Source organism: Marmota flaviventris, chromosome 3 (assembly GCF_047511675.1).
Source record: "Marmota flaviventris isolate mMarFla1 chromosome 3, mMarFla1.hap1, whole genome shotgun sequence".
NCBI lineage: Eukaryota > Metazoa > Chordata > Mammalia > Rodentia > Sciuridae > Marmota > Marmota flaviventris.
Window position 1 is genome coordinate 63992340 of NC_092500.1, and position 62404 is coordinate 64054743.

A 62404-nucleotide genomic window follows, 5' to 3' on the forward strand; every position below is an offset into this window, starting at 1 on the left:
TGTGCATTGCCTACTATGGTAAAATAGCCTGTTCCCAGCTGTAAGATTTTGAGCAGGAACTATAGAGAAGGGTTGAGGAACTCTGCAGTTCTTAAATGTTTTAACAAAACAATGGCTATATCTTATGGGTCCATTCCAAAAATGTACACAAAGCTTACAAACTAGCTAATTATGACACTGTTTTTCATGTCCTGGATCTGGCAAAAGCTCAACAGTTTTTCCACATGAATAGGTATCATGAAAGAATAGTAATGTTAATTGTGTGGGAAAGCAGAGGTTATCCTGTAGTGGAAAGTCTTACTGTTACCACCCTCTGTAGAGTGAGCATTGTTTTAAAATAATATTAATTGTCAGCTTGTTCTTGTAACAAATGGAAGAATGCAGTATGTCTAATTTCTTATTACTAAGTAATTTATTTTTAAGTTATTTAAGTATCTTATCCCCTACACTTATCTCTATCTTCAAGTTCTGGTGGAAGATGTCGAAAACAATCAAACATCAGTGAGGGACGACCTGTAATATTTTTCATTTATTTTCTTATTGACAGCAACAGGGAAATTTTTTCTTTTAATTATATTTATTATTTTAATTTGTTCTACTTAGTTTACATGGCAGCAGAATGCATTTCAATTCATTGTACACAAATGGAGTGCAACATTTCAATTCTCTGGTTGTACATGGTGTAGAGACGCATCATGTGGGCAATCGTATACATGTACCTAGGGTAAGGATGTCCATCTCATTCCACCATCTTTCTTACCCCCATAACCTCCCCCCACCCTCCCCTTTGGCCAATCCAAAAATCCTCCAACCTAGATGCCCATCAATAGATGAATGGATAAAGAAAGTGTGGTATATGACAGGGAACTTTTAAAGCCAGGTAGTGAGTTTTCAAAATGTAAACACTTTGACAAGCAATCCTTGGCTAGCTCTGATCTCGTTTTCCAATAGGTTGGACTGCATGTAATTTGTGTCATTCTATCCATCCTTTGTAGGTGAGAATGTTCGGTATATCATGCTGGATGTGGTGGCACATGCCTCTAATTACAGCAACTCAAAGGGGCTGAGGCAGGAAGATGGCATGTGGGGACCAACTCAGCAATTTATCAAGACCCTGTCTCAAATAAAACAGCAACAACAAAAAAAAAAAAAAAAAAAAAAAAAGGCTGGGAATGTAGCCCAGTGGTAGAGCAGCCCTGGGCTTGATTCCCAGTACTGAAAAAAAAAAAAAAATCCATATATCATGCCTTTAAGGACTGGACTTTTGGCTGTTTACTAATGAAAACTTTAGATAAGTGGTTATTATTTAGAGTTTATAACCTTATTGCTAGCACCTGCTACAATAATTATGTTTTGCTAAAGATCTCAAGACTTGGCCTGGATCCCTAAAGGACTAGTGTCCTTAGGTTGATTCCATTTCCTAGCTTGTTTACAAAAAGTAACTTTAATTCAAAAGAAATTAAAATATCAAAAAAGGTGGGGGGAAGCATTGTTAATACTAAAATAGATTTCAAAGCTAAGTAGCTTATAAAGGTAAAGCTCACCTTTAATAATGGCAAAGAGGTCCTTTGGTCAAAAGGACATAACAATGCTAAATGTTCATGCATCTTAAACAGTGCTTCAAAAATATGTGAAGCTGTACCCGGCTGTAATTCCAGTGACTCAGGAGTCTGAGACAGGAGGATGGCAAGTTCAAGGCCAGCGTCAGCAACTTAGCGAGGCCTTAAGCAACTTAGACACTGTCTCAAAATTAAAAATAAAAAGGGGCTGTAGCTCGGTGGCAGAGCACTTGCCTAACATGTGTGAGGCACTGGATTTGATCCATCCCTTTCTCAAAATAAATAAATTTTTAAAAGGCTAGGGAAGTGGCCAGTGGTTAAGCGCCCCTTGGTTCAATCCCTTGTACCAAAATAAGTAAATAAATAAATTAATTAATAATTATGATGCAAAAGAAAATAGATATAATTTTCTGTTTATGAGATTGGCCAATATTAAAAAGTAAAAAAAAAAAAAACAGTATCAGCAGTGGAATGAGGAAATGGGTAACATCATATAACTGTAAGTTCATATAAGGTCTCTAGAGGGCAGTTTGGTAATGTGAGCAACTTTTTAATTTAGCTTGCTCAATGTTCCAGTAATTCTGCTGCTAGAAAATTCCCTTAAGAAAAAATATACGGAGCCGGGCATAATGGTACAAGCCTGTAATCCCAGAGGCTTGGGAGGCTCAGACAGGAGAATCATGAGTTCAAAGCCAGCCTCCAGAAACTTTGTGAAGTCCTGAGCAATTCAGTGAGACCTTGTCTCTCTGTTTTTAAAAAGGGCTGATTCAGAACTCCTGGGTTCAATCCATAGTACCACACACACACACCAAAAAAAATGTACAGTGAGGTATGTATATGTGAGAATTGTTTCTAAGAACAAATATTGTAAATAATTGAAACATGTAATTAATTATAGAAGATAATACAATATATTATCATGGAGTCATTAGAAAAGATGAAATATATCTATTTTTTAATTTTTTTGGTGGGGGGGTACCAGGGATTGAACTCAGGGGCACTCGACCACTAAGCCACTTCCCCAGCCCTATTTTGTATTTTATTTAGACAGGGTTTCACTGAATTGCTTAGTGCCTCACCATTGCTGAGGCTGGCTTTGAACTCGTGATCCTCCTGCCTCAGCCTCCTGAGCCACTGGGATTATTATTTTTTTTCAAGTTGTAGATAGACACAATACCTGTATTTTATTTATTTTTATGTGGTGCTGAGGATCAAACCCAGTGCCTCACACATGTGCTTTGACCACTGAGCTACAACTCCAGCCCCTGCTGGGACCATTTTTAAATTTTATTTGTTTATTTTTTTAGATCTATATTTGACATGAAAAGTTGTCATACACACTGTTGAAATGTGAAAAACAAAAACAAAAACAGTGTTCCATCTCTCTTAGGGACTCTGCTTTTCGGTTCTTGCTCACTCGTCCTGGGGTTAATGTTCCCTCCCTTCCACACCCAGAAGTCCCTAGAACCAGGATAGCAGGATAGGTGGAGAATCCCTGTGGAGAAGATAGACCACAGAGTCTTGTTTCTGGAATTTTTTTTTCTTTGTGTGTGGCTGAGGATTAAACCCAGAGGCATTTTATCACTAAGCTACACCCCCAGCCCTTTTTATTTTTTATTTTGAGACAGGGTCTCGCTAAGTTGCTTAGGGCCTTGCTAAATTGCTAAGCTGGCCTGGAACCTGCCATCCTTCTGCCTCAGCCTTCATAGTCATTGGGATCACAGGCGTGCACCACCATGCCTGGCTTGGTTTCTTGAGCATATTTGCATGCAAATGTTTTGAACTTCTGTCCCCATACAATCAGCCCATTCCCTAATTTGATTTCCATTTTATAGTTGTGAAAACAGGCTCTTCAAATTAAAAGACTTGTCTCGTGTCTATCAGAAGGTTCCTCTCCTGGTCTGCTAAAGGAAAGGAGGCCGGCTGTATGCACTCTCAAGAGTGTGCCAGATGTTGCCAGGAGTGGAAGAATTAATGGGATATGGACACATGCACTGGAGAAGGAGCAGAAGTGGCAGAGGGGTTGAGTCAGGGTTTGCGGGGGTTGGGGGTGTTGACATAGAGGAGGTAAGCCAGAGTGTCACCTCAGATTCTCAGTCTCTCCTGCAACAAGGTCTTTCTTCTGCAAACACAACACTTCAATAGTGCCTGGCACAAAAAGTGAAAATTCAACAAATGATGAATGAATAAATAAACACATGAATGGATAAAAAGGCAGACAAAAAATTTATTGTTGTTTTGAGAAGTATATAAAATCAAAAACCAAACCGTTCTCAAATCTTGGTGGCCCCTGTTGCTCTGAGTCCCTCCACATTCACCAAATCTGTAAGGTTCCCTCAAGTCTCCCTAAGTCTTTCAAGCCATCAGTTATGAGGGGAACTTGTGCCCAATTCATGGAAATGGGTATTGAAGAGTCTCCCCCTAGGCAGAATCTGTGCTCAGCTGCCTGCAGGGCCACAGACCCAAGTCCTTGCAACTCCTTGGTGAGACCCTACATGCAAGTCCCCTGACTCAGAGCCTGGTATGAGGGTGTAGAGAAGAGCCCCAGTCTCAGACTTTGCAGCTAGAGAAGTGCTTGATGGTGTCATCTGGGTGGAGCAAGAGTCCTGACCTCTAGGCATGGCAGGACCAAGATCGAGGTGTCAGCAGCCCCCAGAAGGTTGTCTGTACCAGAGAAGGATGGATTGTGAATGAAGTCATTTCTGGTGACCCCTTGGTGCATCCAAGACATGAGAACCACAGGCCCTGGCCCCTGACTTTGGGTGTTGAATTGAGAACCACTGTGGCTGGCTATTGGGTGTGTCCGGCTGGGGATGGGGAACCAACTGGGTGAGGGTTGTGTTCTCTTACCTGGGGCAGGGGACAGTGCCGTCGTGCATACCATTCCTGGCAGTACAGGCTGACTTGGATGCCCTGGCCCAGAAAGAGTAAGGTCCACATCAACACATTCCACGCGGGGCCCGTGTGCCTGTCATTCATTGTGAAGTTCAGTAGCCCTGGTGTAGGAGAAAAAGTTGTCACTCCAGATCCCTGTGCATTGTCTCCCTGGCTTCCCCCCATCCCAGGGTACTGGGAAGTGGTGGGGCAGGAAGGCCTCATTGGGGAAGACCTTGAACCCAGCTTCAGAAATTCTTGGAGATCTCAAGTGACTCATGTGAAACCAGGATTCCTCAGCTTCCACCTCAATATCCTGGATGTCACACTGAACCTTCCAACCACATCCCAGTTTTTTCCCCTTGTCTCCATCTATGTCCCCTGTTCAAATACTCTCCAACCAGAAAACTTCTCCCACATCCCTCAAGACACCCCTGTGGCCTCCCTTCCTGTTCCCAAGTCCCTTCCCAACCCACCCGCAAACCCAGCAGCTTCTGGGATCCCCAGAAGCAGGAGGAAGACCTCCTCTCCAGTGGCACAGAGGCCAAGCTCACCCCCAATGACAAGGAAGAGCATCAGCATGACGGGGTAGAAGAATCCCAGGACAAAGCAGAAGATGTACTCATGCACCACTGCAGAGACCAGGAACACGCCCAGCATGGCTGCCCCTCGGCCCCGGCCACCAAGGAGCTGGCAGAGCAAGAAGGGGAGTGGGGAGTGAGTCTCCCTGCACCCCTCCACTAAGAGCCTCCTTTTAAGGAAGCCAGGAGGGAATGTGGAGTGATGGAAAGAATATGGGATCTGGGGTCCAAAGGGCTTAACATCAGTCTTGTTCAACAGCATTGAATTAGCTTATTGGGCCTTGGCAGCAATTTTAAAAAGGGGTATAATAGTCCTTATTTTTCAGGATTAACTGTGCTAATGAAATGCATGTGAAAACTTTTGGTAACTGAAAATTGCTCTACGCATGTTCCTTCAAAGGCTAAGAAGGAAAGAAATATCTTGTGGAGAGGGTGAAATTAGGAGTAAAGAAGGAAGGAAGTTAGGTTGTAAGGAAGACTTTCTGCCTATTGGGTTGGGTAAAATGGAGAAAGGTTGTCTCCAGGGCCCTCAGGTTTGATAAGGAGCTGATGGTGCAGCGGGACGGTGAGGGAGGGTGCTCTGGAGAGCCTCTCCTATAGGACCTGAAGGGGTCTGCAGGGCCCATACCCACAGCCCATCCTGATACACGTAGCTGTACAGCCAGTCGTGGACCACCACGTTCCAAGTGCGGTAGTAGTTGGAGAAGGATGTTGAGTTCCACCAGTCCTGGGGAGGGAGTGGAGTTCGGTGGGGAAAGGAGATAAGCATCCCAGGCCCCAGCTCCTTCCCACTGCCCCCTCTGCCTGTACTCTCTCCCCTGTCACCCCAGCTCCCTCCTGCCCTCTTTCCTACCCCACCATCTTAAGAAGATTCCATGGTACCATCCCCACAAAATCAACCAGCCCTGGCTGGTCAGATAGTGGAGAGGACACATCATTCCTACACCTAAAAACTCCATTGCTTATGTGGGAGCTTAATAGCACAGCTAGGTGACACCCAATCGCCATCATCACCCCAACCCTCCCTAACTCTTCCTGCCTCCAGTTTTCAGGTAGCTCAGGTCCAGGACCCACCCTGTAGAACATCCTGTCTCCAAACCGCAGCATCTCTGCAAAAGCATTGAGCCAGCAGTGCAGGAAGGCGAAGAAGATGAGCAGCAACATGAAGATGCCTGGCAGTGGGGACAAGGGCTGCTGTCCAACCAGCCTGGACCTCCAGGCCGCCCTGCCCAGCAACCAGGGCCCAACTCTTACCAAGCATTCATTAACTGTTCACATATTCATGCATTTGTTAATTCACCCATTTTTTCATGAATATGTTCTGACATCTACTCCATGCCAGATGTTGGGAATACAAAAATGATTTGCAGGTCTGGGGATACAGCTCAGTTGGTAGAGTGCTTGCCTCGCATCCACAAGGCCCTGGGTTCAATCCCCAGCACCACCACCAAAAAAAAAAAAAAAAAAAAGATTCTCAAAGCCCTGGTCTTTGGGAGTTCTCAGAGTAGTTGGAGAGACACAAACAAAGAGACAGACATGTCCAACCATGTATCAAGGTCAAATGTAATGGCAACTAAGTATGGTGGCCATGGATGTGCTTGGAAGTGCAGAGCAAGGGGTGGGTCACCATAATTGATGGCTGAAAAAGAATAGGCTTAGCAGGGTGACGTGAGATGTCTGTAGTCCCAGCTATTTGGGAGACCGAGGCAGGAGGATCACTTGAGCCAAGAATCCAAGACCAGCCTGGGTAACATAGTGAGACATCAAAAAATAAAAAATAAATAAATAAAATAAAATAAAGGAAGACTAGGATCACATGGGAAGGGGCCTTGAGTGCCAGGCTAAAGGTTTATTTGTTTGTTTATTTATTTTATGGTGCTGGGGATTAAAACCAGGAACGTGCTACCACTGAGCTATATCCTTAGTCCTTTCTATTTTTTTTTATTTTAAGAAAAGGTCTTGCCAAGTTGCTAAGTTGTAATCCTCCTGCCTCGGCCTCCTGAGTAGCTGGGATTACAGCGTGGTGTGCCACCAAGCTGAACAGACCAATGGTTTAAATCTCATGCCAACAATGGGAATCAGGTTTTTTGTCTTGTTTTGTTTTGACAAGAAAGTCTGAAACAGGGGCTGGGGTTGTGGCTCAAGGTACAGCGCTCATCTAGCACATGTGAGGCACTGTGTTTGATCCTCAGTACCACATAAAAATAAATAAAATAAAGGCATTGTGTCCAACTACAACTAAAAAAAAAAAAGAAAAGAAAATCTAAAACAGGCCTTATTTAGTGCAAGAATAGTGATATTTTTGAAGCAAGGGAGAGTATATACAGAAGTTCACCAGGGCATCCATCAGTCCACAGATAGGAGAGGAAAGATTGGGGGGGTAGGGAGACACTTGAGGAGACTGAATGGAGCCAATGGCAATGAGCATGGACAGGCGGGAGAGATGTGAGAGCATCTGGCGAAAGCAAAGAGCGAGGCCTTCCCTGCTAAGCCTTCTCCAGGGCCCAGCCTTCTCCTGCCCACCCTGGATGACTTACCTGGCAGAGTGGCATGCATGATAGAGAGCAGCAGGGCCCGCGTGCTGAAGGGCTCCCGGCTCATGTTGGCAAAGATAGGAACACAGAGGCGGCCCAGGATGAAGCAGGCATAGAGCACACAGCCCAGGGCCTACAGAGAGAGTGGGGACATACACTATGAGGGGGTGCTGGCAGCTGGCTCTTTGCCTTGGAATTGAACCTCTGGCCCAGCCTCTCCTCTCTCTTCCCTTGGTACCACCCTCTCCCTCCTCCCCAGGTCTCCCCCAGCCACCATGAATCACAGTTGGCCACCCTTCTCTACCATCTTCTGACCTGGGCAAAGTTCTTGGCCACGTAATTCCACCTGACGCTGGGTGTCCTGTAGCAGCAAAAAGAATAATATGCTTCTTGTCCTTTTGTGTCATTTCTTGCTCAGGCCTGTGGCCCTCTCTTTGCAGCTCCCTCAGTCGCTCAGGCCTGGGTGGATTATCCGGGGGGATAGGGGTCTAGAACATTTTAGACTTTTCATAACAATGACATCAAGTGAAGTTATAGCTTGGGTCTCAACTAAGGTGACTAAACATTGGGAGTTTTCTGGGATGTGTAGAATTTTCAGTATGAAAATCAGAACGGAACTGGGAAAACCAGGACAGTTAATCATCCTAGTGTCAATGATAGGTTGCACAAGGAAAAGGGCTAGTCTACCTCCCATTTATTTCCCATCTTTATTATGGGATGCCTCCTGAGCAAGTGGCCAGTGCCCGGGGTGAGAGATGAGTTAAAGGTCAAGGTGCCTGATAGGCCTGGGCACTTGGGGAGGGGTTGCAGGGTCTTACCTGGGGTAAGTCTCCCGGTAGATGAGTGTGGGGCAGAAAAGGAAGTAGAGGTAGCTGGAGAAACTGGGGGCCCAGATGCCCTCACCTGGGGAGGAATGAGAAGGATCAGGAGGGGGAAGGCAGAGAACAGAGGTGAATGGGCTGCTGGGGAAGGGGATGGGATTGGAGAATAGAGAGACACATAGCACAGGGTAGATGGGTGAGAGGCTGGATATGGGGTCCAGATTCAGGCAGGGAGGAGTAGTTAGGGGGTCAGGAGCTGAATTTGCTATTTCATACCCCCTTTTTTGCTTCCATTCCAGGCACCCCATTTTCTAGCACAGGACCTGCTGTGGCCAGAGCTGCATTTGGCAGCTACAAGTTCCCAGTCTCCTTCCCCTTCTATACTGACTTTCTCATAGAAAGTTCTCAACGCCAGGTCTAAACTCCAGAAATCTTGGGTAACAAAGTGTGGTCTCTCAGAGGTGGGGCCTGAGAACTCTAATGACTAAGGCCTTAGAGCCCAGCTGGAGGCCAGAGCTGTGTCTGCTGGCCAAGAGCAGCTAGGGATCGCAGAGTTTTATGAGCATCCTGTAACTGCTGGCTTCCTTCAACCAGCCAAGAAGGCCAAGTTCATGACAAGGTCAGAGAAAGGCCTCACGTCCTCTGGCACGAAGGGTCCCAGGCACAGCCTCTCTCAGGAAGGAGTAACTTTTCATCAGGAGCCTGACCTGGGATGGAGTAAAAGGGAGGTCAAGTTGCCTTGTGGTTCTGAGCAAATCACTTAACCTCTCTGCTCTCATTTACCACCGAGGCAGACCCCACCCTAGCCTCTCCTGTCCCACTTTACCCCTTCCTCCCAGAAGCCTTCCGTGTTGGACTATCAGATAAAAAGAAAAATATGTCCTCTAAACAGATCAGTCTGCCTCTGTGGTTTGCCCCTTGCCCCTTTAGTTTACTTTTGTTCGGAGCCTGCGGATTCCACAAATCCTCCTAGCTGACTATGCCCCTATTAACTAGCTCCGCGTCCTCTAGCACCATCAAACGCCTCCTTCACATGGGCCACGCCCCTCTTCCAGGCTCACCCTCTGCAGAAATGGCCCTGCTTTTGGCTTGTACCCCTTCCCCCTGCACGCTGGGCTTGCACAGCAGCGGGGCTTGTCCTCACCTGCTCAAAGACTAGGATGCAACGCGAGGCTGGCGGGAGCTCATGCTTCACTGCCACGTGGATTGGGAGCACACAGAGCACCGCAGCGTGGGCAGCCAGCAGCACACAGCCCAGGACCGCCCTCAGCATCCAGGCGCCCCCTGCCCTGGGCCTGGCCCACAGCCGCAGGGCCTGGTAGGGCGCCAGCAGAGTGGCCAGGAACATGGGGACCCACGTCACCAGCGCCAGGGGCAGCTGTCCGAAGCTGAAGATCAGCAGATCAAACTCCAGCACCAGCCTTGGGGGAAGGAGAGACTGTAGACAAAAGTGTAGCCCATCCTGATCCCCGTGCTCTTGAGTCAGAGCTCTTGGAGGATAAGCTTTTGTTGTTGTTTGTTGGTTGGTGCTGGGGATTGAACCCAGGCCTTAAACATACTAGGTGAGTGCCCTACACTGAGCTACACCCCCAGCCCTTTTTACTTTTTTAAATTTTAATATTTATTTTTTAGTTATCGGCGGACACAACATCTTTGTTTGTATGTGGTGCTGAGGATCGAACCCCGGCCGCACGCATGCCAGGCGAGCGCTCCACCACTTGAGCCACATCCCCAGCCCTACTTTTTTAAATTTTGAAACAGAATCTCACTAAATTGCCCGGGCTGACCTTGAACTTGTGATTGCCCTGGCTCAGTCTCCCTCTTGGCTGGGATTACAGGTGTGTGCCACCACAGCAACAGAGGTGTCTTGGGAAGGCTGTGCATGCCCCATCAGGGAAGGTGGTCAAGATGTCTCTGCTGCCTGGCAAATCTAGCCAGGGCATTGCCTCAGGAGACCCAGCCATGGAATGGATTTGATTCTAAATGATTCTTGGAGGCCTTTGTGAATTTTGTGGTGTTCAGTATTCTGTATATCCCAAATGTTATAGTATGAGGTATTTAGAATTCAACTTTGATTTTCAATAGTTTTGTTTCTTTAGAGTGTCTGCAGTTGTAGACCCATGCTAAAAGAATGTAAATTGTTCAGTGTGTTGCTTCCCTAGGTTAACAGAACATGGTTTATGAGCTGGGATGTGGCTCAGTAGAACCCTTACCCAGCATGAAGGAGGTCCTGGGTTCCATCCTCAGCATGGGAGATGAGGGAAGGGATATGGTTTATAAAGGTGAAAAATGAGAAACAATCTAAATATCTGTTAATAAAGGACTAAATGAACAAAATCTGGTACCTCCATACTCTGAAGTCGTTAAAAATCAGTGGATTGACATGGAAAAATCCCTAAGAAAGTTGTTCAGTGTAAAAACAAATTGCAAAATAATAGATATAAAACAAGAGTTTATAAAAACTCCCACAACAGGCCTGAGGCTATGGCTCAGCAGTAGCGCACTTGCTTGGCATGTGTGAGGCACTGGGTTCGATTCTCAGCACCGCATATAAATAAATAAAATAAAGGTCTGTCAACAACTAAAACTAACTAAATAAATAATAAAACAAACTCCCACAACATACATCTCTTTGAAGTGTGTGTATGTATGTGTGTGTGTGCACGCGCATGCATGAAAAATGCTCAAGAAGGACTATCACTTTACAATAAAAAGTGTATTTGAAGTTTGTTTGTGTGTATTTGTGGCACAGAGATCTAACTCAGGGCATGCTAGGTGAGCATAATTGGTCCTCTTTCTTTTACTGCTTCCTAAGCCCAAGTTAAGGTGAGGTCAGGGGGAAGGTGGAGGTCTTGAAAATACAGACCCCAGGAATATGCAGCACTCTGAGGCTCATCATCAGAATAGGGAGGGGATGCTCTGTGGAAAAAACAACTAAGACATTGCACACGTCTGTCTTCCCCACAAGATCAGCAATGGCTCATGGGAGCCAGTAGGTACTCCATGATGATGAAGGTTACTTGAACAGACCTACTTGGAAAGGAGTGTTTGAGGGTATATGTATAAACACACACCTACATCTGCCTCCAGGCAAGATTACTATTGAGAAGCTGCATGCAGTGGCCACACCTGTAATTCCAGTAGCTCAGAAGGCTGAGGTAGCAGGATCATGAGTTCAAAGCCAGGGCTGGGGATGTGGCTCAGTGGTTAAGTGCCCCTGAGTTCAATCCCTGATACCCCCCAAAAAACAGAAAGAAAAAAAAGTGGGGGCATGGTATCACCAGAATGTCTGGCCTTGGGAAGAGAGACCAAGGGCCATCCAAGGCCAGGGAGGGCAGGAGTACAAAAGTGTTTTATGTGAGAAGTTGGCTGGTGAATGTCCTCAATCAAAGCATATGCCCTTTGGGGTCAGGGGCACATGGAGTACTGGGAGATAGAGGGTCTGATCTGATTGACATGCCTATCTCAGGCAGGAGGGGGGCCTACCTGCCCTCATCAATGAAGTCGATGGCCAGGGTGCTAATGATGAAGACACACAGGCCGGCAATAAACATGTGGTAGATGGTACGGAAATGCTGCACCTCCATCAGCTCACTGGAGAGACAGGGATCTAAGGTCAGTGGGGGACAGCCCTCGGGGTCATATGGACTAGATCAAGTACTGTACACAGAAGGACATGGGGGCTACTGATCCAGAACTTCCAGCTAAGTTCTGAGATATGGCTGAGACTTCTCGTCCAGGTCTCCTTTCTTCTACAAGCATATCCAGGCCAAACAGTGGGGGAACTGAGCCTTAGAAACCCTCTCCGATTCTCCCCACAAACCACCTAGAGCCTAGGAATAAGAATCAAGGTATCCTTGATCCCCAGTTGAAGCTCTTTCTTTTCCTCCTGTTCCTATTTCCCCCCGACTTACTCAAGCAAGGATTTGCGGACGACGAAAACTTTCCGTCTTCCAAAGGATGGCTTCTGGGTCCTGAATTAAAACAGTTGGTTAGGGTCAGGCTCCAAAGGAAGAAGGCAGTGGGCAGAGGACAGCTTCATGCAGAAGGTCAGTACGTGTGAGCCCAGGGTAGTATCAGGTGAAAATCAGGATCAGGGCAGAGCAAGGCAGAGAAGGTGGAGGTTAGTATCAGGGAGTCAGGGCAATGGGGGGAGAAGTGGGGAGCCTGAGGTCAAGGCCATGCTAAAGCTGGCAAAAGGTACAAGTTTGTGGCTCAGGGTCCTTCTGAGCACCCTGCAGTCATTCCCCAGTTTTCTGGATCCTCAGACTCACTTGCTTAAGGGAGCTGGGTGAGGGGAGGGCAGAGGTCTGTCTTGTGGTGGGTGGGATTGTATGGCCTCCCATATGGCCCGATCCAGCAGCTCCACCAGCTTTTCCTGTGCTTGCTCCAACAATTGCATCTTCACTGCCTACAGGACAAAAGTCCACTGTTCCTCCAGCCAGCCGGATTTCTTTCCACTTACCAGACATTTACCTAGCTTCTCTCTATGCCAAGTGATAGGGGTAGAAAGATGACAAGCCATGCCCAGAGATTCCCCAGCCATTTGCCTCCTGGCTTCCTGTGACATCAGTGAGAATCAAGAATGACCACAGAGCAGGGCGGGGTAGCACACTCCTGTAATCCCAGTGGCTCAGGAGGCTGAGGCAGGACGATCATGAGTTCAAAGCCAGCCTCAATAATGGTGAGGCACTAAGCAACTCAATGAGACCTTGTCTCTAAATAAAATACAAAATAGGCCTGGGGTTGTGGCTCAGTGACTGAGTGCCCCTGAGTTCAATCCCTGGTATCCCCCTTTCCCCCAAAAAAGGGAATGACCAGAGGAGCAATGCTCCTCCCACTTCCTGGGTCTGAATTTCTACCAGGTCATTTCTGATCCTTATTTGCTTACCTCTGACCTCTAACCTCACTAATACTCTATATGCTGACTTTTGTCCCATCCTGGAGAACCTGTATTTCAAAGTCTGCCATCTTAACCCTTAATTCCAACCTAATGTTTGTTGTTTGCAGTACTGGGGATTAAACACAGGGGCACTCTACCACTAAGCCCTTTTAAGTTTTTGAGACAGAGTCTCACTAAGTTGCCCAGCTGGCCTCAAACTTGTAATCCTCCTGCCTCAGCCTCCCAAGTCACTGGGACTACAGGTATGAGTCACTGTGCTGGGCTCTAATCTGAACTTTGTACTTGAGAACAAATCATCTTTATCACCAAGCCAGTCCTCACCCTTCCTTGCCTCCTGCCACCCCAAGGACCTGTCCATCTTGACCCCAGGTCTCTGAGGTCCCTCACCTCCATATGTCGGGTCCATTGCACCAAGTCTGGGGCTCTGTGCGTCTCAGTGTTTCCTAGGAGGAGGGGGTCAAAGGGAACACTCAAGGGGGAGGAGTTAGGGTTCTGTAGACCCAGGGGTATTCTTTGTACAGGAAACACCTCTGTAGCTTAGCAGCCTCCCCTCTGCCCAATCAGTCACTATCTAGTATCTCTGGTGGGGCAACTAGAAGAGGAAGTTATTTTTGTAGATGAAGAGGCCATTGGCAAGAGGGATATGATGACATTATTGGAAACAGGGGCCCCAGGGAATACGAAGCTATTCCATTATCCTCTCTGGTTAAAGGGTCAGAAAGGCATGAGAAGGCCACCTTTCTGAATGCCCCTTTTCTCCTCCACATCTAGGCTGAGCCGTGTGGGACAGACACCAGCATCTGCCTTCCCTTCCTCCCAGGACAAGGGGAAGGGTTGAAGTTAGCCGGTAGGAGGCCCCGCACAACAGTGCATCCCCACCCCTGAGCTTTGTGCCCTCCCTGAGGGTGGCTCACCTTCTCCAGAGGGTCGCTCCTCCGGTTCCCCTCCCAGCCCTTCTCTCCTCCGCAAATGAGTCCCCATTGGTTCCATATGCCAGTCTGAGTGGGCAGCAAGTGGCTGTGGCCTGTGCTCCCTCCTTTCCTTCACAGCCCGCCTGCCGAGCTCTTGTCCCACTCAGCTCAGCTGGCAGCTCCAGAGGCTAAAGTCCTTTCAGGTGGAGGGAACCTCCAGGACACAATAGGTTATCTCAAGACAGGGCTTCTCAGGGCCAGTTCTGCCCTGCTGGCTGTCACCGAGAGGGCCTCATCCCCCCAACACCACCATCCAGTCACTCAGCTCCAAACCTGCTATCCCTCCCACGGGAGTGGTGGCTCTGTATGAGGCTGGAAGGGGGACTTTGCCTCTCTGAGGCTTATCACTTATCACAGTTTGCTTTCCAGTCATTCTCCCACAGGCTTGAAGGTCAGGGAGCAGTTAAAAACATCTTCCTGTAACAGTGCATTCAGCCTCCTGAGACCGTGAGATGAGGTGGGCAATAATATTCTGATGGGGGGGTGGTACACATGACCACCTCTAGGAAATGTTGGGTGCTAGGGCCCCTGATTGTCAGCTCTGTCCTACACCTGCTTGGGTTAACAGGCAGAAGGGAAACCAAACAAGTTTTTACTTGACACTGAAGAACCAGATGTAAACTTCTCTCTATTATTTACTAGCCCTGTAATTCCAGGCAAATGACACAAAAAATTTAAGCTTCCTTTGAAAAATGGAGGCAAAAACTCCCTACCTCACGAGGTTATTGGAAGCCCAAAATAAGTAGTCCAAGTCAAAATCACACAGCTCAGTCCTGATCCATGGAAATGGGCTCAATAAATATTTTCCTTCCTCTTTTTGTAGTAACAAATGGGTGTTTTGAGAATTTTTTTTTGATGAGTTCCTGTTGGGGATTAACTATTAATCCTTCCCCTCCCCCATGTCCAAAGATCATTGTTGGAAATTAGGTCACGACCTCTGATGGAGGCCATGATTTCAGTGTCTCCCTTCTCTCTACCTCCCAGTGGAGAGCTGAAGGAGGCTTGACAGCGCCATGCGGTGCTACTTGCTGTGTCCTGCAAGTCCTCCCAAGTGCAGTGCGAGGAACTGAAGATAGTACATAGGGAAGGGGGACATGGTATGAGTGGGCTGCTGTGGGAGACAGGGCCTGGGGCTTTAGAACAGTGAGAGGTGGACACAGAGACACAGGCCTGAGACCCCCAACACAGCTTTATTAACCTCCCAGGCTGATACCAACAATTATTTCAACTAGATGTGAAATAGGACCCAGGAGTGAGGGGGACAATGACACAGGGCCTGAAGGTGTATGGTGGGACTCAAAGCCCCTGAGTTACTTATCACTTAATAACCCAAGATGACAGCCCCACGCTCCTGCCACTGGCCCTGCTGCTCCCCACCCTGCTTTAGCCACTGCCCCCTGTGTGACAGAGGGAGCTTCCATTGCCATCTGGAGACCCGGGTAGAGGCTGGCCCATCCGATCCACACACCAGCAGGGGCCTCGGCGCTGTCCCTGGGAGGAACGACACTGGGGAGAGAGGCACACAGATGAAGGGTGAGGCCTGAGGTGGGAAGGAACTCTTCAGCCTGAGTATTCAGAAATACCTCAGGTTCCTCAGGACAGTAGGGCCCTGGTTTCCCTTCCCCCTCTTCACCCACTAAGTTGTGCCCATTCTGCTAGGACAGAAAATAGTTTTCAAGTATGACTCCCAAACCAACAGCACCAATAGCACTAGGGTATGTATTAGATATATAAATTCTCAGACCCTACCCCAGACCTACTGAGTCCGGACTCTGCAGGTAGGGCTTAGCCATCTGTGTTCCCAAGCCTTCCAGATGATTCTGGGCCTCAAGTTTGAGAGCTACTGAGAGGCCACTCCTTGGGGACTTTAAGTCCTCTACCACAATGTATAGTTAGATATTCTTTTTTTTTTTTTTTTTCTTCAGTGCTGGGGATTAAATCCAGGACCTTGTGCATGCTGGGCAAGAGCTCTACCACTGAAGCACAATCCTCAGCCCTAATTATTCTTTATGTTTGTGTGGGTGCTAAAGTTGGAAATCCTGATAGGCAGGGACAGTGTCTTATTTAGGCAACTCTGTAAGTGCCCCTCCCCATTCCTTGTACTGGGGAGGAAAGGCCTCATCTTACCTGCCGCTTCCGATAGAAGCCTCGATGGTCACAATTTGGTACATAGAGGGTGTGAGACCCTCTGAAGACCTCAGTCTGGAGTTGCTGTAGCACTGAGTCCAGGTGTCTGCGGCAGGGGCCCTAGGGGAGGGAGAGCGGTGGCTCAGGGCCCCACAAGCCAGGATCCCCCAGACCAACACTGGAGACTTATCCAAGCTGCCAGAAGCAGTCTGAGATAGAAGTCTCCAGGGTTCCCCACCTCTCCTGCTCCTACCATCTCAGTTTCTTGGACACCCCCAGGATTGTGCCGAGCGGGAGTGGTGGAGGTCCCTGGATTCTTCTGGTGGTCTCTGCGGTTCACGTCCTGTGGATGAGTGGTGCCTCCTTGGGGTTTACTCTCCTTCGGATTCTCTATGGCCACAGAAAGAACAAAGAGGCAAAAGATCAGCTAGGTGCCATGCAGAGAAGAGTCCTGTCCACCCCTATCCACTGGAACGAAGGAACAGAGGGCCTTAAGGTGTAGGAGAAAAAACCATGGGAGGTTAGAAGCTGGTTCCTCTGCCTCATCCTAGCCAGTTTCTTTCTCTGAAAACAGTTATATTACTTTTCCTGACATTATATCCCCAAAGTAATTTTATTTATTTATGTATTTATTTATTTTGGGGCCGGTGATTAAACCTAGGAGTGCTCAACTACTGAGTCACATCCCCACCTGTTTTTATTTTTCATGTTTTTTTAAAGAGAGAGAGAGACAGAGAGACAGAGAGAAAGAGATAATTTTAATATTTATTTTTTAGTTTTCGGCGGACACAACATCTTTGTTTGTATGGGGTGCTGAAGATCGAACCCGGGCCGCACGCATGCCAGGCGAGTGCTCTACCGCTTGAGCCACATCCCCAGCCCCTATTTTTCATTTTTTAAAAATATTTTTAGTTGTAGATTGACACAATATCTTTTGTTTATTTATTTATTTAACATGGAACTGGGAATCAAACCCAGGGCCTTACCCGTGTGAGGCAAGTGCTCTACCACTAAGCTACAACCCCAACCTTTTATTTTTCATTTTGAGACAGGGTATTGCTAAGTTGCTTAGGGCCTTGCTAAATTGCTGAGGCTGGCTTTGAACTTGTGATTTTTTCTGTCTCAACTCAACCCCTAAAGTCAATGGGATTATAGGTATATGCCACTGCACCTGGCTTCCCAGGGTAATTTTTTTTTTTTTTTTTTTTGGTACCAGGGATTGAACTCAGGGGCACTTGACCACTGAGCCACAACCCCAGCCCTATTTTTTGTATTTTATTTAGAGACAGGGTTTCGGGCTTGGGATGTAGCTCAGCTGGTAGAGTGCTTGCCTTGCATTCACTAAGGCCCTGGTTCAATTCCCAGCACCACACACACAAAAAAGAATATGAATCTAGAGACAGGGTTTCACTGAGTTGCTTAGCACCTTGATCTTGCTAAGGCTAGCTTTTAACTCGCAATCCTCCTGCCTCAGCATCCCCAGCCACTGGAATTACAGGCATGTGCCACTGTGCCCGGCTCCCAGAGTAATTTTTTATTTTATTTTATTATTATTATTTTTTAATTTTTTAGGTGTAGATGGACACAACACAATGCTTTTATTTTTATGTGATGCTGAGGATCGAACCCGGGTCCCGCCCGTGCTATGCGAGCGGTCTACCGCTGAGCCACAATCCCAGCCCCCAGAGTAATTTTAAGGCTTATAAAGAAGAGGCATTTTGAAAAACAAACAAACAAAAAAACAAAACAAATTTTTCACTACTGGTTTTTTTGAGGCTTTTAAGCTATAGGTGAAAAGACCTGGCTGTTCCAACAGAAGCCACAAGGGGGTGCACCAAGACAGGAACCTGATGGGGCAGGAAAGCAATGATGTAGGAGGGGATCAACAGGGACCCAAATGGAATGTATGTCCTGGCTGTGACCCTGCTGTGACTCAACCTACCCCTCCCAAGTTTGACATGTGATTTCTTTGGGGGCACTGCAGTGGATACCTCTCCCTTCTGTTCCCCTGTGGCTCAGTTCAGCTCAACCTTATTAGTCCCAGGAGCATGTGGATTCAGCCCTTAGCCATGATGCGAAGAAAGTTACAAAGGTACAAGGAATGAGGGGTTTCCAACCTGTGGGTTGCTCTTACTCTAGAAAAAGTTTCTGATGAGAGAGGTGCTCCTGTGGAGCATCCAGGAATAGAAAAAGGTAAGAAATAATCCTAGATTAAGGCAGGGAAGGGAGAATGCACTGCTTGAAATTTGCCCCAGCTATAAATAAAATTAGATATTGGAAGGAATGCAGGGATGGTCTTTCCCTCTCCATGCCCAGGGACAAGCTCTCATCTGCTTTCACTACCAGCGACCCAATCCGACTCTAACCCTTCTTCCTCTGGTTACCCTATCTTTTTAAGACCCAGCATTTAGTACCTCAAACTGCCTTCTTTGACCCACTCTAATCGCCCCTTCCAGGAGGACCTCTGGAAGCCTGGACTCAGGCACTTGGGATTGAAAGAGACTCCAGTTTCATTTCTCATCCCTCCCATGAAATAAATCAGGAACTCAGATGCTCTGGGATGGGGGCACTTGCATTTCCTGCTTCCTCCCATCTCCCTGTTGCCCCCCATCTTTTGAGAGCTGACTCACTTTGGTCCCACCCACCCAATGACTCAGCCTCCTTTGCTCTTCCCTGGGGTAGGGCTGGGTGGGGAGCTCGAGTGGAGGGTTTTGAGCAAGTTTAAATCATAAGCATGGTTTGGCAAATTCCCTCTTTTCCCACCGCCTTCTTCCTCCCCAGGCTCTCCAGGGCCTACCCACTCTCCCGGTGTAGTCTGGTACAGCTCTGGTCATCTTCTCCTCTAGACCTCAAGTTCAGGTGCTTCCAACTCCGGCATTAGGAGGAAAGCAACTATTGCTCAATGTGCAGAATTTGGGTGTCTGGGGCTCCCTTCCCTCCTCCGAAAGGAAGGAAGCTGGGTCCTGTCTCCAGCTTGGGCATCCAGGGTTGAAGGAGCTGGGGCGCGTGGGACGGCTCTAAAACCCTCTATCCTCCTCCCCAGCCCTTTCCCTCAAGGGAGAATAAATAGAAGGAGCAAAAAAGGAAAGTTAAGAGTTCATTTTCCTACTATATTCCCAGATCCCCTAGCCGCACCTCAGCCTTCTGTTCCCTGCACTTGCCCCTTACCCCCAGAGTGTGCCCCTCTCCTAAGGTCAGGGAGGAAGAAGCAGCACCCGCCAGGATCTACAGTCTCGCAGGGCTGTTCGCCGCATCTCTAGATCGGCGCGGGGAGAAGTGCGGGTCTCAGGTGGGCGGGGCAGGGGCGGAGCGCGGACTCACCAGCGGCTGCCCGGGCCGGGCTGCATCGGCCCCGGCCCAGCAGCAACGCCCGCAAAGGCGCCTCCTCGTCCTTGTGCGGCTGGCACTGTAGTCCCGCGGCGCAGTTAGGAGTGTAGACCCCACACTGCTGCCCCTCTCTCCTGAGACAGCCCCCGGTTTCTTCACAGCCCTCCGCCGGCTGTCCCTCATCCTCTTGCACGCAGCCCCCAGGACATCCCGCCTGCATCCCCTGCCCGCAGCCTGGGCACTGCGCCAAGGCGCCTGTTGGGCGGGCAACAAGCAGTAGAGTTAGCAGCAGCAGCGGTGGCAGCAGCCTGTGGGGGGTCATCGTCAGGATTTTTGCCCCGTCCACTCCTTCCAGAGCAGTCGTAGAGCAGCTCTGCCCGTTGCCGCCCCTCTGCCTTAAGTAGCCGTCGGTCAGGGGCCGGCCCTTTAAGAGCCAGGTGAAGGGGGGTGGGGGAGAAGGCAGAGGCTTTCCCTAAACTGGGTGGGACTGGAGAGCCCCCCCCACCACCTGGGTCCTCCCCACTCTTCTCTCCCCGCTCCCTTCCCAGTTTCTGTTTACTTCCCAAATTGCTCTGATTTTTCTTGCTTTGTTCCTGGGAATCTCGCCCGGAATTTGGGAGCTGTACAGCTGGCTGGAGGGACTGGAGGGTGGGGAGGAGTGGAAGAAGGGAAGGACTGGAGTGAGATGAGGGGCAAACCTGAAATCCAGTTTGTGTGTATGTGAAGGAGTATGAAAGGCACGTGGGGTCTCCTGTTTGGAGTGAGAAGATGGGGGGCTTAAAAAACGAACCGACAAGGGACGGGGGGGGGGGGGGGGCGGGGGTGGAGTCATGAGAGGCATGGGGACAAATGCAAAGAAAGAAGATGGAGATGATGGATCATGGGGTGTTGGGAGAACCTACTACTGACGGAAGAGACCCAAAGAGAGGAGAGGAAAAGCAAAATTGGGGAAGGGGAAGAGTAAGTCTCCCTGAGTAGTGTCTATGGGTAGAATAGGTTTAGAGAGAGCAGGACTGGGGTAAGATGATAGAAGGGGTTCTGGGGAGCTAGGGATAAAATGGGGAAAAGGTGGAGAGGAATACACCTGGAGTAAGCTGCAGGAAACCCTAGCATTGTGGAGTAGACACGTTGAGTCTAGAAGGACTGAAAAGGGGCTGAGTGTTCAAAGTGAAAATTAGCCAAACACCTGGGAGTTAGGGAAAGGGGGTATTATCCAGTTGAAACTCTGGAGTGTGTGGGCAAATTTAGATGAACTCATATTCTGGATGTTCTTGGGGGACAGTGGACAGAGAGCATACCCCACCCCACCTCCCAACTCTTTAGGTTATCCTTCTTCATTTCTCTCCTTTCCCTAAACCTGTCCTCCTCCTCACAAGCATGCAATGGGGTTTCTAGATTTCTCAGGTTATGCTTTTGTGCCCAGGAGGCTTTGGAGAGGGTCTGAGTGTTTGCATCCAGACACTTGCCTGCCCTTTTTCGGCTGGTCTGTCTTAGCTGCTCCTGACCAGCCCTTCCTTCCCCAGGCAGTGCCTGGCCAACCCCTAGCACTCCAGCATCACAGGATAAAGGAAGAGGAAATGTTTCCTTCTGCAACCCATACCCGCCCAGCTCTGGGTTATGCAACAACCAACTCAATCTTTCCTAAAACAAGGACTTCAGGCAGTGACTAAGTTTAAATTCTGGGCCCCCAAGCAAGAGTTTCAGCAAGGACTTTCTGAACTTTGGGACAAATACAATATAAAAAGAGCCTCATTTGCAGCCCCCCCGCCTTTCAGGGACACTCTGGGATCCTAGCATCTGCATTTGGGAAGTAGTGTTTTCCCGTTGCCCTGAGATACTCAGGGCAGATTGGACAGTCGGGGAAGAGAAGGGGTGGGTAACAGCTCTCCTCCACCTAGGGCTCTGTGACCTCCTACTCCCAAGCTCTGACCCCAGGGTGGGGAACTTGGCTCCTGGGCCTAAACTCTTATCAGTCTTTTGTTTCTTTTTTGGTGGTACTGGGGATTGAATCCAGGCCCCCATTCTTTTCTTTTTCTTGTGCCTGCTAGGCCAGTGCTCCACCACTGAAGTACATCCTCAGTCCTTGCCCCCGCCATACACACACACACACACACACACACACACACACACATGCCTTTATTTTTATGTTGTGCTGAGGATGGAACCCAGTGCCTCACACATGCTAGGCAAGCGCTCTACCACTGAACTACAACCCCAGTCCCCCCCCAGTCCCTTTTATTTTTTAAAATTTTTAAAAATATTTATTTTTTAGTTTTAGGTGGACACAATATCTTTATTTTATTTTTATGTGGTGCTGAGAATCGAACCCAGCGCCTCACGCATGCTAGGCGAGCACGTTACCACTTGAGCCACATCCCCAGCCCCCCTTTTTATTTTTTATTTTGAGACAAGTTCTCACTAAGTTGCTTAGGGCCTCACTAAATTGCTAAGGCTGGCCTTGAATTTGAGATCCTCCTGCCTTAGTCTCCAGAGTATCTGGGATTATAGCTGTGAGCCACTGAACCCAGCATGGTTTGCTTTGTTTTGTTTTTGTTCTGCATGTGTTTCTTTCTAGGGTCTTTCTCCTGGATTTCCGCTTGTTGCTCCTGAATGAGATGGAAAAATCTATAGGAAGTTGAACAGGGGGGAGAAATGGTTACTTGCAGGGTCCCAATGTGCCTTTTGGGATATTTGTACTTCTCACTGGTAGTTTATCTTGCCTAGCAATCCCGGCACCCTGCTAATTTCTAACATCCACCACTCCTTCCTCATCTGCCCTCCTGCCCATTCTCCCTGCTTTTGGTTCCCACTGCCCCCTTGGTCTCTCCCTACAGTCTAAGCAGGATTGCACAACCCAGAATAGCTCACGGCACTGCACTTCTCCTTTCCTCCATCCTTCCAGTATGAATATCCAGAGTTGTATGCCCAGCTATGCTGGGGGTCTCACAAGTCTCCTTGCAGACAGGGGCCAACAGAAGTCTTAACTTCCTCTGAATTCATCCATATTATTGTGTTGCTATTTTATATTTCTTATTTCTTATTACCTTTTTTTTTGCAGTAGTAGTAGTGTTCTGCTACTGTATTCCCAGCCCTCCATTTTTTTTTTTGGTACCAGGGATTGAACTCAGGGGCGCCAAACCACTGAACCACATCCCTGGCCCCCCCTTTAAATTTTTTTTTTAAATGATGATGTATCTTTATTTTATTAATTTATTTATATGTGATGTTGAGAATTGATCCCAGTGCCTCACACATGCTAGGCAAGGGCTGTACCACTGATCCACAACCTCCCCAGCCTTTTAAAAATTTTTTTATTTTGAGGCAAGTCTTCATCAAGTTGCCTCGGGCCTCACTAAATTGCTGAGGCTGGCCTTGAACTTGTAATTCTCCTGCCTCAACCTTGCAAGTCTTTGGGATTACAAGTGGTCACCATGTAATTACAGGTGATACCATAGTGTGTCACCATGCCAGGCTATTCAGTTTAGGTCATGGGCTAGGGCTGTACCTCAATGGTAGAGTGCTTGCCTTGCATGTGTGAGGCACTGGGTTCTATTCTCAGCACCACATAAAAATAAACAAATATGACCCGGGGTTGTGGCTCAGTGGTAGAACACTTGCCTAACACATGCATGAGGCTCTGGGTTCATTCCCCAGCACCACATAAAAATAAACAAATAAAATAAAGGTATTGTGTACATCTACAACTAAAAAGATATTTTAAAAATAAGAGTATAGGTCAGTTGTTTTGTATGATATTTCTCAGTTTTATTTTGTCTGATGTTTGTTCTTTTTGTGGGTGTGGTGGGTGGGGGTGGTGGGGATAGAGCACAAGGCCTCTCACATGCTAAGTGGGTACTCTACACTGAGCCAAATCCCAGCCCTAGACTACAATTTTGAAAGCCAAGGCCCTGTCTTATTTATTTCTAAATCCTCAGGGTATGAGATATATAGTTTTTGTTTCTTCAAAAGTCAGGCTAAATAATTACTCCCCCCCACTTTTTTTTTTTTTTTGGTGGTACTAGGGGTGCTCTACCACTGAGCTGCATTCCCTGCCCTTTTTATTTTTTAATTTTGAGACATGAGCTCACTAAGCACTAAGTTATCAAGGCTGGCTTCAGATTTGTGATCCTCCTGCCTTAGCCTCTTGAGTAGTTGGGATTTACCTCTCAACCCCCTCTCCTGGGACTGCCTTTGCTCTCACCAAAAAAGGCTAATATTTACTTGTGTCAATTCCAAAATCCTTCCAGAAGGATTTTGGATGCACTGGAAGCTGGGGGTCTAGAAAAAAAAAAGGTATGGGGGGATATTCTCAAATCACTTACAATCTAACTAGAAATTTAAGACACACACACAAAAAATAAAAATAGCTAACTGTGGTGTGTCATGCCTGGAATCTCTGAAGAGACTGAGGCAAGAGGATCAGAAGTTTGAGGCCAATCTCAGCAACTTAGTGAGACCCTGTCTCATAACAAAACATAAAAAGGGCTGGGGATGTGGCTCAGTGGTAGAGTGTCCCTGGGTTCGATCCCCAGTAGAAAAAAGAAAAAAAGAATAATACAAACTAAAAAACTATTCTAAACTGAGGGGAATAAAGAGGTATAAGTAAATGTAATGTGGAATCCTGGATTGAATCCTGTGAAAGAAAAAAGACATTAATTGAAAAATTGGTGACATTTGAATAGGGTCTATAAATAATTGTACCAACATTAATATATTAGTTTCAATGATTGCACTATGGTTACATAAAATGTTGATATTCAAGAATATTAGGTGAAGGACATATGGAACTTCATGTAATATTTTTGCAAGTGTAAAATCGTTTAAAATTAAAAAACATTTTAAATGAATTATAGACAAATTAAAACCTAAAACATACTTTTTTTTTTTTTTGGTGCTGGGAATTAAATTCAGGGGCACTTTACCTCTGAGCTGCATCCCCAGCCCTTTTTGAGACAGTGTCTCTCTAAGTTGCTTAGGGCCTTGCTAAGTTGCTGAAGCTGGCTTCAAACTTGGAATCCTCCTGCCTCAGTCTCCCAAGTCACTGGGATTACAGGTGTGTGCCATTGCTACTGGCTACATTTTTTAAAACATAACACCAAAACATGATCCATAAGATAAAACTTGATAAGTCATACCATCTTTACAATTAAGAACTTCTGCTCTTTGAATGACACCGTTAACCAGCTACACTGTAGGTTAGCTTGAACAACTAAGTGAGACCCTGTCTCAAAAAAAAAAAAAAAGGGCTGAGAATGTACCTCAGTGGTAAAGTAAATACCCCTGGAATCAATCCGCATTACTACACATACACACATAAACACACACACACACACACACACACGCACACACACACACCGCTAAAATTAAAGGAATGACCACAGCCAAGTATGGGCAAGGATGTGTAACACCTAAAATACTGATACAGGGGGCTGGGATTGTGGCTCGGCAGTAGAGCACTCACCTAGCACATGTAAGGCCCTGGGTTCGATCCTCAGCACCACATAAAGATAAATAAATAAAATAAAGGTATAAAAAAACCCCCAAATACTGATACAGTACTTATATGAATTTAAAATGGTGCAACCACTTTGAAAAACAAATTTGGAAGCTTCTCAAAAAGTTAGTCATGGGGCTAGGGTTGTGGCTCAGTGGAAGAGTGCCTGCCTAGCATGTGTGAGGCACTGGGTTACATTCTCAGCACCACATATAAATAAATGAATAAAATAAAGGTCTATCAACTAAAAACTATATATAATTTTTTTAAAGTTAGCCATGCTTCTATTGGGTAATCCAGGCAATCATTCCTAGATATATGCCCCAGAGAGAATGAAACACATGTTCTGCTGTTTGGAAAAGTAGCCCCAAAGGCTTATGTGCTAAGTACTTGTTACCAGCCTCTGAATCTATTGGGAGGTGACATGTGACCCCTTTAAAGTTGAAGCCTATTTAGAAATGTCTCAGTTACATGGGGATGTGCTCTTGAAGGGGGTATTGGTAACTTAGTCCCCTCCTTTTTCCCTCTTTTTTTTTTTTTTCATTTAAGAGCAAAGTAAGAGGATTTATTTAAGAAATAGGAAGTGGAGCTCCTGCAAGAAGGGGTCCAAAGAGAGGGTTGCCTTCCTTTATGCCTCTTTAATGCTAGGTCATGAGGTGAGCAGGCCTCCTCTGCTCACCATGATGGACTGTGTTTCCGCAGTCCCAAAGCAATGGGACCAGTCAGTTATTGTATGAAATCTTCAAAACTGAGCCAAAATAAACCTTTCCTTTTTTTAAGTTGACTTATATTGTTACAGTAACTGAAAGCTAATACATGTCTGTACAAAGAATATTGTATATAAATATTTATAATAGCTTTATTTATTTTTTTAATATTTATTTTTTAGTTGCAGCTGGACACAATACCTTTATTTTATTCATTTATTGTTACATGGTGCTGAGGATGGAACCCAAGGCCTTGCACTGCTAGGCGAGTGTTCTACCACTGAGCCACAACCTCAGCTCAATATAATACCTTTATTTGTAATAGCCCAAACCTGGAAACAACCAAATGTTCATCAACAGATGAATGGATAAACAAATTGTGATATATCCAAACAATGGCATACTATTCTGCAATAAAAGGAATAAACTATTGGTGCAAGAAACATGGATGAATCTCAAGATAATTACACTAAGAAGTCAGACACACACTCCAAATACCACTTATGTATAATTCCTCTTATATATAACATTTTAGAGAATGTAAATAAACTGCTATCAAAAAAGCAGGTGAGTGGTGTCCTAGAGATGGGAGGGTGGAAGGGAAGCATCATAAAGGAGCATGAAGAAACTTTTGGAACTGATGATATAGTCACTATTGTGATTGTGGAGCCATATTCATGGGTGTATATACACCATAATAATTGTACACCTTAAATATGTATGGCTGGGCTGGGGAGGTGGCTCAAGCGGTAGTGCGCTCTCCTGGCATGCGTGCGGCCAGATTCAATCCTCAGCACCACATACAAAAACAAAGATGTTGTGTCCGCCAAAAACTAAAAAAAAATAAATATTAAAATTCTCTAAAAAAATATGTATGGGTTATTGTTTGTCAGTTATACCTCAATAAGGCTATTTAATCAATTACATGTAGATGCCAAGCACAAATTACCAATTAGGTCCTGAAAATACCAATGGACCAGTCCTATATCTGGAATTTGAAGATGAGGAAATTCCTAGTGCCATCAGCCATTCTGGAAACAACTTCTTTTGCCAATTCCCTCCATGTCAGGACCTAGTTAGCTAGGTAGTTTATGAAAGGAGACCCATGTGGGATGGATAGGACTCTGGCAGCCACTCACATGTCACACGCTCTTGGGACAAAACTAGATGTATTTTCCTAACTCAGAAAGAGGAGTGGAGGAGAATTGATGCAGGACCCAGGAGCTGGAGATGAGTTGGATTGAGTAGGGTAGCCATTCAAGACTGTGTACCCCAGCGGCAAGAATGGAGCTAAGAAGACACATGCTTCAATAATTCTTGTTTGTGGATGAGAACAAGACCGTGACCTTTCCGTCACACAGAACTGAAGCTCTAATCCAAGTTTCCCTGTTTTCTATTCACCCTTTTTCTGTCATCCATTTTCATTATGCCAAGTGGCCACTGTTTGTGTATGATATGTGAAAGGCTCTATCCTTTTGGATTCAACACTTTAGAGTATTTAGTTAGGACAAGATTGAAATAGATCTGAGGTCTGAAGGAGCAGAGATAGGTCTACGCAATCGAAATAAGACTGTTATAAGTGTAAATAAATAAGGTGCTACAGAGGAAGGAGAAATCTTTCTGTATGGAAAAAAAGATTTGGTGATAGCAGGAAACAGGCGAAGTCCTCCTTCAAGAGTGCGAAGTCCCCACAATGGCAATAAGGTTTTCAATAAATGTTACTGTTCTTCCTCCTTTCATATTCCGATCCGACCTTTCATTTATTCCTATCAAACCCCTCGGCTCCTGAACAGCATTGGGTTTCATGCTACTGTCCTTTTTGCATCTTAAGTTCTCCCGTCCCGGAATGGAATGTCCTTTTCAGAATGAACGAACGTGACACGAAATGGAGCTTGAAAAAGAATAAAGCACATGGTAACAATTAAGCACAAGGGCTACGGAGGCCAGCCTATGCCTCCTAATGCGTAAAAAGGAGATAAAAGCAAAATTTATTTAATAAGGGTGGTAAGTAGATTAAAGGGGCATTCCTGTTAAAGCGTTTAGCATCACATATGGCACAGAATGAGCGTTCAGGAAATGCAAAGCTTGTGCGAGCAGACGACCTAACCTGCCCCGCCCCGTCCCGCTCCTCCCCGCTCCGCCCTGCTCCGAGCAGAAGCCACCCCTTGACCAGCCCCCCTCAGCCCAGGACTCCCAGGTCTGCGCCGCCACGTCTCCTCTCCCGTGCTCCTGATACCGGGTTTATTAGACCCGGCCCAGCGCTCGGTACCCGGCTCACCGGGCCGCGCCCCACACTCTGCTTGCGTCCTTCGATTGGCTGCTGAAGGTGCCCTTCATCAAAGACATCTGAAGATTGGCCAAGGCGGGTGGTGGGGGCGGGTCTTTAGGAGCGTAGGAAGGGCGGGGACCCGGATGTGTGTGGTGGTGGCGGCCGAAGAGCTTGTGTGCGGAGCTGAGAGGCCTATGGATGAGGAGGACGCGGCGGCCCCGGTAGGCGGGGATCGGGGCGGGGTCCCGGAGGCCTCGGGTCTCCCCAGAGTCCGAGGCTGGGGTCCTGGGCGGGGGCTCCGGTGCCAGGGGCGGGGCCTTGCGCTCTGGTCACTGGTCTTCCTCCCGCAGTGTACCCTTGCCTGGTGCAAGGCCTGGGGAGACGGGGCGTGGCACACTGATAGGCAGGGGCCTTGTTACCACCCTGTCCAGTCTGATTAACTAGACCGTTGGGGTGGAGGCGGGGCCCAGCGAAGTCGCTATGGGTTTCAAGGATAAGCAGATGCGCAAAGGTCTGGGGCGCTAGCATATATCTGGGGTTTAGACCTGGCGAAGAGCCCGGGATGGAGTCTTAGGCTGCCCTACAGGTGTCTACTGTTCTGGGCCACGTGGTGGGTTGTAGCTACTACAAATGAGCATTGGGATTGAACTCAACCCAGCCTAGGTTTGCCATGCACCTACTGTGTGCAAAGATCTGGTCCGAAGTTGGGATATGGGAAGAGAAGAGTATCTCACTTTTTTCTCACTTTTGGCTCTCAGGAGAAATTTGTTCATTCAGTTGTATGTTGGTACTGCAGGTTGTTGGGTTTTTTATATATTTTTTTTTATTTGTTTTTGATGAATTTTTTAAAATTTTATTTATTTTTTTGCATGTGGTGTTGGGAATCAAACCCAGTGCATCACACATACTAGGCAAGCACTCTACCACTGAGCCACACCCCCAGCCCCTGCAGATTGTTTAAATACCCAGATCATCCCATTCTTCTCCTTAGCTGCTACCATCTTAATGGATGCCATGTCTCATCTGAACTGCTGCAATAGCCTGAAGCCTAAGTGAGCTTTAAGATCATATCATTTTTTTCTTAAAACTCCCCAGAAGTTTCCCATCATACTTGGAATAAAATTCAAACTCTTTACCATGGTCTATAGGGCCTCTACTTGGTTCCTGCCTTCTTATCTTCTTTTTCATTCTTACCTTCCCTACACGCCACCTGCCCTGGCTTTCTCTTTCTTTACCATGCCACCTCTCTTCCACCCAAGGACCTGTACCTTGGTTCTCCCCCGTGCCTGGAATGCTCTTTCTTGGGCTGTCTTATGCCCAGCTCCTTTTCAACTCAAATGTCACCTCCTCAAAGAGACCATTCCTCCACCATTCTTTGTCACAGCATCTGTTTTTTCCTCCACTGACTAAAATGGCAACCCTATGACAGAGCAGGAATCCCGTTCATCTTGTTCATAGTTCTGTTTCTAGCACCTAAGACAGTGCACAGTAGACGTGCATTAAATGTTGAATGAAAGGATAAGGATGGGGATTATGAGATAAGTCATAATTGGGCAAAGGGCCTCAAGTCTAGTGCCCTCTCCACATTCAGGGTTGAGCAGGATGAGGTGCTTTGCTCAGAGCCTTGCTTCCTCCTCAGTCTCTTATTCCCTCAGCAGGTTTGTTCTCATGAACAAGATGGATGACCTCAACCTGCACTACCGGTTTCTGAATTGGCGTCGGCGGATCCGGGAGATTCGAGAGGTTCGGGCTTTCCGATATCAGGAGAGGTTTAAACATATTCTTGTAGATGGAGACACTTTGAGGTGAGTTTAGGGGAATGGTTCCACATTTTCCTTTCTGTAGCAGATCTTAAGAGGCAAAGGGGGGCTTTTTCAGAGGAAGGGGACTGTCTACACAGGGGAATGTGTTGACTTTCTGAGTGGAGCAGTATGTGTTGCTTTACCCTGTATTCCCCTCTGCCTTTCTCATTGAGTCACAGGTCAAATATAGGAGTACCCTGAGTTCTTTGTTGAGAAGACTGTAATGAGTCTTGAGTGTCTGAGTCCCCTTCTGCCCATGTGTCAGAAACTGGACTTGGTGAAGGATAGCCTGTTCAAAGGCAGCGGCCCTCCTGTTTGGGGAAGGACGGTTCTGTAATGCATTCTTTTCACCACCTCTTGTGTTTTTCCAACCCTTTGGTTTGTGTAGGTTTATCTTTTTTTCTGTCTTGAACACCTTCTCTCACTCCTTCCTAGCCTCTTTCACAGAGTAGTCACTGATGGGGGAAGGAAGTAGTATTATTTAGCCTAGAGTCAAGAAAACTGAGGACTGGGGACTGAGTAACTGTCTTCCAGTCTGCAAAGGGCTTTGGTACAGAGGCTAGAGACCAGCTGTTCTCCAGATCCACTGAGGACAGAGCCAGAGGCAAGGGCCTGAAGCTGCAGCATGAGGGTCTGAGGTTAGACAGGGTTGTGAGACCCCTATTAGGCAACTGAGGGAGGCTCTGCATTTCCCCACTGGAGCTGAAGAAGCTAGGCTTGTGTTGCATTGGACCCTGGCTGTAGTTGGTGGGAGGGGTGAGTGACCTTAAGTATTGTGTTGTGATGGGATGCAGATATCCTGAAATGTGGTCTGAAGGATTCTCCTCTGTGCTAGGCCTGGCAGGGTACAGTTGGGATACTGAGGCCTTCTTCCCCATTCCTGGGCCTGGCTGCTAATGGAACTCTTCCCTCATTCCTCCTTTAGTTACCATGGCAACTCTGGTGAAGTTGGCTGCTACGTGGCTTCTCGACCCCTGACCAAGGACAGCAATTATTTCGAGGTGATCAAGCAGTGGTTGGGCAGAGCAGGGGTGAAGTCAGGGGTGAGAGCATCAAGTTCCAAGGAGTATCTTCACTGGATTAATGATCCTGTCCTTTTCATTTTCCATTAGGCTAGCCTTAGCTGGGAAAAGGATGCAGGATAGTGTGGCCCCTGATCTGAGAGATAGGGGCCCTGGAGTTCTACCACCCTGTCCCTTCTTCTGCCCCTCACCTAGGCGAACTTTGACTCATATCCCAGACTTTGACCCTGTTGCTTTCCTACCCCATAATCCAAACCCACTGTCTACTCCTATGTTTTTCCATAGCTCAGAAATAATTGTCTAAGTAATCATGGGAAAGTAGGACTCCAGCTTCCCCAGTTCTCTCTCTGCCGGTCCTTTCTCTGATTTCCATGTCTTTTGTCTCATTAAGCCTTTTGATCATTAAACTCCCCTTCCTCCCTACCTGCATCAGTGCATTTCATTGCCCATCCCTGATAACCGTGCCCTGTTCTCTTCCCTCCAGGTGTCTATTGTGGACAGTGGTGTCCGGGGCACCATTGCTGTGGGGCTGGTTCCTCAGTATTATAGCTTGGACCACCAGCCTGGCTGGCTGCCTGACTCTGTAGCCTACCATGCTGATGATGGCAAGTAAGTGGTCCCTATAGAACCTAACCCCTTTCCTGTGGATTTAGGAATTGTAGGTATGAAGGACAATTTTTCCATTCCTTCTCCTGTCTTGGGTGTTTTCATAGAGCTTTTCTGGTCAGGATAGAAGTTGGCCTGGTGGCTACCCTTGCAGGTGTGCAAATTTTGGGGAGAGGGTGGAGGTCATGCCAGGATACAGATGGATGCCATCCGGAGTGGAACATCTGGTAAGGTGGGGGCCAGTTAATCTCATGTCTGAGCCACTCACTTTACAGGCTGTACAATGGTCGAGCCAAGGGCCGCCAGTTTGGGTCAAAGTGCAACTCTGGGGATCGGATTGGCTGTGGCATTGAGCCTGTGTCCTTTGATGTGCAGACTGCCCAGATCTTCTTCACCAAAAATGGCAAGCGGGTGAGTAGGAAATCCTAGGTGGATTCCAGTGACTTGAAGGTGCCCAAGGGTTTGTGGGAGCAACTGGGATGAGTCCACTGGCTGGGGTTTGCCCAGAGAGACATGTACTTGGTTCCCATCTCCTTCAATCCAACTTCAGATACACCTGAAATTCCTTGTGTGTCGAAGATACTTTCCCTGCCTAGGCAGCTAGGTGCCCCAGATGATAGGCCTGGAGGGCAAGTCAGTGAGTAAGTAGAAGATGAGCAGAAAATGTGGGAGCAGAATTGGGTGACTTGGGGGAAGATTTTTTTTTTTTTTGTGATGCTGGGGATTGAACCCAGGGACTTGTGCATGCAAGGCAAGCTGTCTACTAACTGAGCTATATCCCCAGCCGTGGGGGAAGATTTTGAGCAAACAAATCCGGGGAAGATGTGGCATGACTGCATAGGCTGGAGGGCCCCTATGGGTTTTTGACTTGTGTGCTCTCAGGGATAACACATCCTTTCTGTGGTTGATTTTCCTTCTTTCACTTCTCCTTCCCTTTTCTCTCCAGAGAGAGACTAGTAGTGGTGAAGAGTTGGGACAAGAACAAATAGAAAGGAGAGATACTCAGCTTTCCCTCTTTACCCAGCTCCCTCTCCTGCCCTGGACAGTTGCTTTCTCAGGCCTTGGTTGAGTGTCCTGCCCTGTTAGCAGCTATGCCTCTGTACTTTCCCACTGCCGTGCACACATACATGTCCCCAAAGTACTGACAGTAAGTCCAGAGACTTGTCTTTGCCTTCTAGCTCTGTGGATACCTTGCTCTGCCAGGAGAGTACTTAGCAAAATTTTAAAGTTTTCTGTACTTCTGGATTGTTTATTTTTTATTTTATTTTTTGCCATACTGGGTATTTAACCCAGGGATACTCTACCATTGAGCTATATCCACAGCCTTTTTTTTAATGGTACTGGGGATTGAACTCAGGGGCACTTGACCACTGAGCCACATCCCTAGCCCCTATTTTGTATTTTTAAATTTAGAGTCAGGGTCTCACTAAGTTGCTTAGTGCCTCTCTTTTGCTTAGGTTGGCTTTGAACTCGTGACCCTCCTGCCTCAGCCTTCCAAGCTGCTGGGATTATAGGCATGCTCCACTGTGCCTGGCCACAGCCCTTTTTCTTTTTTATTTTGATACCGGGTCTTGCTGAATTGTTGAGGCTGGCCTCAAACTTGTAATCCTCCTGCCTCAGCCTCCAGAGTCACCAGGATTACAGGTATGTGCCACCACACCTGGCTATACCTCTTTTTTTTTAATATTTATTTTTTAGTCATAGGTGGTAATTTAATTTTTATGTGGTGCTGAGGATTGAACCCAGTGCTTTACTAGGGAGGCAAACTCTCTACCTCTGAGCCACAACCCCAGCCCTGGCTATATCTCTTTTTAAAATCTGTCAGTATGTGTCATAATTATTGGTTGCATCATCTTTTTTTTTTTTTTTTTTTGGTACCTGGGATTGAACCCAGCTGCACTTAACCACTAAACCATATCCCCAGCCCTTTTTATGTTTTACTTTGAGACAGGGTCTCACTGAGTTGCTTAGGGCCTCACTAAGTTGCTGAAGCTGGCTTTGAATTTGTGATCCTCCTGCCTCAGTCTTCCGACTTGCTGGGATTACAGGTGTGTACCACCACTCCCAGCTGGTTACATCATCTTTAAAGTGCCCTTGTGAGAATTAGATGAGCTGTGCAAAAGTGAGTTGTTATAGTAAAATTGAAAAGAGAGGCTCTGAACAAAGTTTTCTCCCTTCCTCCACTGCAGGTGGGCTCCACCATCATGCCCATGTCACCAGATGGACTGTTCCCAGCAGTCGGCATGCACTCCCTGGGTGAGGAGGTGCGATTGCACCTCAATGCTGAGCTGGGCCGTGAGGATGACAGCATTATGATGGTGGATAGTTATGAGGATGAATGGGGCCGGCTGCATGATGTCAGAGTCTGCGGGACTGTGAGTAAAGTGCAGTGGGAGTGGGGGCAGAGAGGGCTGGGAAGAACCCCTGTGGACATTTGAACGCATCTAAGTGGCTAAGAATCGGGAGCCTAGACAGTATTTTTTGCAGGGCTTTGGGAAGTGGGTGTTTGGGCAGGATAGCCTGGGCCCGTGACATGATTCTTGGAGTCCAAATCCATGTTCTCTTTAGCACTGATTTCTTTATTTTCGCTTCTCTTTCATTTGAGGTCTCAGGCTAGTCGTTGACTCTTGGGAAGTATGGAAGCTGTCTTTGACTGATTTGATTCCTTCAGTGTCTGGTGCCATCTACTGCTCCGCCTGCCTGCCTTTGAAGGGCTGGGGGCTGATTTGGAGGCCGAATGCCTGCATTCCCCTCCTGGCTTGATGCTAGCTCAGCTTTCCATTCAAGATGCTGTGGGACAGGTGTGGTCACCAGCCCCATATAAGTGGGGGGAGGTTCTTGGAGATCTTTGTTGAATAAGCTTCAGTTTCAGTCTCTTTTCTCTTCCCCAACCATTTTATTGAGGATTAGAAGAGTCAGGGAGAATTTTTGAGCCTCTGGAGCTTGTTGTCTTCATTTTCTTCAGAGACCTACTTTTGTCTCACTCTTGTGAATCGCATGAACCTTGAGAGAGGGAAGTCCTCTAGTCTGCCTTCAGTGTCTCTTGCTGTGTTGGGAGTGACTGGACACTGAGTCAAGTCTGGCCCTGACCTCCACTGGGCTGCTCAGGCCTCCCACTTCGAATTGTCCCTCTGCTGCCCCTTGCTCCCAGCCTGGCCTTTTTTTCCACCCTCTGGCCTTCTGACCCCTACCCAGGCTGTTTTCAAATCAGCCTTTGATAGGAAAACAGAAGCAGTGGGGGGTGGGAGTGGATTATGAGCAAGTCCTCTCCCTTGTGGAGTTCAGGGTGAGCAGAACTCAGGGAAAATGGTAGAAAGTGTGTTCCGTTCCCCTCTGTGTACCCCTCTGGCTCTGGGGTCCAGGGGCTACTGTGGCTTTGAATCAAAAGACCTCAGATGCCTACTCCTTGACTTTCATTGCTTTCTTTTCTTTTCCCCTTCTACCATAATTTTGACAATATCTACATAGTTGAACTTGGGCCTGAGCCAGGGCAGTGTTCCAGCTCTCATCTCTGACCTCTCCTCAAGAGTTTTTTCCTGGCATCCTTTCCCTGCCTGGACCTGTCCCCACTCTGCTCCCAGCTCCTCCCAGGCATCTTTTCTAATTGACACGGAATCCTGTAGACATTTATAAATAGCCTTCCTTCCTCCCCACCCTCCCCTCAGTGCCCTGAGGCCACTCATTTATGAATTTTTTCTTTCTTAGACATAGGCTATAGAGTTTAGCTCTTCTATCAGACCCTCACCCTAGCTTAGGGCAGCTAGCAGGGTGGGACCGCTTGCTCTCTGAGTACTTGCTCCCCTTGGGCAGATGTGGGTATGAACTCTTGAGAGATATGTACCTTCTTCTAGTCTTGCCAACTGTCCCATCTTTCATAAGAGGGTTGAGTGGTTTCTTCCCTGATTTGTTTCATTGCCTTGGGCCTCCCAGCCCCCCACCTCATCTCTTTGCCTCCCCATCCTGTCCCTTCTTACCACCCACTGTGTTTCTTTCTTGTTAATTTTTTTTGTAGTTGTAGATGAACAGAATGCCTTTATTTTATTTATTTTTAAGTGGTGCTAAGGATTGAATTCAGTGCCTCATGCATGCCAGGCAAGTGCTTTGCCACTGAGCTACAGCTCCAACCTCACCCACCGTGTTTCTAACCCAGCAATCAGAGCTGTGTCAGCCTGGAGGGACCCAGGGAGACATCATTTGAGCCATTCCATATCGCCTCTTTTCTAAAGATGTCTAGCAGAGTTGTTTCTCCTCTTTGCCCCTCCTTTTTTTTTTTTTTTTTTTTATGTCCCCCTCTACTGGGGAGCCCTTCCCTGAATTCCAGGCCCCTGCTGCTGTTGCAGTCTTTTCCTGTCCTGTGCGATGTTCTCAGTAGAGTGCTTTAGAACCATGAGGACTTGGTAGAGCCTTAGATTTGACCTAGTCTAGAATTTCTCCATGGGAGATTGTTCATGATTTACTTGGGACAATTCTTCAGTATGCAAGACATTTAGTATCCTCAGCCCCCAAATAAGATGATAGTAGCCCCTTCCCCTAATCATTGAAATAGCTCAATGAAAAAAATAGTAGCAGATAAAAGTGAAGAGACTTGTTCAGATGTTAGCTAACTAGTAGCAAAAGTAGACTCAGATATTCTTTGACTCTTATTCACTATCTTTTCCACCATTTAAAACTGATGATCCCAACCTGTAGTTTGACTTAAGATTTTCCAACTTGGGCTGGAGTTGTGCCTCAGTGGTTGAGCATTTGCCTTGCATGCATGAGGCACTGGGTTTGATCCTCAGCATCACATACATACATAAAATAAAGATATTGTGTCCATCTATAACTAAAAAAAAAAGATTTTCCAACTTTATGATATGAGTTGTTACTGCCCCTAAACCTTGCAAAATGAGGTCCTATGTAAAGAGTGGGAGCTGTGGATACTGCTGGAGGATTAGACTCATTTCGTTTGATATAAAAGCTATCTGCATTCAGTAGAATCTGTATTTTGAATTTTGACCTTTTCCTAGGCCAGCTACGTATAGTAACGATACTCTTTTGTACTGTAGCTCCCAGTCACCAACCCTGCTCTTCTGTGGACAGTCATCTGTCTTTCCACTCCCTTCCTCATGAGTTGAATCTGAAGTCCCTAGATTTAAATTCCCTCTCTTCTGGGAATTCTCCTGTCTAGTGTCTTTAGCCAAGGCCCTTCTAAGTAAGTTTATTTGACTGCCTTTATATTCTTTTACTCCCATCTCTTTTCTCAATTTTGGGGTCTCAGTGATCCCTTTTTCTCCCTTCTCACTGTTTCTTCCCATAAAGTAGAGTCAGTTCAATTCCTGGCCCTTCTTTTCTCTCTCTAACCTTTCATTATAGAAAATTTCAAGCTTACAGAAAAGTTGAAAAAGTAAAGAGAACATCCCATAGATCTATTCTCTGGATTGATTGTTAATATTTAGTTATGTTTGCTCTGAGTCTTTGTATGGGGCAGATGTGGCTCTTTCCTGAGTGGAGTTCTTTCTCTGCTTTCTTTGGCCTCAGTTTCCCCTTATCCAAGTTCAGAGGGCTGTTGAAAAATTGCTGCTGCCCTCCAGCCTTACAGAGTGAGGTCCTGTGTGGAGGGTGAGGGGGCTGTGGATTCAGCTGGAGTATTAGACTTAATCTGTCTTTGTTTATTGTTTATATCTCTTCTGACAACTCCTTAGCGACAGATCAGGCAGCCTTTGATAACACAGGGAGGTGAAAGAGGCCCCACCCTCTCAGAGGTCCTTCCCAGACCCAACCCAGAAGGAGACCGTGTTGGGGCCTGAGCTGGCCGCTGGGGAGCATGTACTTGATTCCTGTTTCAGCTGCTTCTGGGCCCTCAGGTGTTGAGCCCTTATTGGCTCCTGTCAAGAGGGATTAGGGTCTCTGCTGGCAAAGGAAGGAGGGCAGGTACCGGCCAGGGAGGAGGGGCAAGGGAGGGTGTCGGGTGCAGAGCACCCTGATCTGTAGCCTCCTCGGGGTGGCATCAAGTTCACCAGTGGGGGAAGTCAGGGCAGCTTGAAGGTTCCAAGGAAAGGGTTCCCCCTACCTGCACCAAAGATTCAGAGGGACATGCAGAGGGGGAGGATGCTTGGAGTAGAGTGATTGGGGAGTGGTCATTGGTTCTGGTTGGTCATTCTAGTTGGAGATAAGGGTCGAAATGAAAGACCATATCCTTCTTTGTGATTGGTAGTTCTAATATAATTCCCATTTCCTGTTGTAGGGGGAGGTAGAATGTGTATTGTCCCCTACCAGAGGTCAGGCTCCATGCTAAGCACTTAACACTCACTTCATTTAGTCTTTTCAGCTGTTTTCGAGATGTAGGAATTATTGTCCCTATTTTACTGGTGAAGAAACTGAGGCTTAAAGAGGTGAATATAACTTGTTCAAGGTTATGGCTGTGAAGTAGTAGGAGTTAGCACCTGAACCTGAATCTTTTGGATTCTCTTTCAAACTGAGATATCTGAGGCACAGACTGAAGGACCCACACGAAGATGCTGGCAACTCAGACTCTAGAGCTAACATTGCACCCAGTGTGGGTTCCTAACAGTAGTGGCCCAAGGAGGGGAGGAAGGCACTGTACTCAAGAAAGCAGCCATCAGAGGAGCCGAACTCTCCACTGTGCCTTCTCATTGCTCTGAGAAGACTCCAGAGAGCTTGGGGTGGGGGACAAGTGATTTCTGGTGACTTCTCCACTGAAGAGAGGGTGGTTCCATTCTTAAAGAGGTCATGCTGTTCAAGAGCCCAGTTATCCAGATGTCACCAGTGAACCTGAGCCCTCTGCTATGTCAGCGCAGGTTGTTCTTCTGGCCTTTTAGCTTTGGGAAGCAGCCCCCACCCTCGCCTTAGAACTACACCAGCTGCCTTCTGCCTCTGAGGTAGAGGGAATATTTGGGCGGGTTTTTCCCAAGGATCAGAATCTGGATCGGCCGCCTTTTGGCTGTGGAACTGGAGAACACTCTGTTTCCTACACTCAGGCCAATTGGATGGAGTGGGTCAAGGGCAGCTGTGGGGTCCCCCACCCAGTTCTGCAATGCTGGGTGGAGAGGGTGGGCTGGGGGCTGCTTGGACTGGGTGGAGTGGAAAGGCGTTAATGTGCACTGGCCAAGCCACACCCCTCCCATCTGGCTGGGGAGAGATGCTGAGCAGGAGCCCAGGCCACAGGAGCATATTGAGGGTGGTGGACAGAAGGCAGAGCGGTTCTGGGCCCAGGATCAGGGTAGCCTCCTGTGCACCTCTGACTTTTCTCCTGATCCTCCCTCACTTCTCAGGGGTATCTAGGGCTGAGCAGTGTAAGCCCCTGTCCTCCCACCATGAAAGGGGATGAACAGGCAGGGCCAGCACAAACCTCCATGATGGTGCAGGCGAGCATAATTCCTTTCCTGTTCAGGCAGGAATCTTGAGGGGGGTGAGGAGGCCTGCGTCCCAAGGCTTGCCAAGGATAAGTGGAGGAGGTCCCCAGGGAACATGTTTTCTGCAAGCCTGCAGGGGTGGGAGGGTAGAAGAAAGTCTCGAGGGACAGTTGAGCTAATTAAAAGGGGATTAAGGAATCCCAGGTGATGCTGAGGGTGGGGGGAAAGAGGGGATGGGGTTGAGTCATAACCCCTCTATAACCATGACAACTGATAAATAAATCCTCCCAGATTGGGGGTTGCCGCCCCATCATGCCCAGGCAGGAGGACTGAAGAGCCCCGAGAACCCATCATTCATCTCCCCTCTCCTACCTGAAAGAGCAGCAAGGGCCTGGAAACGGGAAACCCTGCCCTCTGTCTTCATTTTGACCCTCCCCTCCAGGAAATGAAGGAGTAGAACTGGTCATTCTGGGTTCCTGGCTCCCCTCAGCATCTCTCTGACCCTGTGATGAGCAGCTCTGTTTAAGGCCAAGTGAACCAAGACCTTGAGAGATTATGTCAGTCACATTCTGGGCAGAACTGGGTTCTCAGCTTGTTCTCTTCCCCCAAATACATGGACTTGTCACCTGGTTTCTGCATGTCCCCTGTCCCTGTGAAGCCCCCTGAGAAAGTTGTCCAGCTTCTTTTCTTCCCTTTCCCTGCAGGGAGGGTCAATGGGCTTAGTCAGGGAAGGAATGCCAGCCTAGAGGCCTCCAGCATACTTTCTGGTACTCCATGTTGTTCACCAAGCTGTGTGGGTGGGGGTGTCTGGTTCTAGGAAGGCAGTGGGTTCAGCAAGAGGCTCCTCTTGCTCATGCTGCTGCCTTTGACCCCTGTCCCTGTTCTTCCATGCCTTCCTAGAATTTTAGGCCATGTTGCACCTGTAGCATCCTTTTCCTTTCAGACACAGGAAACTGGTACCCAGACTGCCTCTGACCAGGTTTCCAGTGTGATGACAACCAGTCCCCTAATCACCGACTGCTCTTCCTCCATAGCTGCTGGAGTACTTGGGGAAGGGCAAGAGCATTGTGGATGTAGGACTGGCCCAGGCCCGGCACCCGCTGAGTACCCGAAGCCACTACTTCGAGGTGGAGATTGTGGACCCTGGAGAGAAATGCTACATTGCCTTGGGGCTGGCCCGGAAGGTGGGCACAAATGCTGGACTTTTTTCCTATGAAGCCCCCTCAGCTCTTGGGCTGTTGGGATGAAGTCAGGAAGCTCTTGGGAAAACCAGGAGGGCCTAGGCTGTGTACCACATACCCCAGCCCCAACTCCAGGCCTGGGTGTTGGGAGACTGCAGCCCTGGCCTTGAAAGCTGAGCATCTTCCTCACCACTCCAGTGCCTGAGACATGAGAGGCTGTGGGGTGGGTGCACAGCTGTCTGGATTATAACCTGTTCCAAAAAATTGTAGTCTCAGTTGTCACTTTCACTGTTTTTTTTTTCCTTTTTTTTTTGGGGGGGGGTGGTACCAGGGATTGAACTCAGGGGCACTCAACCACTGAACCACATCCCCAGCCCAATTTTTGTATTTTATTAGAGACAGGGTCTCACTGAGTTACTTAGCGTCTTGCCATTGCTGAGGCTGGCTTTGAACTTGCAATCTTCCTGTCTCAGCCTCCTGAGCTGCTGGGATTACTGGCATGCCACTGTGTCCCGCCTCTCCTATTCTCTTTTATGTGTGTGGTCCCATGAATTCTTTTTTTTTTTTTTTTTTTCCTTCTTGGTGCAGGATTATCCCAAGAATAGGCACCCTGGCTGGAGCAGAGGGTCTGTGGCTTATCATGCAGGTAAGTAGAGGGCTGCCCTGGGAATGTGGGGTTGTGGGGGAGATAAAGGCAGAGAGACATCCATTTTCGTAATCACTTATAAATGGTCTCTTTCCTCTTCTCATGCTTCTTATGCTTTCTCCTCATCTGTGCTTTTCCTCCAACCCTTAAAAGCCAGGGAAGCAGGACAGGGGCGGGCGAGCTGGGCCCACACTGGACATTCCAGGCCTCTGAGTTGGCTCCCTTTGCGCCCTTCCTGCAGATTTGCCGATTCTTCTTTTTCTTTTTTTGGTGTGCTCCATTTCCTTTAGGGCTTTCTTGAGAAGAGAATTGAGCTTTGGTTCCTGGTCTCATCTTTCCACTCCCCTCCCTTGCATGCTTACTCCTCACAAAGGGTTGAGCTCCCTTTTTTTTTTTTTTTAAATAGTTCTCCCTTTAGCTGATGGATAGTCTGTCCCACCTCCCAACACCCCCCCCCTTTGTTTTTTGGAATCAATTGAAACCAGGAGTGCTTAACCACTGAATTCCAGTTTCCCCTTTTTTATTTTGAGACAGAGTCTCCCTAAGTTACTGAGGCTGGCCTGAGCTGCAATCCTCTTGTCTCAGCCTCCCAATTTGCTGGGATTGTAGGCCTGTGCTACTGTGCCCAGTTTTATGTCCCTTTTCTTTCTTTTCTTTTTAATCTTATGCCCCTTTCCACATCTTCCCATCTTTTTTCATTTTGAGGCAGGTATTATTAAGTTGTCTAGGCTGGCCTTGGTGGGGATGGGGGACATGTCAGTGCCTCCTTTAAGTGTGTCCTCTCCCCTCCTCCTACAGATGATGGGAAGATCTTCCATGGCAGTGGTGTGGGGGACCCCTTTGGACCACGCTGTTACAAAGGGGACATTATGGGCTGTGGAATCATGTTTCCCCGGGACTATATTCTGGACAGTGAGGGTGAGTGGTATGGGGAAGAGCCAGGCTGCTCAGGGCAGAGTGGAGGTTCCATAAGGACTCAGGTTTCTGGTCTCCTAGGGGACAGTGATGACAGTTGTGACACAGTGATCCTGTCCCCGACTGCGCGGGCTGTTCGGAACGTTCGGAATGTCATGTACCTGCACCAGGAAGGGGAAGAAGAAGAGGAGGAAGAGGAAGAGGAAGAAGATGGGGAAGAGATAGAACAGGAGCATGAGGGCAAGAAGGTGGTGGTAAGTAGTGATTTAGGGGTTGTTCTTGGGCCCTGGGGCTGGGCAGGGGTTGGCTACTAGTGGGATTAGGACTATGGGCCAGGACCAGGGTGGGAAAGGGCAAGGTCTGGTGCTGCCCTGAGGGTGTCCTGAGGTCATTGGGTTTGAAAAAACGAGGCAGTAGTTGTTTTCCAGCCTCAGGATGCCCTCTCGTGGCCATTTCTCATATCACCCTACGTGTCTCCTGGAGCCCATGCCAGGAGTTGGAGGTGATGGACCTCAGGCATGTGTAACTCCAGCTTGCAGAGAAGAGGCCAGAGGTTGAGCACAGTGGCGCATACCTGTAATCCCAGCTACTTAGGAGATTGAGGCAGGAGGATCACAAGTTTGAGGCCAGCCTAGGTGACTTAGTGAGACCCTGTCACTAAATAAAAAAAAGAAAAGGGCTAGAGATTTAGCTCAGTTGGTAGAGTACCCCTAGGTTCAATCCCCAGTACCAAAAAAAAAAAAAAAAAAAGTGAAGAGGCCAGAACTTGCACCATTCTGCAACGCCCACCCCCACCCCCTGCCAGGTTTTCTTCACCCGGAATGGCAAGATCATCGGGAAGAAGGATGCTGTTGTACCTTCTGGAGGTTTTTTCCCCACCATTGGAATGCTGAGCTGTGGGGAGAAAGTCAAAGTTGACCTGCATCCCTTGAGTGGCTAGGGGCTTTCCAGACCTGCGCCATCTCCCTCTGCGCATCCTTTGCAGGGCCAGGGGTTCCTGACTTCCACAGGATTGCTTACCCAGCAGGCCCTGGGGTACAGTCACTTTCCCCTTACCAATCCAGGCCATCAGACTTCACCTTTCTGACCTGGTGTCACCTTTATCATCAGTTGCTGGGCTTGAGTCCCTGGTTGGACAGGAAGAAGCCCATAGAATGGTGTTGCTGTATCAGTGGGCCCACTTACTATGGTCAGTGTGTACCTACAGCCCCATTCTCTCACTGGTCCCATGAGTGGAATGAATCCCTGGCTCAACTGCTATCGGGGCATGACCCTTGCAGAGGGTGGAGTAGAGACAGCCCATCTCCTACTTACCGTGGTATTTCCCCTTGAATTCTTTTTTTGTTCCCTGTCCTCACCGTGAACAGTGAATCAGTTGCTGCTGTCCTCCCCCTGGCTGGCTAGGGGGCCTCTCTTGGGCCACCTCTCCCTTCACTGGCTGCTGCCCCATAGATTCTTCTTGGGTCTCCATTCTTTCCCTTGAGAGATACCCACTTCCAACCTGCTCAGGCACCATCATCCTGCAGAGAATCCGAGTCTCTGGCTCCCGCACCTGTGCACACGCAGATGGTACAGTGTTCGAGGAGGGGCTGTGAGATGATGTGGGACCAGGCTTGCTCCTGCCTCACTGTCCATCTTCTCTTCACCTGCACCACTGTCCCTAGCTCCTGGACTGAGGCTCCGGGGCACATCTCGTGCTGTGGCAAGTGAGCCTGGAGAGGCAGCTTGGCACCTCACTCCCCTTTGCCTGCCCCCTCCCTGCCTGCCCCAGCTTGCTGCTTGTGCCAGTTGCCTGTTTTGCTTCAGTGTTTGATTCTAGCACTTACATAGACCCTCCTCTTCCCAAGCCCTAGGATCTCCCTCTACCCCCTTGACCCTGAGCCCTTCCCCTAAACTGACTTCTGCTGGGAGGAAGAAGGAGCAGGAGCTGTTGGCCTTGGTTTGCACAATGGGTAGGGCTGTGGGGAAGTGGGCGTGCTGTTGTGCTGCTGGGCCCCTTGGCCCTCTGTCAGGCCCTGCACTATGATGTATGAAATGTATGTACAGATTAGAGATGTTTATACAGCCAATAAAGATGGAGTTTCTGTATTTATCAGTATTGCTGGAACAGGAATTCTTTGCAGTACAGAGGGGACAGGGCCAAGTGGCAGCTGAAGGCAGCTTGTTCCTGGGGGCAGATGTGGACCACTGTTAGGATAGGGAGGGGATCACATGTGCTTGGAATGCCCCCAGGGAGCTCAGGTATGCCCCGGGACGCATGTGGCTCGGATCTTCTGTGAATAAGGTATCAACTCCTACGAAAGTTTATAGAAATTCTTTATTATAGACAAAAATAGACTCTCTTTTTTCCCCTTATTCTTGAGATCCCATTCTGATCTCTGTTCAGAGGGAGGGAGTGACTTGCTCCCCAGACTTTCCCTCTCCCTGCCATGCTGGGACCTGCTGCTGGGTGGAGCTGACAGGACCTGGTTCCCCTCCAGGGCTGATGTTCTCCTGCTCGTGGGGCTGTCCTGATTTCCTTTAGGGCTTAACTGCTGATGCCTCCTCACCCTCATACGCCCATCTCTGCCTTCTGCTCACATGCAAGGTCATCTTATGGGCCCATCCACTTAGCTTAGCTGGCTGGGGTTGGGGGAAGGGCAATGCCCAAGCCATTGCCCAATCCCCACTCCTCAGGGAGGGTGGTGGCTCCTGGTTTGGGGCCAGGGGAAGTGAGGGCTGTGGGGTGCTGGAAGGGGCACAGTGTTGATGTGTGCTGAGCTTGTGGCTTTCCTTCATTTTCTCTGGCCTAGTAGAACTTTGGTGATAAAGGTGACAATGGCACCTGCAGGCTGATCTGGGTCAAGCTCCGCAAAAAGGTGACACACATTTTCCCAGGGGCTACCCGGCTTCTTGGCCACAAAACCAAAGATCCTACGGGAACAAAGTCAGAAAGGGGTGGGGCGCTTGCATCTCTTCTACAGGGGAATGTCCCTGGCTGGGGGAGTGGGGGAGCTGATCCATGCCAGGTTGGGGAGGATGGAGATACCCTGTCCCTTGGAGAGGAGGCTTGGGCTGGTGGGGGAGGCTTACTTGGAGGTGGTCCCATCTGGATTGGTCCATCTGCAATCAGAGAAGAATTGTGAAGGAGTATAGCCCAGGGGACAGCTCCTGGAAGGGGGTAGGGCGGGGAGGGGCTTAGAGGGAGCCTCACCTTCGGTCCTGAGGATCAGTGCTGGAGAAGGTGATGCTGCTCACTGGGTAATGGCGGCGAAAGAAAAGCCTGCAAGGCGCGGGTGAGGAAGGAAGGTTCTATTCTGAAATCTGGGCCCCCAAGGGCTTTACATGGGGTTCCCTAGGGGTGGGCACGCAGACTCACTTCCTTTGGTTGTCGGTCAGTGTAATGCCCTGAGCTGAGACCTTGAAGTGGACAACAGCTGGTGTTGGGTGGGGGCTGCAGCTCAAAGCTGCAGAGCTGGCTCTGGCCACAGCTTGAGGGCCAGTCAGTGACTCTGTCTCCACTGACGTCAGGTACAGTACACTGCATGCTAGGAGGGCAGGAAATGGGTCAGGAAGGAGCATGGTACCCAACCCAGGTCTTGTATCACCCCTGAGTCTTCCACCCCAATAGTTCTTGCACTTTCCCCAGCCAGTGCTGTCAAAACGCACTAGAGTCACCTAGGAGATAATCTAGAGAGTTAGAAACCCGGCGAAGAAGCCTGAGGATCTGCCTTCTCCGCCCTCCCTCACCATGATGCCCATGTTTATGATGCTTGAAAACCTAAACTGGGGGCTGGGGCTGGGGCTGTAGCTCAGTGATAGAGCACTTGCCTAGCATGTGTTGAGGCACTGGGCTCCTTCCACAGTACCACAAATAAAAAATAAAAGTAAATAAAATGAAGGTATTGTGTCCATCTACAACTAAAAAATATATTTAAAAAAAAAAAAAAACAAACCTAGGGGACTCCCTTCCCCACCCTCTAACCAATATGGGGCTCTCCCACCTTCATAGGTTAAGTGCACCTGCCAGGGCCTGTCACCCAAGGCTGTCAGTCGCCACCCCATTCACAATGCCCCGCTTGGTGCCCATAGAGAGGGAGAAGAAAGAGAGGTCTCTACCAGCACCCTGGCGCAGGAGGTCTGCTGCTGTGCTCATGTTGGTGGGCACTGGAGCCTCAGGAGTCTCTTCCAGAGGATCTGAGAGAAATGAAGAACAACAGGAAGTTCAGGAGGGAAGAAGCTTCCCCAGTTGCTGGAGAACAACTCCTCCCATCCCAAGGGAAGGCCAGGACCTCTGGATTCTCCCTTTGGTTACAGGAGTAAGGAGAGGTGGGGAGCACCCACCTTTGCTGGGAATGTGCAGGCAGCAGGGCAGGGAAATGGGAGAGATGGAGTGTTGGGAGACCAGGGCGGACAGGCTGCCTGTGGGGAAGGAGGTGAGAAAGTCCTGAGGTGCCCACAGATCTCCCTTCTACCCTCCTGAGGTGCTTTGGCCTCTCCCTAAACCGGCCCTGTGGAGCTTTCCTTAGGCTCCTGCTTCTCACCAAAGTAGGGTTCACTGGGACAACCTTTGATCTTCACCCCTTTGGGCCCAGTCTCAATGAGGAAATGGCGGACTAGCTGTTCCAACGGGTCCCCTGAGATGAGGGTAAGGAAGAACAAAGTAAAGCTTTACCCGATTCCAGGCTCCCAGCTTCTCCCCTGATGGGAATCTCTCCTGAGCAGCAAAGGTCGTTTCCTGCCTCTTCCCATTACTGAGTGTCCCCAACACCCCCTTGCCTCTGTAGCTTCTCCCACTCCACTCCCACCCCACCAACTTTGGGTATTCTGTACCTTTCCAGGCCTGGGCACTAGGTGGAGGTGTAGCCACCTTGAGGGCTAACCCATAGGCTCCTTGGAATGAATGACTGTCCCTGATCAGGAAGGCCCCAGGGTCCTTGTCCTTCAGAAGGGCAATGGCTGCAAGGTATTTGGGTAAGGGGCAGCAGGGAGAAGTTTGCACAGTAGCCCATACACCCTGTTCCTCTGCCAACAAGCACCCAGGGCTCTTTTGACCTGATGGCCATGGTAGGGGGATGTGGGAGTCTGGGGACAGAACTTCAGAGTTCATGGGAGCTTTAACAATGTTGAGTCTAACCTGATGGTGAGAGGCTCACTAAGGGTAAAGTCAAGGAGTTCAACTTAGATGGGGCTTCCAAGCCAGGGCAGATGCCCTGGAGGGTAGGGTGGGATGGGGACAAGCTACTTCTCACCTTGATCACGGGACAGGTGTGGCTTATACCAGAACTTAGATGTATCCTGGACAAACTTGACATTGCTTTGGTTCTCTTGTGTAGGGGGGTCTAGGACAGGGAGGGGCTGAGTTCAGACCCCAGCACTGATCCCCAGGACTCCCTAGTGCCCCTCTCTGGGAGAATGGGCTCTCCAGGCCACCCCACCTGCTCTCAAGGCCCTTATACCTGGCAGTTGGGTTGTATTATCCGGGAGCAGAGGTGCGAAGGTGACATGGTGACTGGTACCTCTGGTCGGTGGTGATGCCTGCTCTAGACCCCAGGGTCCTGGCTGTTGCCCAGACCCTGGCAGGTGGCGTTTCTCAGGAAGTGGAGGCTGAGTGGGGCCATTGGTGTCATAGGATGCAGTGAGGGGGAAGGCAGGTGTGGGTGAATTCTGAGGTGGCTCTGGGCTGGCCACAAGCCAGGGCATCTGAGTAGGCACAGGGGTTAGGGGAGACCCATCTGGGCTATCTGGGGGGCCTCGAGGGCCCTGCCAGGGGGCATGACGGAGACCAGGCAGTGTAGTGGGCACAGGGCCCCGAGGACTGGCACCATCTGAGTGGCTCCCTGGGCTTCTTTCCTGAGGCCAGTCATTGGGTGAGCTGGGAGGGGAGGCTGGGGAGAAGGGGCTAGGACTCTGAGGCTCAGGCCCACTTCTAGCTGGCAGCTCAGGTGCCTTTTCAGTGCCTCCTTGGGAAACAGGGAGCAAGGCCTCGCCAGGACTCAGTCTCTGAGTGGGTGCCAAGGTGGGGGACCTGGTGTCCTGTCTTCGGGTGCTGCTGGGTGGAAGGATAGATGGGTCAGTAGCGTCCCTCCTTCGGGCTGCCCGCACCCCAGCAATGCCTGCCCGAGCAGCCCCAGCCCCTCTGCGTACCTCTCCTTGCCCTGGACTGGGCTGCTGGTGTGCAGGGGTGTAGAGGGACCAGACAGCTCTGAAGAGGCACTGCCCTGGGCATCTCGGGGAGACCGAGGCAGTGTGCTGTGCCCACTGGGGCCCTCCCTCCAGGACACTGACTCAGGTGACTCCACTGTGAAGGGAAGAGGAAGGACTGTGAGCAGGAGGCGGTTCTTCTGTCCGGCTGAATTCTTTTTTATCTTGTGCCCCCTTGGCTTCCCCACCATCTTCCGGGACCCTCCTCCACCCTGTGCACTCGCATTCCAATGCCCCTCACCTGCAGATGCCAAGGGTCCTGCTGAGGACAGGTGCCCGGGCAATGGGTACTTATCCCCTTCCTCTTCTGCAGGGATCTCATAGCTCAGCTTCCTGGGTTGTGGGTAGGGTGGGCTGCCAGGGGAAACGGAGCCAGCCCGTGGTGAGTGGGCACTAGGGCTGGGATACCCTCTGCCCTCGCCTGGAGATCCACAGCCGTGAGGCACCCGGCCATATGCTGGGAAGTAACTGGGAACTGCTCCTCCATAGCCATAGGTCACCAGGGCAGGGTACCCTGGATGCCCATACCTGCCTTCTGGGCACATGGCATAGGAGCAGCCCTCATGCCCTTCCTCGCCTGCCTTATGTGGCTTCAGGCAGCTGTAGTCAGGCATCGGGGCATGGTGGTGCCCACAGGAAGGCACCAACAGAGGCAATGGGTGCCCAGGCCGCACCGGGTGCAGGAGAGGTTTGCCAGCTTCACCAGCCCACCCCTCTCCAGCCTCCCTCTCTAGCCGAAGTCCGTACAGGGCTGCAGTGGGCAGCGCCAGCTTTTCCTCACATGCTGGGCATGAGCATAAGGCAGGCACTCCAGGGTCCTCCAAGATCACCACCTCCCGGTAGCCTGGAGAGCGGTAGCTGAAGTCCCCATTGGCGGGTTTCCCCAGCTCAGGTGGGTAGGGGTATGGCCCCTCGGACAGTGATCGACAGAGGCGCCTCTTTTCCACAGAGGCCTCAGCATAGCCCTGCGGGGATCCCTCATAACCCCCATAGGGCAGCCGCCGTCTCTCCAGGGTTCCCTCGGGCCGGTAGTAGCCCCCATTGGGGATCCCACAGGGTTCCCGGTAGCCCTGGCGGCAGGAGCAGTGGCGGCTGAGGCTAGGCCTGTGGCCTGAATAGATCCCAAGGAGGGGGCCTCCGCCCATGGGGGGCTGCTCTTCATCATCTAGGATGGCCGTCTCACGCCCTGCCCCCCGGCCCCCACTGGTCACTCCACAGCCTCCCAGGAGGCGATCGAGCTCTTGGCGCTCCGCAGCCGACGGGGGCGGCCGGCCAGGGGACTCCGCAGTTGGCTCTGTGGTCAGCGTGGAGGAATGGCCGGAGTCGCTGCTGACAGACAGCATAGGGGGTGGGGGTGGCTCTGGAGAGGGTGCCGGCGGGGTCTGGCGGGGGGCACGCTGCACCTGAGCATAAGGACTGCCGTCCAGGGGACCCCGCGTGTGGGCCAGCGGGCCTGCGTGGAGAAGACGGGGGTGAGAAGCAGGGACGGCCTGGAAGCTGCCCGGGGTCTGCCCAAGAGGAAGGAGTGTGCGCCCCGCTGCCACCACCACCCAGCCCAGGGCACCCTGCACACCGTCCGCACTGTCCTCGTGGTGCTGATTGAAGTTTTCATACGAGTCCCAGCGGACCGCAGGGTCTGCAGTGTTGTAGTCCATGGAGACTGAGGGGTCATTCCGGGGGACGTTGCCTGGCGAAAGGCAGCCAGGGCTTGAAGCTCAGCGGACCCGTGACTTCGGTCCCCACCCAAGCCCCCACACTTACCTTTGATCTTCTCTGGGCTTGAGGAGAAGACAAACTCCACCGAGGCCTGGAAGGGGAACTTCTCCTCTGTGGGGAGTGAACAGTGAGGAGCGGCTCGGCCCCACCCACCGCCCTGCGCTGTCCTCCCAACTGCCCTCACGGTGCCCCTGGGGGTAGCTGGCTGGACTCACCAGCCCAGGCCTCATCCAGCTGGTCCTTGGGGAAGGAAAGCCGTGGTCCATGGATGGTGCATGTGTGGAACTGGACTCGGAACACAAGGGTTCGGTCTGTCCCGCGGCCACCCTTGTGATAGCAGGTTACCTGGGGAGGGTGGGAGGCCAGGGGTCAGGCCTTCACATCCGCTTTGCCTCTTCAGTTCCTCTACCCAGGGAATGCTTGGTCAGCTTCTGCCATGCCTTAAGCTTAAAGTGACCTCTCCATCTATGGGACTCCCCCTACCCCCCCTTTTTTTTTGGTACCAGAATTGAACCCAGGGCATTTAACCACTGAATCATATCCCCAAACCACCTCCCTTTGAAAATATTTTTTTTTTAAATATTGTTTAGTTGTCAATGGATCTTTATTTTATTTATTTACATGTGGTGCGGAGAATCGAACCCAGTGCCTCATACATGCTAGGCAAGCACTCTACCACTGAGCCCCAGCCCCAGCCCCCACACAGCCCTTTTTAATTCTTAGATAGGGTCTTGCTAAATTACTTAGGGCCTTGCTAAATTGGTGAGGCTGGCTTTGAATTCATGATCCTCCTGCCTCAGCCTCCGGAACCACTGGGATTATAGGTGCATGCTACTGTGCTCCATAGGGGACTCTTTTTTTTGCTCTCCAATCTGCCTTGAACTATGCAGCTGGCAAGACTGCCCCCCACCCCCACATCCCCAGGACTCTCCTGGTTGCTCACCATGACGTCGCCTTTGAGAAGAAGGGCTGGCTCCAAGCTAATGCAAAGCTGCTGGGGACCAGGGCCTGCGATGTGACTGGGGGGCAGAAAGAAGGTAGAGAGAGCTATGTCAGACACTGGGGCCTGTGCAGAGGCGGGTAGCAGAAGCAGGAGCTGGGAGGTCACAGTCAGCCCTGGGAGGATCTTCAGCTAAGCCTCAGGCTCCCCATCTGTCACTTGGGCTCCCTCATGGTATTTGTTCTCAGGTTCTGTAGCTAGAGCTGGGAGCCCAAGTCTGGGAAGGCCAGACCAGTAGGGATCCATGGAGCAGCAGAGGGGAGCCCCGCCCTGCAGACCTGGGAACAGACACTCACTAGACTCCAGATGTGTAGACGAGCTGCATGGACTGGTATATTTTGAGGAAGGGCTGGAAGCCTGGAGGAGCAGAGGAGAAATCATAAAAGGGATGTGGAAACGGGGTGGCAAGTAGCTATCCCCACAGAGGACACCTTGGAGGTCTCACCTGTGCTGGGTTCAAAGGCTGGCAGCATGGGCACAAGCACATAGTGAAGGAAAAGAGGGCTGCTGTTCATTCTGATGGAGCCAGACAGCAGCCCACTGAAATAGCTGATGTATCTGGTGGGGGAATATCAAAGAGAATGTAAGTCCCTCCCTCTAGAAGGGTCCTTGGAGCATTTCAACTATGTATACCCTCCACCCAAACTTGGAAGGCTTGCCCTTCTCTGTACTTCCTTCCCATCTTCCAGATTATCAGAAAGTTCCTCCTTGTATCTAACTTCAATTTCTCTTGATGCCTTAAAGGTGTTATACTTGCCGTTCCCTCCTCCTGGAAAGCTCTTCCCCTAGATCTCTGCTTCATGGTATAGAGGAAAGCCCTGGCTATCCCAAACATCTCTTATTACAGGCTCAGCTTCATTTTCTTCATAATCCAAAATGATGTATCATTTCTGTTTATTCCTAGGCTTGTTACTTTCTACTCCACTAGCATGTAAGCCCATGAGAGCAGGGACCTGGTTTGTTCTGGATTCTCAACACTAGAACAATGCCTGGCACAGAGGAGTTGCCCAATTAAGCTGTGCTGCGTGAAGAAGAGAATCTGGCCCATTCCCACCCAGACTGCTCACCGGCGCTGGGAAGGCTGCAGTTCTGTGGCCACCTTGTCCTCGCAAAATTTTCGCATGGTAAGAGTAGCTAGTGCCTGGTCTGCCCTGTGGAAAGCAGCACCAGTGTTGGGGGTGAAAGGCTGGACTCAATCCTGGCCTCCCATCCCTAAGCCCCAGGAAGAGACACATGATCCCCTCAATCTAGAGGAAGCCCAGAGTGGTGTGATAAAGAGAATTAGAAGCACCATAGAATAATCACTTTACTAGTTGTTGGGTCTCAGGCAGTTGCTCTCTGGACTTTACTTTCCTCATATGTAAAATGGGCCAGTAAGATCACGTTGTGTGTTATGTCCCTTCTGAAGATATGTACCTCAGAATGTGACCTTATTTGAAAACAGGGTCACTGCAGATGTAATTAGTTAAGATGAGATCATGCAGGAGCAGAGTAGGCCCTTAATCCAATATGACTGGTCCTTATAGGAAGAGAAGAGGAGACACAGGGATACAGACACACACCATGTGATGATAGAGGCAGAGGTTGGAGTGAAGCAGCTGCTAGTCAAGGGATGCCAAGGATTGCCAGCCACCACCAGAAGCTAGAAGGAGGCAGAGGAAAACAGTACCCAGGTTCACAGCACAAACCCGGACACGGTGATTTTGGACTTCTAGTCTTTAGAACTGTGAGGTAATAAAGTTTGATTATTTTAAGCCACCCGGTCTGTGAAACTTTGTTATAGTAGCCCTAGGAAACTAATAGAGAGCACCTGCTGGAGATTGCAATGATATGCAAGTGATCAAAGAGGGACAGAAACCAAATCTACAGGGAGGGGCTCTTGAACAAAGAGATCCAGCTACAGAGGGGAAGGGGTGGTTGAGGTGCTGGGGTCCTCACCCCGCAGAGATCTTGCTGTAGTGCATGTAGGCAGACACGATGACTCCAAGCTTGCCTTTGCTCCCCTGAGAGACAGAGAGACAGGGATAGAGGGCCTCCAGGGCCTCCAGGATGAGGAGGCCCCTGCTCTGTGACTTGGCGGTTCTAGCTCACCTTGCAGTATAGTACCACCACGTGCTGCGGGTCGGCACTGAGCCAGGTCTCCATGGCCTTGCAGATGGAGCACAGTTTGTCCAGAGGTGGGGCATGCAGCTCAGGCCAGCCAAAGTCCTGGACCTGGGGAGTGGAGGGATGTAGCTGGGGGGAAGGCCACTAACAAAGAGGGATGGGTAGGGCAGAAAAGGGACAAGATTCAGGGCCTAGGGACAAGGTCGGAGGCAAGGTTGGGGGCCTGCTAGTTGTCCACAACGGCCTCAGCATTTTCTTTACTGACAGTGAGCTGATACCTCCTGCACTACTTTTTGGGGTACCTTAAGTCATATATCATATGGGAGAATGCTTAAGAATGAAGTAGATACTAATTGCTTCTATCAATAATGGGGAATCTGGGATCTTCTGGGGTGGGTTTGGTTCAGTTTAATGGCTGAACAGATAGTTTTCCCTACCTTGGGGTTCAGGCGGGTAAGGTCATGCCTTTTCTCTGAAAGGTTGAAGAGCTGAAATGAAGGGGAACCTTTAGATGCAGTGACCTCCAACAGCCAGGAGCGATGGAGATGGCCCCACAGTAAGAAGCCGGGTCCCACCGTCAGGCCCCCTTGGCAACCTTCCAGGATTCAACACCAACTCCATCCTGGCCCGGCCCCTGCACTCCATGCTGCCCAGCGGCCTCCCCTCAGGGATTGATGTCAATGAGCAGCCCCGCCCATGTGGACCTCTCAGCCTTCTCATTGGTTGGCTCCGGGCCGGCCGGGTCCCTCACCAGGTACTTGTCCCGGTGCTTGGATTGCAGCACGTGGGCCAGCTCGCGCAGGTGGCCCCGGTGTCGCTGCTCATCTGGCCGAGCAGGGAAAGCGGCGGCCAAGATACGCTCTGTCACGTACGTGAGGTCCAAGTCCCAGCGCCGCTCCATGAGTGGGTCCAAGCTGAAGCTCCTGCGGAGGAAGGGGCGAAGCCAACGTCGTCGGGAACAGAGGGGCGGGGAAGAGGGGGGTGGCAAGGTGATGGGAGGGTGTCTGGAGATGGCAGGTGAGACTACTTGGGCCCTAAGGGAGAGTTCATTTAGGGATGGGGGCTATTCCCAGGAGTTTTGTTGTAGGACACTGCCTGAGGTGTGGGCTGGCAGAGGAGGGGGCGTCACATGGACTTGCCCCTCTCCCACTCACCTGGGCAGAGTGCTGCGCTGCCTTGAGTGGTTCAGAGACTTGGTGGATCCCTGGTGGATCAGAAACCGTGTAAGGACATCTCTTTGGGTGCCCCCATTCTAGCTTCTCCAGTCCAGGGTTCCATGCACTTTTGTCCTCAGGAAACCTAGGTTCTGGTTCCCAGAGCTACCTGTTCTCGCTCCACACGCACCCCCGGCACCCCCTACTACCATCACCTTACCAGGTGCTCTATGCGCCTCACTGGGGCCGTGTTTCGCCGCTAGATGGAGATGGGGGAGGAAAAGGAGGGGTTAGGGCAGGGACCCGGACCAGTCTGGGCCTGGAAATAGGGGGAGGGCAGACCAGTGTCCACCCTCTGGGCAAGGGGAATGGAGTCCAACCCCCAGAAGGCCCAAGAGGACAAGAACAGCAGAGGCTCATTTTTTCCTTTTTGGTCAGGGTGCCCAATACCCACAACACTTCAATCTATGTAACCTCCTGGGGGCCCTCTCACAGGCCGCCAGACCTTTGGACACCAGGGCAGGTTCCTTGCCTTCCCAGATGCATCCCATAGCACACTCACCAGCTCTGCAGGGGGCAGGGCCTGACAGGAGGAAGTCACCTGGAAAGAGACCCAAGCAGTGGACTGAGAGCCTGGTGAAATGGGCCCATGGACCCTCCTGGGCTTGAGGATGGGCAACCCCTCAGCTTCAGCAAGAAGGTGGAGGGGCTGTCAGTGGATGGGCACAGGCTCCCGCTGAGGTTCCTCTATTTAAGGGCGCCTCCCTCTGGCTTCTCAGTCCCCCACCCCACAGGCCCCCCACTTGTTGCTCTTGGCTCTCAGCCCCCTGCCCAACAGACCCCCCATTCATCCAGCTGCAGGACAGGAGTTATATATAGAGCCATGCAGGCGGCCATGGCCAGGGGCGGACACTGTCCTCTTTCACCGGCAGACCCCGCCCCTGGGCACACAGCTCCCCCAAGCCAGCTCCAAGGGTGGGACACCCCCCACCCTGCACAGCAGAAGGACAATCTGAAAGCTCCTCAGAGATGGGGCTGTCTCAGGTTGCCAATGGATAGTGGGTGCCATCTACAGCATGTGCCTGGAAAGGCCCAGTCTTTCCAGGACCCAGGACAAGACCCACCCATGCATCCTGAGGACCCTTCCCCAGAGGGAAGGCACAGCCCATCCGGCTGCCCAGTCTTTGCAGTCCTGCTCCCTCCCCACCCACCCCACCCTTCCTCCTCCTCCTTCTCCTCCTCTTCCCCACCCCCCATCCTTTCGCCAGCTGCAGCCTGGGCACAGCACCAAGACAAACGCTGTCTCACTGTCCACCCGCCTGGGCCAGCCCTCCAGGGGTGGAGTAGGGTGGTTCTTAAAGGGCCCAGCACAGCACCCCTACCATCCAAGAGTGGGTCACCAATGGTGAGATGACAGGGGTGGAGGGCGGGTAAAGTGTGGCTGAGCAGTCTACCTGGGGAGGAGGAAGGAACTCCAGCGCCACCCCTACCATCAGGTAGAACCAGATACCTACCTTTGATTCACATTTTCTGTGTGTGGCCACCTTGCAGACTAGACAGGGAAAGGGAGGAGAGGAGTTAGCAGGGCTCTGTGGGATCATCTACCATCTCCTAGGTCCTAGATGCAGACCCTGGGACTTCTGGGACTCCAGCTGTATTGGACTGCCAGGGGTAGGGAAACAGGGGCAGGGTTTGAGGGAAGAACATGGCAGAGGGGTTCTACTGCCCAGGTTAAGGAGTGGAGTAGTCAGAGGCCATGTTCCAGGGTGGATGGAAGAAGAGGGAGGGAAGTCTCCCAGTCACAGGTCAGGATGGGAAGGTAGTGTCCTGGGTTATGAGTGTGTGTCATAGGGAGCCAGGGCTGCTAAAGTGGGAGGCAGTTGCCTCCTGGCTACCCTGGTGCCTACCAAGAGCAGCACGGTGGTGCTGGGTGTGGTGTGTGGGGGGTATCTCAGAGTCACAGGGCAGAGTGCCTCACCTCTACAGGAGACGCCTGTCCCATCGATGGTCACTTTACACACTGCACACACTGGAGCTTTCTTCCGGAAAACCTTCTCTCGGAAGCTATGTGGCTCAGCTTTCCTAGGCTGTGAACAGGGGACAGAGAGAGGTGTGATGCCACAATGGGGCCCATCTCCAGGACTGGGTGGAGTCCTTGCCTTAGTACTGCACTGCTTTCCTTCTTCCTCCTCCCCATCAAGCCCTCAAACTCATAGGACACACCTGGCCACAGCTATTTCAGGCCTGTCCTCAGCAGTGCTTGGAATGTGACCCCTTGCTTCATGTCACTTTCGCTAGGTCAGCTCCTCCCCAAAGAATCATTTACGCCCCTCACGTGGCCCTGCTATGTGATGCCCTCATTACTGCCAATCAAACCCTAGGGCTTTCCTCCTGGTGGAGTAGGGGTGCTGACTCTCCTCCCATTTTGCCCTCCCCAAAGGGAGGCCTGTGTGCCATGAGGAGGGTCCAGATGTATGTCACCCAGCCTGAGCCAAGCCGCCAGGAGTGGCCTCAGCAGTCCTGCTCCCCTGTCCCCACGCTCCAGGCAGCTGACCTGCCTCCCTCCCCCATGGTCAGAACAACATGTTTACTCTTTGTGCATTGTGGCGTCAGACAGCAATTGTGTAAGGAGGGGGGAGGGACAGGAATGACACTGGGGAGAGATGTCCAGCTGCCTTGCTGCCTGGGGCTATACTGAGCTCCCTGTCCCTTGGTGTTCAAATGGCTCTGAAGCATTGACAGAGGAGGGAGGAGATGGACCAGATTCCCCCTCTGGCCCCTCCCACCAGAGGTACAAAGAGGCAGGAGATGGAATGTCCCGGATGGCCCAGGCCTATCTCGGAGCCATCCCATGGAAGGTTCCCATGGGAAACTCCCATGGCTGGTTCACTCCTCCCTCCTGTCTGGAGACAGCTTGCCTCTCTTCTACCCATTTTCTCCTCTGGAGTTCAAGACTCTGCTGCCCTGCTCCTCTCCTTGACCTGCCTGACCTAGTACTGTGTATGCTGTGCAAAGCTCCCTCTTTAGGGTCAAGATGAGAAATTGGGAAGAGGCGTGATGGGGACCCAGGAACACCTCTGGCCTTTTGACTATCCTTGGAACTGTTCTGGGCCCCACTAACCTTGTGAAACCCAAGAGGACACTTGGGTGCGCTTGGCAGCATTAACGGCACATACAGAGGAGCCCGGGGGAAGACCACCTCCAGTCTAAAGCTCTCCCAAGACCTGGCCTCCTCTCCTCATTTCTTTGCCACCTCCCACCCTATTTCCCCCAAACTTTCTGGGACAGGGAAGAAGCCTGATGCCAGCCCTGCTCTGGAGCTCCAGGATAGTGCCTGGCAAAGTACAACAGTGAAGTGGGACTTCAGGGCTCAGTTTTGGGGGACAAGACTGCTCCAGGATGACTCCAGAGCAGTAAAGGGATAGAGAAGCCAAAGCAAATGGCAGGATCCGCTCTAACCCAAACATTTGCTGCCCACACTTAGCCCTCTGCCACCCTAAGGGGCAGAGGAATAGGGATGCTGGGCAAGGGAGAGGGCGGAGGAAGCTGGGAAGAGGGTCTGGCCTGAATCCTGTCCCTCCCGCTCTGCCCACACCTCCGCCCCTGCCCCACCTTTGCCCAGCCGGCAGGCACTCCTACCCTGCTGGTGGCCCGGCTGCTGTCCCTCCTCCCCAGGGCTCTGAGCAGCCTCTCCACAGGGCTGCTGGACTTCATGGTGTCCGGCTGGCTGGGGTGCTGGCCGCAGGGCCTGAACAATGCTGGGGCCTGGCCGGGGGCTTCCTGGAAGCAGCCTGGCGGAGGCAGTCGCTTCCCCTGGGCGGAGGGCAGGCTGTCTGGCTGGTGTGAGGAGAAGCCTGGCCCTGGAAGTGGAGGGAAGTGCAGGCGGGAAGGGGGCAGGTCGCAGCTCCAGGAAGTGGTGGGGGGGGAGGATGTGGAGGAGGCCAGGAGATCAGATTCCCAGGATCTACCCTGCTGGGAGTGTCAGCCCCCTCAGGCTCTGGAGCTATCCCAGACCCAGTGATCTACCCTATCTAGGGATCTGTCCTGAGATCCAGCCCTGAGATCAACCCCTGGTGGGGCGGGGTGGGAATTAAGGTCTCAGGGCAGGGCTTGAGGGCCAGTGGGGAACACAGCGTTCCAGCCAGCCTTCTGGCCTGAACTCTAGGCTCCTTTGGGACTTCCTGTGAGGAGGGATCAGAGCTGAGAACTTCCACCCTGTAGCCCAGGATTCAGTATCCTTAGGATCAGGAAAAATGGGTCTGAGTGCCAACTTCCTGCCTCAGTTTCACTGGTTGTGAAGTAGGAAAAAGAAAATACACACTGCTAGGTTCAGCTGGAATACTGCCCTGCCTACGACGATCCAAACTGCAGTCCAAGGCATGTGAAGCCCTTCTGAGGACTCTCAGCTACTCTGCTCTAGACATGTCCCTCACTCCCTAGTCCCTGACTTTGCTTCAGGCTCCATCCATCTCACAGATCCCAAGCCCTGCACCTGAGACTCTCCACCCCAGTCCCCAAGCTTGAGTACTACCTTCATGGCTCTTCTGGCTCTGCTCTCCTTCCTCAGGACCTGAGAACTGTCCCTGGGCCTGAGGACCGGACAGGAGGCCCCCCTCCCAACACATATTCCACCCTGCTTCAGGGCCTCCTGCCCCCCTCCTGGGAACATGGCCAACTTCCTGTCCCAAGAGTCAAGGGAAGGAGGTGGCTGGGGCCTTGGAAAGGGTGAGGAGTAATCACCCTAAAACATAGAGGTTAATGACCCAGGGGTCTTCAGCCCCAAGCCCTGGACAGCAGCTCTTTAGAACTGGCTGTAGCTGTCACTGGAGCAATTGTGCCCCCTCTCATTTGCATGGTATTTACTGAACGTCCCAGTGCTCAGGCAGCTCCCCCAGCTCTGGCTTCTCCCATGGGGGCCTTCAGCTTCCCTCTTCCCTCATGCCCTTCCAGATGGAGCACTGGTCCAAGCCTGCATTCTCCAGGATGAGCTCTGCTTTGGGAGCCCACTTGGGACATTTCCAAGGACCTGCCTGGACTGGTCTAGCCTGAGGCTTCTCCCTGGAAGCTCCAATTCTCTAGACCAGGAAGTCTGTCCCTAGGGTATCTTGGCCAGAATAGCATTTATGTGGCAGGGCCTGGGTCCCCAGTCTGTAACTGAGAATGGGCTTTGCAACCGTGCTTGCTCCTGCATAGCCCTGGCTGTGTCCTAGACATTCTAGGACCCTGGCTAGGTGGGCAACTGGGCCCAGCATGGTCCAACACCAGCCTTACTGGGGGAGGATGGGGCACTGTGGCTGGTGGGTGAGGGTGGTTTTTCTCTGCCCCACCCTCTCCTCTGCTCCTATGGCACACAGCCCTGACCAGGACGTCTCCATCATGCTGCTTCCTACTACTGCTGCTTCTAGAAGGACTGAAAGTCCCCTCAACTGGAATATATCACCTCAAATCCTCTGACCTTCACTGGTCTTAAACACTTCCTACTCAGGCCCAACAAGGAGGTGACCCAGCATTGACTGCAGCGAGAGGTGAGACTCAATAAGTCGGTGTTGGCTGGTCAGAATCCTTGTGGCTTTGGGTCCTTTCCCACCCATCAGAGCAACTCTGAAGAGAAAAGGGGAAAGGATCCCTGTGAGGCTGGTGAGGAAAAGTAGCTCACTGGGGGACACCTAGGAAGGCACCATCAGACTCCCTTGGACCCTCACCCTCCTCCTGACTGGAACATTCCAAAGCCTGTTCGCCTCTCCCCAGCAGGGCCCCCTCACTCTGAAGCCTTGGGTTTGTTTGGAGAAACCCCTCCACCCACACCCTCCTTCCTGGAAATAGCTGTGGTTGGATGAGAGGCTGGAGCTGGCCACGGAGGAGGGGTGAGGCCCAGGGAAGGAGAGGAGGGAAGGCAGGGTGTGCCCATAGGGACCTGGGGGGCTGATGCCTGGGCTGGGGAGGCAAGTCAGCCTTATCTGTGCCTGCTTTCTGCCTCAGTGTCCCAGATGGAAGGAGGAGCAGTAAACACTGGCCGGCTCTGGCCGGCCAGGGCCACCCTGCAAACGCCGCTGCCAGCTGCACGGGCTGCGCACAACGCGTGCCCCGTGCTTGAGTGGCTGAGTGGTGGCGGGGGGGCGCGCGCAGTGCGTGGCCGGACTGTGCAGCTGCGTTCCACAGTGTGCGCTCTCGGGATGAGGGAAGGCGTGGTGACCCCAGCTAGTGGGGATGTGGCTGCGCCCCGCCCCTTGGTCACCTTCCCGGCCCAACTACTCTACCTCTCTGTGGCCCTAGGACGCCCGCGGCCCTGCCCTGCGCCCCCTGGCGCCCGGCCCCTGGAATTGCCCGCGTGGTGTGACGCAGAGGCCGCCGCCTGCCCGTGGGTCCTCCAACCCGGCCACTCACCTGTGGGGGGCGCCCGGCTGGACGGGGGCGCGGCGGGGCGGGGCAGCAGCAGGGAGGGCCCCCGGGCCAGCCCATCCCGGCGGCCGCACCGTGGGTCCCGGAGGAGGCAGCAGCGGGAGCGGGCGCTCGGCTGGCTCCCTCCCGCCCCCGCCGCGCCCTGAGCCTGCGGCTACCGCCTCCTCCCGCCCTCGCTGCTCCCCTCCTTCTCCCCGGGCTCCAATCCCCACGTTCCGCCCGCTCCCCGCCCCCGGCTGCCTCCTTTCTCCCCACCTTCTCCCGCGAATCCACACTCTTAAAGAGCGGAGGGAAGGCGCGCGGGCTGGCTGAGGCACGGACTGGCAGAGCCTCGTCGACAGGAGGCAGAGCTAGGGAGAGATTTGGAGAAGGGTCGGGCCGACCTGAGAGAGGGAGAGATCCTGACGTGGTGCACACACAGCAGAGGAATAGACTGACCGGTGGCATACAGGCGAAGAGAGAAGCATGCGAGCCAGACAGGCGCAGAAGAAATAGGGCTAGAATGGATGAGAAACAAGGGGATGGAGAACGGCCTGGAAGCCTCAGCCTCTCTTGGCCGGCCCCTCCCCGGAGTGATATGGGAATCCGCCCGACCTTCATCAGTATTGCCTGCGCCTGGTGGGGGCGCCGGAAATCAGATGAAGACACCTGGTGTTCTCATGTCCCAGGTTGCTGGATGCTGCTTCCTGATCCTTTGCCTCACAGGAGATTTCTGTGGCTTTTCCCAAAAGGACTCAGTTGAGAACTCCACAACAGGTTCAAGTGCTCCCCACCCCCGGCCCCCAGGCATTCTACTCAGGAGCTGGCCATCATTCTCCTTGGGAAGACTTCTGAGGTCCCAGACTTCCCAAGGAATATTCTTCCTGTAGTCTAACCCCATTCCTTTCTTTTGCAGTGTCTACTTCTGGTAATAGATGGGAACTTATGGAATTGAGCTAATGGACCAACTGATTTTAGTTGTGCCACTCTGGAGGGGAAGGTGGAGGGCAGGGATAAGATGGGGATCTTCCTAGAAGCTGGAAGCCATTACCATTTCTGATTCCTTAGCGTTCTTTGCAGTGAGCACTTCCTGAAACGATTTCCCTGATGTCACCCTCTCCACTGGGGTTTCCATGATGAAAACTGGAGGTGGGATCTGAGAAGCCAGTGTGCAGCTTAATGTCCAGTACCTGCTCAAAGTACTCTTCACCACTGACTCTCAGGCTTTCTGGGCCTCCCTATCTCATCTCTCAGCTAAGTCCTTTCTGTGCTCATCTTGTCTTTGGCAAAGGCTGGGAAGTCTGGTTCTGATTACAAGGGGGCGGAGCACCTAATTCCAGTCTGGTGGCAGGAATAGGCTGTCAAGCAGGGCATGTTGACAATGTGGGTCCTCCCAGAGACTGGCGTTTGGGAGGGGGTGGATGTGGCCAGGACTGGGAAGCCTTGATCTTCCTGCTCTTGGCTGTGATAGTTTTCAGCAGGCAGTTTCAGAGGTTAGAGCCTGGGGAGGGAATGGATGGGGAAGCACTGGGAGAGGCAGAAGTTGGGGGCAGGGACTGGGGAAAGAGGCAGGGGTTGGGGTGAGGAAGGGCAAGGCTGAAGGACATTCCATGTATTTTGGCAAATTAAGTAACCGAGATACAGGAGGTATGGAAATGTTTTTTCTTTGAAGGCTGCAGCTAGCTCTTTGAACACCTTGCCCTTCTCAGCATTCCTCAGGGGTTTTGGCTGGGCTCAGCGATGCACGCTATGGAACTAAGTTCTAATCTTTAAAAGCAAAAAAGAATTAGATTAGGTAGAGCTAAAACCTCATTCTTACTGGCATTGCTACCCTGCTGTAAGAGGAACTTCTGAGGTTCCAAGGAATTATAAGGGGTCACAAGATGGGTGGCTGAACTCCCAGGCTTGAGTTCTACTGTCAACCTGGGGATGGAGAAGGAGTATGCAGGAAGGAAGCTGGTGAGATTGACAGTGGTGGCTTGGGTGGGGAGTATTCATGGAACTAGGCAGGCTTTTTATTTTTTTTGTACTGGGAATTGAGCCCAGGAGCACTCAACCACTGAGCTACTTCCCCAGCCATTTTTGTTTTTGAGTTTGTCTCACTAAATTGCGAGGCTATAATTTGCAATCCTCCTGCCTCAGCCTCCTGAGTTGCTGAGTTTACAGGCATGTG

General features: G+C 50.6%; 4 protein-coding genes across 12 annotated transcripts; 1 reads left to right on the top strand and 3 right to left on the bottom strand.

Annotated features, from left to right (window-relative positions):
* Window positions 1–4146: 4146 nt before the first annotated feature.
* On the bottom strand, window positions 4147–14262 carry Soat2 (sterol O-acyltransferase 2). The gene is made up of 15 exons (XM_027949702.2): window positions 14187–14262; window positions 13660–13715; window positions 12644–12780; window positions 12284–12343; window positions 11856–11963; window positions 9514–9790; window positions 9007–9076; window positions 8367–8451; window positions 7864–7909; window positions 7552–7681; window positions 6089–6186; window positions 5643–5741; window positions 4988–5123; window positions 4410–4555; window positions 4147–4223 (listed from the first exon to the last, which is right to left on the bottom strand). Exons 1-15 carry the CDS (start codon window positions 14260–14262, stop codon window positions 4173–4175), a joined length of 1575 nt encoding a protein of 524 aa, XP_027805503.2. The 3' UTR covers window positions 4147–4172.
* Window positions 14263–15413: 1151 nt separating this feature from the next.
* Igfbp6 (insulin like growth factor binding protein 6) lies at window positions 15414–20246 on the bottom strand. Its single transcript, XM_027949996.3, has 4 exons — window positions 19692–20246; window positions 16624–16760; window positions 16371–16490; window positions 15414–15749 (listed from the first exon to the last, which is right to left on the bottom strand). Exons 1-4 carry the CDS (start codon window positions 20017–20019, stop codon window positions 15627–15629), a joined length of 708 nt encoding a protein of 235 aa, XP_027805797.1. The 5' UTR covers window positions 20020–20246; the 3' UTR covers window positions 15414–15626.
* An 8055-nt stretch (window positions 20247–28301) lies between these two features.
* On the top strand, window positions 28302–43782 carry Spryd3 (SPRY domain containing 3). 4 transcript variants are annotated; one of them, XM_027949689.3, is made up of 11 exons: window positions 28302–28388; window positions 29823–29972; window positions 30895–30970; window positions 31476–31600; window positions 31873–32008; window positions 33787–33972; window positions 39987–40136; window positions 40722–40779; window positions 41578–41697; window positions 41776–41948; window positions 42500–43782. In XM_027949689.3, exons 1-11 carry the CDS (start codon window positions 28366–28368, stop codon window positions 42632–42634), a joined length of 1332 nt encoding a protein of 443 aa, XP_027805490.1. In that variant the 5' UTR covers window positions 28302–28365; the 3' UTR covers window positions 42635–43782. The 4 variants fall into 4 exon arrangements, with proteins under 4 accessions (XP_027805490.1, XP_027805491.1, XP_027805488.1 ...); XM_027949690.3 differs by having other exon boundaries at window positions 29826–29972; XM_027949687.3 differs by having other exon boundaries at window positions 41578–41948.
* Window positions 43783–43993: 211 nt separating this feature from the next.
* Window positions 43994–60395, bottom strand: Tns2 (tensin 2). Of its 6 annotated transcripts, none has more exons than XM_027949685.3 (29): window positions 60238–60395; window positions 55832–55940; window positions 55368–55405; window positions 54416–54454; window positions 54074–54112; window positions 53854–53903; window positions 53451–53622; window positions 53137–53187; window positions 52685–52807; window positions 52532–52596; window positions 51661–51744; window positions 51039–51151; window positions 50890–50950; window positions 50537–50612; window positions 49809–49938; window positions 49639–49704; window positions 49451–49564; window positions 48119–49330; window positions 47821–47974; window positions 47133–47722; window positions 46926–47015; window positions 46507–46632; window positions 46218–46310; window positions 46018–46095; window positions 45793–45870; window positions 45053–45221; window positions 44888–44956; window positions 44767–44796; window positions 43994–44607 (listed from the first exon to the last, which is right to left on the bottom strand). In XM_027949685.3, exons 1-29 carry the CDS (start codon window positions 60310–60312, stop codon window positions 44469–44471), a joined length of 4233 nt encoding a protein of 1410 aa, XP_027805486.2. In that variant the 5' UTR covers window positions 60313–60395; the 3' UTR covers window positions 43994–44468. The 6 variants fall into 6 exon arrangements, with proteins under 6 accessions (XP_027805486.2, XP_027805487.2, XP_071465926.1 ...); XM_027949686.2 differs by having other exon boundaries at window positions 47133–47725; XM_071609825.1 differs by lacking the exon at window positions 60238–60395 and adding an exon at window positions 57493–57918 and having other exon boundaries at window positions 47133–47725.
* Window positions 60396–62404: the final 2009 nt, after the last annotated feature.

Coding starts and splice junctions, on each gene's coding strand:
- Soat2 (XM_027949702.2), bottom strand. CDS start 14,262: ATGGAACCAATGGGGACTCATTTGCGGAGGAGAGAAGGGCTGGGAGGG. Junction 11,964..12,283: donor GTCCGCAAATCCTTGCTTGA/GTAAGTCGGGGG, acceptor CTGTCTCTCCAG/TGAGCTGATGGAGGTGCAGC. Junction 4,556..4,987: donor GCTCTTCCTTGTCATTGGGG/GTGAGCTTGGCC, acceptor CTCCTACACCAG/GGCTACTGAACTTCACAATG.
- Igfbp6 (XM_027949996.3), bottom strand. CDS start 20,019: ATGACCCCCCACAGGCTGCTGCCACCGCTGCTGCTGCTAACTCTACTG. Junction 16,761..19,691: donor CCCGGCCCGGGCAGCCGCTG/GTGAGTCCGCGC, acceptor CTGTGGCCATAG/AGAATCCGAAGGAGAGTAAA. Junction 16,491..16,623: donor GTGTCCAAGAAACTGAGATG/GTAGGAGCAGGA, acceptor TCCCTCCCCTAG/GGCCCCTGCCGCAGACACCT.
- Spryd3 (XM_027949687.3), top strand. CDS start 28,366: ATGAGGAGGACGCGGCGGCCCCG. Junction 28,389..29,822: donor AGGAGGACGCGGCGGCCCCG/GTAGGCGGGGAT, acceptor TTATTCCCTCAG/CAGGTTTGTTCTCATGAACA. Junction 31,601..31,872: donor TACCATGCTGATGATGGCAA/GTAAGTGGTCCC, acceptor CTCACTTTACAG/GCTGTACAATGGTCGAGCCA.
- Tns2 (XM_034636847.2), bottom strand. CDS start 57,567: ATGAAGTCCAGCAGCCCTGTGGAGAGGCTGCTCAGAGCCCTGGGGAGG. Junction 47,975..48,118: donor AGGACCCTTGGCATCTGCAG/GTGAGGGGCATT, acceptor TTCCCTTCACAG/TGGAGTCACCTGAGTCAGTG. Junction 44,957..45,052: donor CTGACCGACAACCAAAGGAA/GTGAGTCTGCGT, acceptor CGCGCCTTGCAG/GCTTTTCTTTCGCCGCCATT.